This window comes from Lynx canadensis, chromosome D1 (genome assembly GCF_007474595.2).
Source record: "Lynx canadensis isolate LIC74 chromosome D1, mLynCan4.pri.v2, whole genome shotgun sequence".
Classification (NCBI taxonomy): Eukaryota; Metazoa; Chordata; class Mammalia; order Carnivora; family Felidae; genus Lynx; species Lynx canadensis.
Genome location: NC_044312.2, coordinates 61,602,934 through 61,675,022, shown reverse-complemented (window position 1 = coordinate 61,675,022; position 72,089 = coordinate 61,602,934). Strand labels below are relative to the sequence as shown.

Here is a 72,089-nt window from a genome sequence, read left to right as displayed (position 1 = left end):
CGCCTCTGAGTTTCCATATTTTCTAGAGATTCCTCCCATCTAGGTATTCAGATATGGGTATTCTAAAATGTCAGCGATTTTAAGCACACCACTAATTTTCAGGAATTCAATTGTTATTATGTGGGCAAAATAAAATAGAGTTTTTTGAGGCATGTAAAAATGGCATGAAATTTTCACCCAGACTCACCAAAAGTGCATGGGGTTGGATGATCTTTTCAAAGCGGTTCCTTTACTTTCTTTTGAAAGGACATCTGGGGAAGGGAAGGAAAAATAAGATAAAAACAGAAGAGGACAAACCATAAGAGCCTCCTGGGTGTAAAGAACACTCTGAGGTTTACTGGAAGGGTGGTGGGTCAGGGATGGGTTAAATGGGTGATGGGCATTAAGGAGGGCACTTGTTGGGATGAGTACTGGGTACTCTTTTTAAGCGAAGAATCACTAAATTCTACTCCTGAAACCCTTATTACACTATATGTTAACAAGCATACATTTTAAATTAAAAAAGTAAAATTGTTATTGGAAAAAAAAAACAAAGAAAAGAGAGACATCCAGTCTTATGTAGATACAAATGATATAGATAGATGAATATATTGTGCTCCTGGGTGTCACCAGTTTCTCTGTTCTCTTTCATAGGGAGTTTTTTTACTAAAAAAAGTAAATAAATAAAATGAGAAATAAACAGAAAAAGAGGCTCCTGGGTGTCTCAGTTGAGCGTGCCATTCTTGATTTCAGGTCAGGTCAAGATCTTGGGGTTGGTGAGTTCAAGCCTCATGTCAGGTTGTGTGCTGATGGTGCGGATTCTCTCTCTCCCTTCTCTTTGTCCCTCCTGTGAACTGTGTCTTTCTCTATTAAATAAAAACACCTTAAAAATACAAAACTTATGGAGATTTATCTACTAATGTACTTGTCAGAGTCAGATTTGTTGATCCAAAGTGTCAGTTCCAGACCTCGACACAATGGAAAATAACAGAATGTTATCAGGTAGTTGGATGTGGAATATGGAGATTCATCAAACTCTGCTTGAAATGCCATTTCCAAGCAAGTTTAACATGTATAATTATTGTATCCCCAGGTGCAGAGGGACATAACAGAGAGATCAGCAGTTACTCTGTTACCCACGTGATCTGGCTGGTTGTAATGCAAATGACTTGCCTTCTACATAACTTCTTATATTGCTACACTACTCCTGGATGTCCTTTCTGAAAACAATAATGTGTATCTGTGGATCTTTTTCCTTCCATAATATAAATAAGAAGGATGATATGATCTTAGAGTTCTGACAAAATCAGAGACCCACTATGATAATTTTTTAAAAACAAGAGTAGAGGAGAAGAGTACCACTGACTGAGAAGCTTCTTTCATTTGCTTCTGGAAGCCCAAAGACATTATGTCCAAGCTGACAGCTTGGAGCCTGGAGCCTGCTTCGGATTCTGTGTCTCCCTCTCCTCTACCCTTCCCACACTCAATACTCTGTCTCGCTCTGTCTCAAAAATAAATACAAACATTATTTAAAAAATGGGATATACATTCAAAAGATTCTCACAACCATAATTCTATCCCCAGTTTAGGTACTGATGTTTTACTTAATATATATGTGCCTTCGCATCCTACCTTAAAGATAAAGAGGTTGATCTGTGTTTAAAATTTCATGTACACTGACACCAAGATTAAAGTCAATTGGCAACTCTCATGAGTATTGTAAACTATATAGAATTGGGGGTACCTCGTAGACTATGTAGAGATATGATAGCTGATTCAGTCACTGTTCACCAAATCTTTTACATTAAACCGTGTAATCTAATCTACCAATCCCGCCTTCTATTAGGTGAGACAGAATGGGCTTTCTAGGCACTTTTGCTTAAACATATGTAGAAGAGGTGTGAATGACCTTGTAGGAACCTAGGGAAAGCTGCCCCGAAGTATGCCACAATACCATAAAGATTATGCTGAATTAAACTTATTTAAGAAACAGCCAGTGCAAGACTGCTGATTCTTTGCCTCCAGAAAGCAGGAAGCACATCTCCCATGTGAAAGGTACCTTCTCTGCATCAAGAGGTAAAGAGACATCCTTATCATCAGAGATAGGGAATCAGGGCCAAAGTAGCCTATGTAAATAAATCTTATAATTTTTACAGATTTATTACCCCAGCCCAAATTCTAGTCCACATTTAGAATTCTTTACTAATGGAAGCTCCTGAGCATAAGTTTTCTTTGTCCCGTCAATTCTTCACATATGGATGTTTGTCTAAAATGTATAAAAACTTCATGTCTTGGTCATTTCCTTTGGTCTTAACTTTACTATGGACCTCTGTGTGCATTAATTATATTTTGTTTTTTCCTCCTGTTAATCTGTCTCATGCCAATGTAATTATTAGACTAATTTAGAAGAACCTTGAAGGGTAGAGTAAAATTTTCCTTCTCAACAAACTCAACAGAGTCAACTTGTGACACATGGGAATAATATGTAAAGGCTACTTGTCCTATACAAGTAAATGTACCGATATACCAGTTCTATGAAAAATAAAATCACATGCTGAACTAGAATTCAAAAAGCACGGATGGTACCGTAAACTTAGTAACTACCCAGGCAAGTGCTCACTGATACACTGGGGAACACAAGTCGGTGTAGTTAACGTTATACTTAATTTTAAAATTAGGAAATGAGATCAGTAACACTGTCTCTGCTTATTTCTCCGGCTCTGGAAAACTAAATTAAGAAATGACTATAAATATGCCTTTAATCTGTTAAACATTACATATACATTTATTATTTCTGCTACAAATCATTACCAGTCATTCCTCTTGCAAATACAACCTTCCCTTCCTTAGAACACACTAACTTCTAGTACTCAGTTTTGTTTAGTGAACCATCTCTGGATCCTGCTACGTATTTGTTGGGTTTTGACACTGTAGATGATAGGGTTCATCAAGGGTGGGAAAAGGATATAGATATTGCCCATGAGGACGTGGACCACAGGAGAGAGGTGCTTTCCAAAGCGGTGCACCATAGTCAAACCAATAATTGGGATATAGAAAACCAGAACAGCACAGATGTGGGAGACACAGGTCTTCAAGGACTTGAGCCGCTCGTCCCGGGATGCAATAGTCAAGACTGAATGCAGGATCGAGATGTAGGAGATGAGAATGAGCACCGAATCCAAAAAGAGTGTGCAGATCACCAGGGCTAACGCATAGAAGCTGTTGAAGCGGATGTCGGAGCAGGCAAGCCGAAGTAAGTCTTGGTGCAGGCAGAAGGAATGGGAGAGGATATGAGGATGGCAGTAATCGAAGAACTTTAGGCGGACAATGGGAGCGGTAATGAACAGGAAACTCCTCCCTAAAATGGCCACACCAATGGTGATGATTCTCATATTGGTGAGGATGGATGTATATCTCAGAGGATTGCAGATGGCAGTAAAGCGATCAAAGGCCATGGCAAGAAGGACTCCAGACTCCATGCATGATAGACCATGAACAAAGAAGGTTTGAGCAATGCAGGCATCGAGACCAATCTCTTGGCTGATCCCCCACAGGATCCCGAGCACCGTGTGCACTGTGGACAGCCCCATGCACAGGTCAGTGAGGGCCAGCATGGCCAGGAAGTAGAACATGGGCTGGTGCAGGCTGGGCTCCGTCCGGATCACATGCAACACCAGGCAATTCCCTAAGAGTACCATAGCATAGATACAGGAGAAAGGAATGGAGAGCCAAGGATATTCCCGTTCCAGGCCAGGGAAACCCGTAAGGAGAAAGGTGGAGTTACTGATTTTGGAATCAGGTTGAACAGACATGGATCTCTAAAGATGGATACCTCTCAGAAAAAAATATACTAAACAGCTTATTAAGAATCATATGTGTTCTCCACTGCCTTAATATAAAGTTTGAAGTAACAGCTGTGAAAGGAATGATTGCACTTAGCACAAGAACTCATTACACGTAATACCAATGCTTGTATTCTATAAGAAGCTTCATTTGCTCTGAAACAGAGACTATGCCTCCATATGAAACCTTCTTATTCGTTCACTGACCCCATCAGAGGAATTGTGTCCATATCCATAATCTCACTGTCACTTTCTACCTCAGTGCTTCACACACTACAAATAACAGAGAAAATACCCGGCTTGTGAAGGTATTATAATGAAGTTTAAGTACACCAAGTAGAAAAGGAAAACACATTCGAGTGTTTGCCTTTAAAACTTCGTGAAATGAATTGCAACTCACTGCCGTAGCGTGTAAGATTCACCTCTGCTTATTACATAAGACACTCAGTCATTTATAGAAGTCATCTCTCAGTCATGTTGTCCACTTCTACATGTACATTTCATGGACTTAATAAAGAATAACTATCGCTCACAGCAGAGATGGTCTTGCCAATCTTGAAAATGGATCTGGTTCTTTTCTCTTTGTCACGGTGGCATGGATATTCCAGAAGAAGCAAGATTTATGTAGGTCTAGGAGTCACTGGAGTAAACCCCCAAACCCTGGGAGGTTCTGAGAGTGAATGATGCAAGATATAGGGGCTGTGCTTCTTTGGGAGAGTGAGAGAAAACCCATGGGAATATCTGTAGAGCAGATGTTCCACTCCACTAAATTTTGAATATTCTTACAAGTGCAAGTTTATAAAAATAATTCCTTCATTCAGGGAGATTTTGAAATGAGTACTGGACAGACAGTTCCAGAAACATGTAGTAGTTTGCCTCCTCCCTCACTGGTCTTTACATGTTTTTTTGAAGGACCGCAGATACATCCTATATAAGACAGGTTATTCTTATTGACATAAAATTTCATTTTATTTCCCTTCATTTCAGTATAACTTTTCTCTTTTTATTTGAACTCATGCCATCAGTATTCAAAGAGTTTGTGTGCTGGCAAATGAAACGTTGTTTTGTAAGTCATAACAGATTTGTATACGGTTGATAATCCTTTTAAACTGCTTGAATTAGAGTCTCTATTTTCATAACAGTAATGTTACCGAGCATTTTTTTTTTGCATTTACTGTGTACTAGGAATCTTAGCATTATTTAACTCTCAGAATTAGAGTACTTCTGTTATTAATTTAATTTCTAGAATTACTTAAGGATTATATCTTTTCATAGGCAGTAGACCACAGAGATAAATAATGTGCTTACAAAGCCAGACTTTCTGGGTTGAAAACCCTTCTCCAACTCCTGTGAGCACTGTGTCCTTGGGCAACGTACTTAACCTTATATCAATTTTCGCATCTAAAATGGGGACAATTGGGATGCCTGGGTGGCTCAGTCAGTTAAGCATCTGACTTTGGCTCAGGTCATGATCTCATGGCTCTTGGGATCAAGCCCTGTGTTGGGCTCTGTGCTGACAGCTCACAGCCTGGAGCCTATTTCAGATTCTGCATCTCCTTCTCTCTCTCTGTCCCTATCTACTTGTGCTCTTTCTCTCTCTCTTTCAAAAGTAAATAAACATTTAAAAATTGAAAATAAAATTAAATGGGACAGTAAAGGGCATCTGTGTGGCTCATTTGGTTGAGCCACCAACTTTTGATTTCAGCTCAGGTCATGATCTCGTGGTTCATGGAATGGGGCCCTGCTCTGGCTCTGCGCTGACAGTGCTGGACCTGCTTGGGATTCTCTTTCTCCCTCTCTCTCTGCTCCTCCACTTGTGCTGATGCTCTCTTGCTCTCTCTCTCTCTCTTTCTCTGTCAAATAAATAAATAAACATAAAAAACTCATATGCAATGATTCAAAAGCAGGGAATTTAAGGGATTTAAGAGGGAAGTCTATAGCCATAAATGCCAACATTAAGAAAGAAGAAATATTTCAAATAAAAACCCTCACTTTTCTGGGGGGCTCAGTAAGTTAAGCATCTAACTTTGGCTCAGGCCATGATCTCAGAGCTTGTGAGTTCAAGCCCTGTGTCTGGCTCCATTCTGACAGCTCAGAGCCTGGAGCCCACTTCAGATCTGTGTCTCCCCCTCTCTCTCTGCCCCTCCCCAGCTCACACTCTGTCTCTCTCTGTCTCTTATTCAAAAATAAATAACAAAACATTAAAAAAAAAAAAGCCTCACTTTTCATCTCAAGGGATTAGAAACAGAACAAACTAAGCCCAAAGATGGCAAAGAGAAAGAAAGAACAATGGCCATACTAGAAATAAATAAAATGGAGATTTAAAAATGTGGAAATAATCAATAAAACTAAGAGTTGTTTTTTTTAGAAAAGATAAAAAGAATTTACGAAACTTTAGCTACTATGAAGAAAAGAGAGAAGACTCAAGTAAATAAAATTAGAAAAGAGTAAGGAGACATTACAACTGATATCACAGAAACAACAAATGGGATAATGTAGAAGAAATGGATAAATGCCTAAAAACATAAAACTTACAAAGACTGAGTCATTAAGAAACAGAAAATTTGAACAGACTAACAATGAGTAAGGAAATGTAATCAGTAATCCAAACCATTCCACGCAGAAAAGTCCAGGATCAGATGGTTGCACTGGGGAATCCCAATAAATATTTAAAGTAAATTAATGCCAATACTTCTCAAACTCTTTCAAAAAAAAACTGAAGAGGAAGGAATACATCCAAACTCATTTTACAAGGCCAACATAACCCTAATACCAAAGCCAGATAAGGACACTACAAGAAAACAAAATTAGAGACCAATAATCTTGATGAATGAAGATGCAAAATTCTAGGTGATATATTAGCACTCTGCACACACAAAGCACATAACACAATAGTATATTAAAATGATCATAAATCATGATTAAGTGGGATTTATCTCTGGGATGTAAGGATGAGTCAACCTATGCCAATCAATAAATGTGATATGCCACATTAATGGAATAAAATAAAAAGTGATGTGATCATCTCAATAGATACAGGAAAAAGAATTTAACAAGGTACATTATCCTTGCATGGTATAAACTCTCAAGAAATTGAGTATCGACGAAACATACCTCAACATAATAAGGGCCATATAAAACAAACCCATGGTCAACTTCATATTCAATGGTGAAACGTTGAGTTTTTCATCAAAGATCAGGAATAAGACAAGTGTGTCAATGCTCCCCACTTTTATTCTACAAAACTGAGAATCCTAGACAGAGCAGTCAGGCAAGAAAAAAAGGGCATCCAAATAATAAAGAAGAAATAGAACTATCTCTGTTTGCAGATATGATCCTATACAGAGAAAATCCTGAAGATTCCACCAAAACAAAGAAACAAAAAACAAACAAACAAAAAACAAAAAAATCCCTGCTATAGTTAATCAGAAAATTCAGTAAAGTTGCAGGATATAAATCAACATACAGAAAACAGTTGTATATCTATACACTAACAACAAAACATTTGAAAAAGAAGTGAGGAAAGCAATCCATTTACAATAGCATAAAACAGTAAAATACTTAGGAATAAATTTAACTGAGAATTTACAATATATACACCCCCCATGTCCATCACAGCATGATCCACAACATGGAAATGACCTGTGTGTCTACAAATGAATGAATAAAAAAACATGATATATGTATAAATAATATTATAATAAATAAATAAATATTAACAATAAAATATTATTCAGCCATAAGAAAGAAGAAAATCCTGCCATTGTGACAACTTAGATAGAACTTGAGAACATAATACTAAGTGAAATAAGTCAGACAGAAAAAGGCAAATATTGTACAATACATCTTATATGTGGAATCTATTGAAGTTGAAGTCAAAAACAGAGTAGAGTGGTTGTTCCCAGGGGCAGGTGGGTAAGAGAAATAGAGACATATTTGTCAAAGGGCACAAACTTCCAGTTATAAAATTAACAATTTCTGGGTATCTAATGTATAGCATGGCCATTATAGCTAATGATACTGTATCATATAGGTGAAGGTTGCTAAGAGAATAGACCGTAAATGGTCTCACCACAAGAGACAAAAATGATAATTATGAGACAGGACAGAGATGTTAGCTGATGTTATGGTGGTAATAATTTTGCAGCATGTAAATGTATCAAGTCAACATGTTATACACCTCAAACTTTATACAATGTTATAAGTCAGTTATATCTCAATAAAGCTGTGGCTGGGGAAGAGACTGATTGAGAAAGTTTTCTATTGACGGAAAGCAGTTGCTCACCAACATTGAAAAGTCTCTGGGGCAACAGATGAAACAAGAGTGTCCACTCTGTGGTAGCTGATGAGAGTTGAAAGGCTGGTTTGTGAAGAAAGGGAATATGATAGAGTATCTTAGGCTCACAGATGATCTTGTTGAAAGCAAATAGAACTGATACATGAAATAGTTTTAATAACCTTTTAAAGAATAGAGAGAACACATGAAGTCTTCAACCCTCGTGCCATAGAAGCAACAGGCAGAGAAAGTTGATTGCAGTGAAACTGAAAACAGAGCAGAGCAGTTAAGAGCATTGGCCTTGGAGCCAGCTTGCAAAGGTTCAAATATTCACTTACTGTGTGTCTTTACCACACTGCTTAACCTCTCTTGAACTCAACTTATTCATCTATAAAGCATGGCTCATATAGCACCTGCTACTTAGGGTTTGTGTGATATTACCTATTTTTTAAGTATAACTAATGTACAGTGTTATATTAGTTTCCCTAATATTTTTTAAAATTCATGAAACAGTGTTTGAACAGCACAGAGCATCAAATAAATATGTTTGTTAAATAGAACAAATGCTCTCCCCATGGATAATTCCAGATTGCAGTCAGATGATAGATGTTTTGATCATTCTCTCTGAAATGTGAACAGAATATCCCTAGGGACATGATGTCCATTTATACCAATCTCCTTTCTGATGTACATCACAACCCTCTAGCTCTCTCTTCATGCAAACACTTACAAAGATACGATCTGCTTTCGTGGGAGCAGAGAAACAAATATACCTGAATTTTGTCAACTGAGTTAAGACTTGAACAGGATTGCCAGATAGAAGAGACAGATGGAATCACAGGATATATGAAGAGATATACTGAATCACACTCTGAAGGTGAAGGGTAACTACTTTTCACAAATACTCTGAAAGATTAATATACATGTGGGAAGTCAAAATTTATCATAATCTCTAGTTTCTTGAGAAAAGACAAAACTGATGTAAGATCACTTTTTCCTTTGTCTACCCTCAATGTTTTAGTAAATAGAAATAGTAGTAGAAATAGTAGAAATAGTAGATTCGTAAGTGTGGAGATGTACTTGGATAACAGATGTGAACAATAGTGAATGTGACTTTTTAATTGAAAGAATTCAAAAAGAGCCAAATAATGGAAGGAGCCTAAATGTCCATCAACTGATGAATGGATAAAGAAATTGTGGTTTATATACACAATGGAATACTACTTGGCAATGAGAAAGAATGAAATATGGCCCTTTGTAGCAACGTGGATGGAACTGGAGAGTGTTATGCTAAGTGAAATAAGTCATACAGAGAAAGACAGACACCATATGTTTTCACTCTTATGTGGATCCTGAGAAAATTAACAGAAGACCATGGGGGAGGGGAAGGAAAAAAAGTTAGAGAGGGAGGGAGCCAAACCATAAGAGACTCTTAAAAATTGAGAATAAACTGAGGGTTGATGGGGGGTGGGAGGGAGGGACGGGTAGATGATGGGCATTGAGGAGGGCACCTGTTGAGATGAGCACTGGGTGTTGTATGGAAACCAACTTGACAATAAATTTCATATTAAAAAAAAGAAAGAACTCTGTATTATATACATATACCACTTTTGCTCAGATTGGTCCTGTATGAGATAACAGGCTATGTGAAAGTTATCTACCGAATGAACATAAGTGCTGACTCCTAGAGAAAATACCTCAAATTCTCTATGCCTGCTTTCCCTGCTTATGACACCAATTCCTCAACCTTTCTCTCTGTGAAGACCCAACAGATCCAGGGCAGGATTCAGACGTGGTTCTCCACGAAGAGGGAATACACCATTTTAGGTTAAACAGACAGACACAGATCATTTACATGTAGAAAACTTCAGGCAGGGAGAGGGGAGGAATCTATTTATTTAAGGAAGTTAAAACTGAGGCAACTGAAACCTTAGACTTACAGGATATGCCAAGTCTTGAAAGATTTCTGAGGGTCGAGAATAGTAATTAAGCCAAGGTTTCCCAATTTAACTATAATGTTGTAAGTTCTGATAGTAGAGTCATTCATCAAATATTATCATTTCTTACCAGGAAAAAATAACACTCATATTTGTTCAGAAAAGTTTAACTTGCAAGGAATATCTACAAAAAATTGCTCCAAAGACACAGTGAACATTCATCAGTGGAGGCACAATTTTATCACCACTTGGTGTGGTTGCCTTGATCCACATAGACATTACAGGTGGTCTCTAACCTTAAGTGATATTTTCAGGCCGGTTAGTAGTTTGATCATAAGTCACTCCAAAGCATCATCACCCTTCTTTTGTTCTTTAAATTTTTAAATGTTTATTCATTTTTGAGAGACAGAGTGTGATCAGGGGAGGGGCAGGGAGAGACAGGGAGACACAGAACCCAAAGCAGACTCCAGGCTCTGAGCTTTCAGCACAGGACCTGACGCGGGACTCGAACTCACGAACTGCGAGATCATGACCTGAGCCGAAGTTGGATGGTTAACTGACTGAGCCACTCAGGCACCCCACCCTTCTCTTCTTATTAATTCATCAACAGACAACCCTGTTTCCTGCTTCTCAGAAGAACTTCTATCATTTTTTTATAGATCTCTAAATGACTACTAAAGTGACTATCTTAGAGTCTTACAGAAATTGATGCCCTTTATAGTGTAGAATATATGCTTCACTGATCTGCTTTACTGGATCTTCTTTTTTCTCTATGGACTTTATAAGTATCAGCAAGATGAGCTTTTTTATCTTTATTTTTTCCATAGCGACATTTCCTATTGATGGGGCAAATATGTGTTACTTAATAATTAAGGGGAGGTCAGATAACTAGCCATTTGGGAAAGTAAAAAAGCCCAGTCTGTACTGCAAGCCATGTGAAATTGTCATTCATGAGGATCTTGAAGAGAGAGAAGATACTGTTACCTTTTTTTTTTTTTTTTTCCTAGCAACAACTCACCTTCACCATTTTCATCCTCTTCACCATATTAGGAAAAATACTCACGCATATGCTGGTAGATAGAGCCGAGCTTTACTGCTTTGTGGAACTCTGTGCGTAAGTTTCTGAGAGCAAACGTGGTAAACATTTCATCTCCTTAAACGACTTCTCTAACTTTGCTAATTCACAGTCCTCTCCCCTCTTCTATTATTGGAGATTCTGAATCATTAATCCCATGATTCAATCGCCATAGAATGGATCCCTGAAGAGGCAGTCCTGTTTTGACATACATAAAAATGTATTAAGACATGTGGATGTATATGAGATCATTTTATTGATAGCAAATACATAAATGTATAAATTGATAGCTGTTAAATTTGTCTTTCAGAAAATGTATAGAGATAGAAGAATTGGTGAAAATCTCTACCTAGGGAAAATGTATGTTTGTTAGTAATTCCTTTGAAGTCCTTACTTCTAGTTTGGAAACTCAAGATTTGAACAAATCATTAATGACATAGTGGACTGATAATAAAAATAACTGTCAATCTTCCAGGGTAATAGGACATCAGGTTTACATATCATATTGGCCTTTGTTCCTACTTCCAACTAACATGCATTTACATGTATATCAAAAGGTAAAAGTTCACAACAACTTGAAAATAAGAAAAAATAGTAAAATGACTGAAAATATGGAAGTTATTTTTATAATGTAAATGAGGCTATACTCTAAAGGAATCTGGTTCAAAACATACACTTGATGATTCATGCCTCTTGACTTTATAAACATGAACAGAATCACCAATCCAAATAGAATAGGGGATACATTTTTTCCTTTCAACTACTAATCAAAGAGAGAGAGTTTAAAACAACAATGTATATAAAACAGATTTTTCATAGATTATGTCACAATTTTCTTTAAAGTATGGAAAAAAGAATTTTCACTATAGGATGATAATTTAATTGTATTCCTTTATTAGTCAAAGAAATGAATTCAGACATTAATTTAAATGTTCATATGAAATGGAAGAAGGCAATGTTCTTATTTACTTCAAACTTATTCTAAATGTTATATTCAATAATTTTTTCTAACAATTTGTTGAAATTATAAGCATTTAGCAAATAACATACCCTAAAAATAAGCCTTCCATTTATTTATATTCAAAAATACAATAGAAAGCAGACTAGAATGACAAATCCCATTCACAAATGCAGCACCTGTAGTTATAAATGTACATAAACACATGTAGAAATCATTAACACTCCGATGGGGCTTGTAACGGCATACACCTGAAATAGAAATATATTCTTTATGTAACTGTATCTATTCTCCTAAAACATTTCCATAGTTTCACTGTGACTAAACAAATGGCAATATTTTTAACTTAACAAATATTTTAAAGCTTCTTAGGGAAGATTAAAAGTCAGAGAGATAAAAGAATTAAGGGGCCCCTGGGTGGCTCAGTCGGATGAGTATCCCGTTCGTGATTTCGGCTCAGGTCATGATCTTAAGGTTCCTTGGGATTGAGCCTTGCATAGGGCTCTGCGCTGAGCGTGTTTCCTGTTTGGGATTCTCTCTCTTTCTCTGTCTGTCCCTACTCTACTCACATGTACACACTCTCCCTCAAAAAATAAAAATTAAAAATACACTTCAAGTAATGCTTGTCAGTAGTTTCTATAATTAATAAAATACATATAAAGCAACAATATTTTATACAATAAGAAATATGAGGGAGGAGCCAAGATGGCAGAACAGCATGGAAGGTTTTTGTGTCTCGCGTCCATAAAATACAGCCAGACCAACACTGAACCATCCTACACACCCAGAAAACTGATTGGAGGATTAGCACAACAATCTGCACAAGCTGAACCACAGAATTCAGCAGGTACATGGAGTGGAGAGCTGAACTTGGGGAGCAAGAAGCCCCGAAAGGTAGGGAATCTCTTTTGCGGGCAGAGAGAGGATGGAGATTGGGGAGGGGGGAAGAATACGGGAAAATCACCCCTCCCCAAAAGCAGCTGGAGAGAAAGCAGAAAATTGGAAACAGCTGCAGGGACTAACCTAAAAAGGGAGAAAGGAGAAAGGAGAGGGTTTAAACTCTATTGAGACTGTAAACAAGGGGAGCAGAGTCTGCAACTCTGCAGCTCGATACCTGGCGGTGCTCTGGTCAGAAAGGTGAATCCCCAGGAACAGAGCGGGGTCCAGGAGATTCTTAGGCCACACGGGAAAAAGCAGTTCCACTGCTGGAAGGACATTTGGTAGAGACTGTTGAAGCCACCTGGTCCCAGCAGACCCTAGAAAACGGCTACATTTGCTGGTGCTGTAACAAGGTCGTTAAGGGTGAAACCTGGTGCCAGATGTGTGTTGTGATTTTCCATAATCCCTGAAATGCTGCTGCCACACTATCTTTTAAACTTTTTCTCAGGCGAGCTGGTACCTGGCCACAGTCTCGGGGCACCAGCAGCAGAAGGGTCCAGAAAGTATTCCTGGGTACAGCCGACCTTCAGCCATTGCTCATTCGGCCATTGCTCGCTGAGACCCTCCTGAAGAGGGGCGGAACGGGTCAAAGCCGTAGTCCTTCGGAAGCAAGGGGCCAGGGAAAACAGCCACATCTGAGACACAACTCGGGAGACAAGTACTGCCTGGGACCTGGTCACGGAGAGTGAAAACACGGGGAGTAGACGAAAGCTGAAGACAGAGGACGGGTGTGCGATTGCTGATCGGGGAGAACAGAGTTGGTAGCTGGGTGATGCCATTTTTGCCACTCCCAGGGATGCGCATACGCAGGCACCTAGGAGCCCGGCAACAATCCACCCCAGTAGGCTAGCAGCGCCACCTAGTGAAGAGCGGAGCCGTTACACTGAGCCCCACCCAACTAGGCCAACATTGCTCTTTAAGAACACAAGACTTATCAGGGAAATACAAATCAAAACCACACTCAGGTATCACCTCACGCCAGTCAGAGTGGCCAAAATGAACAAATCAGGAGACTATAGATGCTGGAGAGGATGTGGAGAAACGGGAACCCTCTTGCACTGTTGGTGGGAATGCAAATTGGTGCAGCCGCTCTGGAAAGCAGTGTGGAGGTTCCTCAGAAAATTAAAAATAGACCTACCCTATGACCCAGCAATAGCACTGCTAGGAATTTATCCAAGGGATACAGGAGTACTGATGCATAGGGGCACTTGTACCCCAATGTTCATAGCAGCACTCTCAACAATAGCCAAATTATGGAAAGAGCCTAAATGTCCATCAACTGATGAATGGATAAAGAAATTGTGGTATATATACACAATGGAGTACTATGTGCCAATGAGAAAAAATGAAATATGGCCCTTTGTAGCAACGTGGATGGAACTGGAGAGTGTAATGCTAAGTGAAATAAGCCATACAGAGAAAGACAGATACCATATGGTTTCACTCTTATGTGGATCCTGAGAAACTTAACAGGAACCCATGGGGGAGGGGAAGGAAAAAAAAAAAAAAAAGAGGTTAGAGTGGGAGAGAGCCAAAGCATAAGAGACTGTTAAAAACTGAGAACAAACTGAGGGTTGATGGGGGGTGGGAGGGAGGGGAGGGTGGGTGATGGGTATTGAGGAGGGCACCTTTTGGGATGAGCACTGGGTGTTGTATGGAAACCAATTTGTCAATAAATTTCATAAAAAAAAAATAAAATAAACTAGAAGAGATAAAAAAAACAAAACAAAACAAAAAAAAAAAAAAACCAAAAAAAACACAAGACTCACCGCCAGCTTAATTTATGGACTATAAAGAGCTGCATAGACTGACTTCTAGGGGAAAATGAATCACTTTCAGTCCTACTTCAATATGTTAGCAGGTTCATCTATTCAATTTTCTTTCTTTTTTTTTGTCCTCTTTTTACTTCTTTTCTGTTTCTTGAATACAGAAAAAGACTCATTTTTATTTTCCATTTTAATTAAAAATATTTTTCTTTAATTTTTATTACTATATTTTTGATGTTATGTACATTTTTTCAAATTCTATTTACTTCATTTTAGTTTAGTAACTTCGGTTTAGTTTAGTAAATTCTATTTACTATCATTTTAGTTTAGTCTAATTCAGTGTATTCACCTTTTCAAATTGTTGAACGATATCCTTTTTTTCTTTTTTCTTTTGTTTTTTCTCTTTTTGATTACTTTTCTTTTTCTTGAGTGCAGATAGAGAAAAACTTCATCTTTACTTTAAATTTCTATTAAAAATGTTTTCCTTTAATTTTTTCACTATATTTTTTGCTTTTATGTAAATTATTTCAAATTCTATTCACTTCCATCATTTTATTTTAGTCTACTACAGTGTATTCACCTTTTCAAATTCTCAAACAATTTCCTTTTTTTATTATTTTTTAAATCTTTTTTCTCTTTTTTTGTTTCTTTTCTTTTTCCTGAATCCAGGAAGAGAAAAGATTCATATTAATTTTTATTTTTTATTAATTTTCGTTGATTTTTTCTACTTTATTCTTTACTTTTCTGTATATTTTTTCAAATTCTATTTTACTCATATTATCTCATTTTAGTCTACTTCAGTGTATTCATTTTTTCAAATTCTCAAGTGATTTCATTTATACTTTTTTATTTTTTATTATTTTCTTCCCTCCCTTTATTTTCTCTAATCTGTCAAACCACTTTCAACACCCACACCAAAACACAACTAGGATCTAGCATCATCTATTCGATGTGTGTGTGTGTGTGTGTGTGTGTGTGCGTGTTTAATTGTTTAATTTTAATATTTTTTATTTTAATTTTTTAACTTCAATTTTTCTACCTCATTAATTCCTTTTCTCCCTTAAAATGACAGAACGAAGGAATTCATCCCAAAAGAAAGAGCACAAAGAAATGAGAGCCAGGAATTTAAGCAACACAGATACAAGCAAGATGTCTGAACCAGAATTTAGAATCACGAAAATAAGAATACTAGCTAGAGTCAAAAAAAGATTAGAATCCCTTTCTGCAGAGATAAAAGAAGTAAAAAATAGAATGAAATTAAAAATGCTATCACTGAGCTGCAATCATGGATTGATGCAGCAGCGGCAAAGATGGACAAGGCAGAACAGAGAATCAGCGATATAGAGGACAAACTTTAGAGAATAACAAAGCAGAAAGAAAGGAAGATGAAGGCAAAGAGCACGATTTAAGAATTAGAGAAATCAGTGACTCATTAAAAAGGAACAACATCAGAATCATAGGGGTCCCAGAAGAGGAAGAGAGAGAAATAGGGGTAGAAGGGTTATGTGAGCAAATCATAGCTGAAAACATTCTTACCTGGGGAAACACACAGACATCAAAATCCAGGAAGGACAGAGGACCCCCATGAGACTCAACAAAAACTGACCATCAACAAGGCATATCATAGTCAAATTCACAAAATACTCAGGCAAGGTGAGAATCATGAGAGCAACAAGGGAAAAAAAGTCCCTAACCTACAAGGGAAGACAGATAAGGTTCACAGCAGACCCATGTGCAGAAACTTGGCAGGCCAGAAAGGAGTGGCAGGATATATTCAGTGTCCTGAATCAGAAAAATATGCAGCCAAGAATTCTTTATCCAGCAAGGCTGTCATTCAAAATAGAAGGGGAGATGAAAAGTTTTGCAGACAAACAAAAATTAAAGGAGTTTGTTACCACTAAACTAGCCTTGCAAGAAATTTTAAGGGGACATCTCTGAGGGGAGAGGGAGAAAAAATATATGTATATATGTATATATGTGTATATATGTATATACATGTATATATACATATATATGTATATATACATGTATATATATACCAAAAGCAAGAAAAATTAGGGACCAGAGAACACCACCAGAAACTCCAACTCTAGAAGCATCATAATGGCAATAAATTCATATCTTTCAGTACTCACTCTAAACATCAATGGTCTCAATGCTCCATTCAAAGACATAGGGTAACAGAATGCATAAGAAAACAAAATCCATCTATATGTTGTTTGCGAGAGACCCACTTTAGACCTCAAGACACCTTCAGATTGAAAATAAGGGGATGGAGAACCATCTATGATGCTAATGGTCAACAAAAGAAAGCCAGAGTAGCCATACTTATATCAGACAATCTAGACTTTAAAATAAAGACTGTATCAAGAGATGCAGAAGGGCATTATATCATAGTCAAGGGGTCTATCCACCAAGAAGACCTAACAATTGTAAACATTTATGTACCAATGTGGAGGGATGCAAATATATAAATCAGTTAATCACAAACATAAAGAAACTCATTGATAATAATACCATAATAGTAGGAGACGTCATCATCCCACTCACTGCAATGGACAGATCATCTAATCAAAAAATCAACAAGGAAACAATGGCTTTGAATGACACACTAGACAAGATGGACTTAACAGATATATTCAGAACATTTCATCCTAAAGCAGCAGAATATACATTCTTCTCCAGTGCACATGGAACGTTCTCCAGAATAGAACATATACCAGGACAGAAATCAGTCCTATGTATGTACAAAAAGATCGAGATCATACCATGCATATTTTCAGTCCACAATGCTATGAAACTCGAAATCAACCACAAGAAAGCATTTGGAAAGGTAACAAATACTTGGAGACTGAAGAACATCCTACTAAGGAGTGAATGGGCTAAGCAAGCAGTTAAAGAGGAAATTAAAAAGTATATGGAAGTCACTGAAAATGATAACACCACAACCCAAAACTTCTGGGACACAGCAAAGGCAGTCATAAGAGGAAAGTATATAGCAATCCAGGCCTTCCTAAAGAAGGAAGAAAGGTCTCAGATACACAACGTAACCTTATGCTGTAAGGAGCTGGGAAAAGAACAGTAAATAAAACCCAAAACCAGCAGAAGACAGGAAACAACAAAGATTAGAGCAAAAATGAATGCTACCGAAACCAATAAATGAGTAGAACAGATCAATGAAACCAGAAGCTGGTTCTTTGAAAGAATTAACAAAATTGATAAACCACTAGCCAATATGATCAAGAAGAAAAAGGAAAGGACCCAAATAAGTAAAATCTAGAATGAAAGAGGAGAGATCACAACCAACACAACAGAAATAAAAACGATAATAAGAGAATATTATAAGCAGTTATATTCCAATAAAATGAGCAATCTGGAAGAAATGGACAAATTCCTAGGAACATATACACTATCAAAACTGAAAGAGGAAGAAATAGAAAATTTGACAGACGCATAACCAGTAAGGAAATCGAATTAGTAATCCAAACTCTGCCAAAAAACAAGAGTCCAGGCCACATGGCTTTCCAGGGGAATTCTACCAAACCTTTAAGGAAGAGTTAATACCTATTCTCTTGAAGCTGTTCCAAAAAATAGAAATGGAAGGAAAACTTCCAAACTCTTTCTATGAGGCCAGCATTACCTCGATTCCAAAACCAGACAAAGACCCACTAAAAAGGAGAACTATAGACCAATTTCCCTGATGAACATGGATGCAAAAATCATCAACAAGATATTAGCCATACGGCTCCATTAAAAAAATTATTCGCCACGACGTAGTGGGATTTATACCTGGACTGCAGGGCTGGTTCAATATCCACAAAACAATTAACGTGATTGATCACATCAATAAAAGAAAGGACAAGAACCATATGATCCACTCAATAGATGCAGAGAAAGCATTTGACAAAATACAGCATCCTTTCTTCATAAAAACCCTCAAGAGGGTAGGGATAGAAGGAACATACCTCGAGATCATAAAAGCCAGATATGAATGACCCAACGCTAATATCATCCTCAATGGGAAAAACTGAGAGATTTCCTCCTAAGGTCAGGAATGAGACAGGGATGTCCACTCTCACCACTGTTATTCAACATAGTATTGGAAGTCTTTGCCTCTGCAATCAGACAACACAAAGAAATAAAAGGCATCCAATTTGGCCAGGAGGAGGTCAAACTTTCACTCTTCTCAGGTGACATGATACTCTATATGGAAAACCCAAAAGATTCCACCAAGAAACTGCTAGAACTGATTCATGAATTCAGCAAAGTTGCAGGACATAAAATCAATGCAGAGAAATCGGTTGCATTCCTATGCACCCACAGTGAAGCGACAGAAAGAGAAATCCAGGAATCGATCCCATTTACAGTTGCACACAAAAACATAAAATACCTAGAAATAAATCTAACCAAAGAGGTGAAAAAGCTATACACTGAAAACTATAGAAAGCTTACAAAAGAAATTGAAGAAGACACAAAAAAATGGAAAAAGATTTCATGGTTCTGGATAGGAAGAACAAATATTGTTAAAATGTCAATACTACCCTAAGCAATCTATATTCAAGGCAATCCCTATCAAAATAACACCAGCATTTTTCACAGAGCTAGAAAAATAATCCTAAAATTTGTATGGAACCAGAAAAGACCCCGAATAGCCAAAGCGATCTTGAAAAAGGAAACCAAAGCAGGAGGCATCACAATCCCAGACTTCAAGCTATACTACCAAGTTGTAATCATCAAGACAGTATGGTACTGGCACAAGAACTCAGATCACTGGAACAGAATAGAGAACCCAGAAATGGACCCACAAACGTATGGCCAACTAATCTTTGACAAAGCAGGAAAGAATATCCAGTGGAATAAAGACAGTCTCTCCAGCAAGTGGTGCTGGGAAAACTGGACAGCGACACGCAGAAGAATGAACCTAGGCCACTTTCTTACCCCATTCACAAAAATAAACTCAAAATGGGTGAAAGACCTAAACATAATACAGGAAGCCATCAAAATCCTCGAGGAGAAAGCAGGCAAAAACCTCTTTGACCTTGGCTGCAGCAACTTCTTACTCAACATGTCTCCCGAGGCAAGGGAAACAAAAGCAAAAATGAACTACTGGGACCTCATCAAAATAAAAAGCTTCTGCACAGTGAAGGAAACAATCAGCAAAACTAAAAGGCAACTCACAGAATGGGAGAAGCTATTTGCAAATGACATATCAGATAAAGGGTTAGCATCCAAAATCTATAAAGCACTTATGAAACTCAACTCCCCAAAACCAAATAATCCAGTGAAGAAATGGGCAAAAGACATGAATAGACATTTCTCCAAGGAAAACATCCAGATGGCCAACTGACACATCATGAAAAAAATGCTCCATATCACTCGTCATCAGGGAAATACAAATATAAACCACAATGAGATACCACCTTACACCTGTCAGAATGGCTAACATTAACATCTCAGGCAACAACAGATGTTGGCGAGGATGCTGAGAAATAGGATCTCTTTTGCATTGTTGGTGGGAATGCAAGCTGGTGCAGCCACTCTGAAAAACAGTATGGGGGTTCCTCAAAAAACTAAAAATAGAACTATCCTAAGACCCAGCAATTGCACTACTAGGCATTTATCCAAGGGATACAGTGTGTTGTTTTTAAGGGACACGTGCACGCCCATGTTTATAGTAACACTATCAACAATAGCCAAAGTATGGAAAGAGCCCCAATGTCCATCCTTGGATGAATGGATAAAGAAGATGTGGTGTATATATACAATGGAGTATTACTTGGAAATCAAAAAGAATGAAATCTTGCCATTTGCAACTACGTGGATGGAACTGGAGGGTATTATGCTAAGTGAAATTAGTCAGAGAAAGACAAAAACCATATGCCTTCACTCTTATGAGGACTTTAAGAGACAAAACAGATGAACATAAGGGAAGGGAAAGAATAATAATATAAAAACAGGGAGGGGGACAAAACAGAAGAGACTCATAAATATGGAGAACAAATTGAGGGTTACAGGAGGCGTTGTGGGAGGGGGGAATGGGATTAATGGGTAAGGGGTCCTAAGGAGTCTACTCCTGAAATCATTGTTGTACTATATGCTAACTAATTTGGATGTAAATTTAAAAAAATAAAAAATTAAATTAAAATTGCAAAAAAAGTAAAGTAGAGGGATTTAATTGTTTTGGGGGGTGGTGACATTTGGTTTAAGTGGGCCTCAATTTAGATTTTCCTTATCACCACATTGATTGAAAGAGTTCATCTGTACAAACAATTCTTGGCTAGTGAGTTTTCCAAAAGCAGGCAGCAAGCCATTTTAGGATGGTCCACTATAATTTCAAGCTTATCTGGAGAATTTTGAAATACATGTAACAATGACCAGTCCTGACAGTTATACTAAAAATAGTGGGAGTCTAAAACAGACATGAGACAGGACATGAAACTGGAAACTGTTTGCACCATCCTCAGTTGTCAATGTGTCATACAATATCTGGTCTAGGATGTGGATGTTTCCACTATTGTAGCCTTCAATCATCAAGACCAGTTCCAACCTGAGACCTAAAAATGGAAAAGAAAAAAACAAATGGCTCATTGCAAACACAAGAAGATAAGCAGGACTCTCTATCCTCCCACACACTTGGCCAGGAAAATTATAGAACACGTTCTTGAACATAAAATTGCCTGGAAAAGAAAAAGGCATATTTTGTAAAGGGTAATGTTACTGATTTCTAGAAACTCAAAATGATCCTTCAAAAGAGTGCATCAATTACAAAAGTGACTAATAGCACTCTATATGTCTGCGTTCTCAAAAGCACCGGTTGTGATTGAGATTTCTAATCTTTGGCAGTCTGATTGGTGAAATATGATTGTCTTTACAAGTAGCATTAACAAAGAGTACAATAACTCTGCTGCTGTTTTCCACTTCTATATCCTTTCTTTGAAGTACTTTATTTTGTCCTTTGATTATTTTCTGATTTGTGTTCATTTTTTTCTTTGTATGCTTGAAATCTAACAGCTAAATAATCAATTAATATTTTCAAGGGCTTTATTCCTCAGGAGTGATTTCAGAAAAAGAAAGAGGTCTTCATAATGGTGAGTTTTGACATATCAGGTGCGGGAATTGACACTTGTCACTCTTGGTGCTGGTGTTCAGTTGAGGGAGCAATAATGCATTGACCCTTTGGATTTTTCAAACCCTTATTTAAACGTTCAGTTTGTACAGAATAACATGCAACATTTGGCCCCTCTCCACTCTTATCATCTTGGTAGAAAACTCCATGGGCTGCTATAAAATTCATCCTCTAAAGTGTACAAGCCACTGGTTTTTGGCATATTAAAAAAGGTGTGCGACAGTCTCTTCTCTAATTCTAGAACATTTTCATGACCCCCAAAAGATACCCCATTCCTACTAACAGGCACTGCCTCTCACCCTATCCCCAGTTTATGGAAACCAAACTACTACTTTCTGTCCCCATGGATTTGACTAGTGTGGATATTTCAAGAAACTAGGTCATATAACACATGGCCTTTTACATCCGGCTTCTTTCACATAGTGTCAAGTTTTCAAGTTTACACCTGTTGTAGCACATTAGAACTTCCTCTTTTATAGTGGATGAAATGGCATTGCATGGATGTATGTGAGTCTATTCTTGCATGTGGCAGCCGGGACTCCAGCCACATAAGTTTATCCATGATCCTTCTCCTCTGTGTGTGGTAAGGACCCCCATTTTAATTCAGAGATTACCACAAAAAGTATAGGCACGTCCAAGTCCTCCTAATTTGTATTTCCCATAATTCATTTAAATTTATATCTTCTCACTTGATGAATTTTATCAACCATTGCAGTAAGAGACAAATATTCAACTCCACCTCTAACACTGTTGTATGGGAAAATTAAACCTTTGTTTCTGGTTTTCTCAAAAATACATGCGGAATGAAGAACCGCTTATGAAAATTTGAACTCTGTAGTTCCCATTACATTACTCAGAGGTAATTATTTCTATTTAATATTAGGAATTTTAAGGAGTCACATGGTTTTTAAATTTTTTTAACATTTATTTATTTTTGAGAGACACAGATTGCCAGCAGGGGAGGGACAGAAAGAGAGGGAGACACAGAATCTGAAGCAGGCTCCAGGCTCTGAGCTGTCAGCACAGAGCCTGACATGGGGCTCAAATTCATGAACTGCAAGATCATGACCTGACCCGAGGTCAGCTGCTTAACCAACTGAGCTACCCAGGTGCTCCAGAAGTCTCATGCTAAAACATCTTATTCCCCTTGAGCTCTAATGGGTTTTAACTAAACAGTATCCGAGAGTAATTTTGTCTCTAACATTAAATAGTACTATGATTCTGTGAGGTTCAAATACTCTTTACATTTCCCAAAAGTATCACTCTTGTGAGTCATTATGTATGTTTATAATATTATTATTCTCTCTACAAAGAGTCGTGTACAAATTTCAGACCCTGCTGACCTCACCTCAGCCTACTTCATACTCTATCTGAAAAGTATTCTTTTTGTTTTACCTGAAAATATTTTACTTTGAGTTCATCAGATTCTACTCTGTTGGGTGACTGGAATTCTGATATATATTGTTTGTCTTCTGGTCTACCGATTTCTGCTCTGTTGATTTCAATCTACCATGTAACGTTATCAGTCAGAGCTGGAAAGAGATGCACACAGCCAGCACTCCAAAGCCAGTGTGAGCTCATCGAGCACACAATGCAGCCAATCCTATACCGTTGTTTTTGTTTTTTGTTTTTTGTTTCTACGATGAATAGAATTCCATGGCAGTTTAATGACAAGTGGAGACTCGGAGAGTTTTTCAATGTAAACGGTTCCTAAATAGGGCCAGACTCAATGACTCAGGAGAAAAATCATGTAACTCTATAAGGCCATCATTTCTCTCAGGCAGATATATGTAATGGAGCCTTGTTAAACTTTTTCTTGTTCATACAAAGATTTGGATCTTTTCCTTTTCCCTCTTTGATACCAAAGCTTAAAATCCATTTTAAATCATAACACCCATTTTTTAAAGTAACTAAGTCAACACTGGTCATAAATAATATTTAATAGGGAAGTTGATATACATAAGGTGACTGGCACTAAAACTTGAAAAAGCATATTATTATTTCATGAGAATTCTAAACATATGGGACAATTTCTATATCATATAGAAATAGTCCATTTATTTCTCTGTTAGCAATTCTATACTAATTAGTCTGAATATCTTGAGATGTTCTTATTCCCCTTCTCTGGCTCATTGTTTGGTAAATAAGTGTCATTGATTGTGTTACCTTGGGGCACTGTGTTCTCTTAGAAGTTTCTAAAGAGACAGTCATTTTGGCTTCCAGTCCCCAAGGACACCAAAATTTGTGAGTTTTTATTAGATGCAGATCTGCTATTAGACAAGTTCTTCCAGGTTTTGAACCATATTGCCCCTCCTTTTCACATTTGCCCCAGGTGAATTTAAAGCTCACCAGCCATTGGTGAAAAAGAATCCCCCAGGTGGCTTCTATAGTACAAAAGAGGCATCCTCATGATCTGAAACACCAAAAGATTTTCACTCTGTGGCTTCTACATATGATATCACAGATGATTCCTGGTAAGTCTCTGGGCTTATGTCTTAGCTTAAGTGTGGGAAAATGGATCATTGGTTTCAAAGAGAACACGTAATGCTAAGATCCAATAAGATGCTATGGTGATTAACAAACAATAGACTCTTACACTAGTTGGCAGTTTAAACATGAAGATTTTGTCTCATGCTGTTCAGAATATTTCCCAATCGGTTTATCACACAATGGGTGATAATTTTTAAAGTGAGCCTGACAGGACCCTAGAGAGGGATCTGGGCTGCTCAGTATGTAAAAACCTTATTGGTTAAAAGGTCAGAGAATTATATAGGTTTAGACTGGAAAAGGTAGAAACGGTGCCCTCACGTCATTCAGGGAAAACCTCATCTGGTGAAATGATCTTTAAACATCGGAAGTTATTCATGGGAAGGAGAAACACCTCTATGAATGAGTCACTGCATTTAGACAAAATAATACATTTTATATTTCTTTCTAAATATGTTAATACATTACCTCGTTAAATCCTCACAGTCACGCTGCAGTGTGTTTCTATCTGTTAACTTTCAGCAACAAAGAATTGAGACAATTATAAGTTTTACAACTGCCTGAAGAACATGCAAAGCTAGAGTGTCCTAAGGATTTAAACTGTCTGACTGACTTTAGATCCATGCCGTAACCACCGTGTTCCACGGCTGATGTGTATCTTTTTTTTTTTTTAATTTTTTTTTCAACGTTTATTTATTTTTGGGACAGAGAGAGACAGAGCATGAATGGGGGAGGGGCAGAGAGAGAGAGAGAGGGAGACACAGAATCGGAAACAGGCTCCAGGCTCCGAGCCATCAGCCCAGAGCCCGACGCGGGGCTCGAACTCACGGACCGCGAGATCGTGACCTGGCTGAAGTCGGACGCTCAACCGACTGCGCCACCCAGGCGCCCTGATGTGTATCTTTAGAAGGTGGGTTGAGGACTTTTATGAGAACTGAAGAGGGAAGCAGTCTGGGAATCAGTAGAAAGAAGCCAAATCTGACATTTGCAGCTGTCTTGCGATGGACAAGCTATCTCCAAAACAAAGAGAGTCTATCCCTGGGGGCTTGAGGCAAAGAACAAAGGGTGGATGTCAGTGACTTTGCAGGGGGAAAGCTTTCCTGAGACTGTAGGGTGTGTGGTTTAGACCTAAATCCTTTGATTCTTTTAGGTTCCGCGAGTCAGCCCGAGTGAGAATTGGAGTTGTCAGTAACATTAATGGTTGACGATTCATGCTGTAAATGAGACCCGTGATTGTTTTCCTGGCCCATGAATTTCAAGGACTTATGATATGTCTCCTCCATCTTCTAAACTTGCACATATGTGTGCACACACAGCTGTTTCCAGCTTGTCCTTGTCACCCCGTGCTGTTACTCTCAACCCAAGAACATCTTAGCCTGTCCTCCCACCATTCGCCTCCATCAAGTCAGCGAGCAGCACAGATATTGTTCCCTTGTGACTCCTCCGATGTGGCCAGGCCACTTCATCATGTCCCATCCGGACTATCACACGTGTCCTTCTAACTTCGTCTCCCTATGCCAGCTCTCATCCTTTTAAGACATTCATCCATCTGCCGGCAGAGCAGAGTTTTAAAGGCAAAAGATCTGTTATTCTACCTAAGGCTTAAATTATTTCGTTTAAACCTGTAACTTTACATTTGGTATTCTTCCCCTTTCCTTAGCCTCAACAACTACCATCTCTGCTTATGAAATCATTCATATGTGAAAATTGCTTATTGAACTGCAACCCCACTGTACGTTTCATGCTGCTTTGATTTTGTCCGAAGTATTTCCTCTTGGAATCCTCTTCCATCTCCTCTATCTGGCTAATACCTACAGAAGAATGATTTCCTTTGATAGCCAGACTTATTCTGCCCGGTTTTTATTAAAGCTATAAAACATTAATTCTTATTTAGTTGAAGACTCTGTTTTTTCCAGGGTAAAATTCTAGAACAATGGTTAGCAACCATGTGTGATGTGTCCCACCCCGCACATGCAGATGGTATTTGGCAATGCAGGAGATGGTTTTGATTGTCATGACAAGAGAGAACAACTGGAATCTAATGGTCAGGAGTCAGGGATGCTGCTGAACCTCCCTCCTGCAATATAGAGAATTACTGCAGAACCCAAAATTTATCTCACCACAGTGCCAGTTGTGCTGAGAAGGAAAAATCCTGGTCTAGAAGAATATCCAGTTGGCCTCGTGAAGTTGGAAATGTAAAACTATCAGGAAGGAAGGTAACTACTTTCTTTATAAGATGTGTGGTGTTTGAGACCTTAGGCATGATCTCCTATTTTATTTACCCACGACTTTGTTTACATTTCTCTTTCCTCTCTTTTTTACTCTTTCCTCTGGTTATTCACAATATATATTTCTGATGAGCTTCAGTTTGCACAGCATCTTTTACAGATTCTCTAGGGCAACTCTGACCCACGTGGCCATTTAAATCTCCCCAATGAAAATTCCAGATAAAGGCAGTAGCACACACTTTTGAGTCAAGTCACAGAGAGCGTTATCCAGTATACGGATGACATGACATGGATATGTGGTTTTGTATCAGACGTGCACCAGATGGTAACGTGTATGTAATGTGTGTATAATACTTTTTTGGTAAAAATGAAAAAGGAATATTAGAGTTTTTTCCATAAGATTCTAAACAGGCACTACTGATTAAAATTTGTTTTATATATTTGTACCACCCAGCCTCACGTACTTTCACACTGTTGTATATCCCAAATCCTTACTGAGGTTTAATTATAAAATCTCAGAAGACACAAATTATTTTTTGTTCTTCCTAGGTCTGTATGTCATGGAATTTGGATCCAAGCAGATTTACCTGTAACAATAAGTCTTAGTTTTTCATTAATATAATATAGGTTAATAATGTGGGTATAAAATTTAAGGAAGATAAAATATCCTAAAATGTCTAAAGATTTTATGAGGATGAATGCTGTAGTACTTATTTAACAAATGGTGAATAGCAACTTTGAATTTCAAGACTTAGCATAATTTAGATGCTTCAAAAAATTGAATAGATATATTTTACTTATTCTCCAATTGTTTCAAGAAATCCTTGGAACATAGTAAATACTCAAGCATTGAGTATTTACTGAAGAAAATTATTAGAATACAAACTTCTGATTTGTGGGTCATAATGTTATTTGTGAAGATGAGAAAGATCTAGTTTGGCATACTGTATGTTTGTTGAAAGGAAGAATTTGTGAACAAAGGATATCTAAAAGGAAAGCCTCTCTTGGAGTTGAATAAATTTGGAGAAAATGAGGCAATAAATACTCCTGTAATTGACCTGAGGTGTGTTCTAGGCAATCCTACATGATTAGAAATTGTCTAAGTATATAGATGGTCTACATTATTCTCAGTACTTAGGAATAGGGATGCCTGGGTGACTCAGTCAGTCCAACGTCTGACTCTTGGTTTCAGCTCAGGTTATGATCTCACAGTTTCATGAGTTCAAGCCCCATGTAGGGCTCTGTGTCGGCAACAGGAAGCCTGCTTGGAATTCTCTGCCTCCCTCTTTTTCTGCCCCTCCCCCACTCTCACTGTCTCGGTTTCTCTCAAAATAAATAAATAAACTTAAAAAATAAAATAAAATACTGAGGAACCAGAGAGCAGCCATCTGATTCATTTAATTTTTCTCACTATAAATGATTAAGGCATGTAGAAACATAGAACTTGATGGTTGTTCTTACAACGGCTTTGTGAAAAGAGAAAATTTGAAAGGAGTAGTTGAAAAGAAACAATAAGATGAGGGTAATAGTCCATTGCACTTATATGCCACATCTTTATCCATTCATACGTAAATGAGGACTTAGGTTGTTTCCCTATTTTGGCTGTTATGAATAAAGCTGCAGTAAACATGGGATTACAGATATCTCTTCAATATTCTGTTTTCCTCTCCTTTGAATATATGCCCAGAATTCGAATTGCTGGATTATATGTAGATCATTTTTTCAAATTTTTTGTTGAACCTTCATATTTCTTTCCATAGTGTGTACATTCCCCCCATCAATGGGCAGTGTTACCCTTTCCACCAAATCCCCCAATCCTTATTATCTCTTGACTTATTGATTTCAAGTCTTCTAACAGGAGTGAAGTGATATCTCATTGTGGCTTTGATTTACATGTTTCTGATTGTTTATTTAGCCATGAGAAAGAAGGAAATTCTTTCATTTGCAACAGTAATAATGGCCTTTGAGTACATTGTGGTGAGATTAGTTAAAGAGAAAAAGAAAAATACTGCATGTTATCACTTATATGTAAGTGGAATCTTAAAAAAAAAGCCAACTCCATATGGTTTAACATATATGGAATCTAAAACAAAACAAAACAAATGTACAAATAAAAATAGAAACAGATCCAAAAATACAGAATAAACTGATGGTTACCAGAGGGGCAGGGATTGCAGGTTGGCCGAATTGGTGAAGAGGAGTGGGAGAAAGAGGCTTGCAATGATGGGATGAATAAGCTATGTGGATAAAAGGTACAGCATGGGGAATATAGTCAATGGTTTGTAATAACACGTACAGTGACATGCCATAGCTATACTAGTAGTGAGCACAGCATAGTGTACAGACTTGTTGAATTACTATGTTGCATTTCTGAAACTAAAGTAATATTGTGTATCAACTCCCCTGCAACAAGGACAAAAAGCCAAACTCATAAAAACAGATAAACTTGATAAAAATAGATATAATTGTGGGTACTAGGGGCTGAGGCTGAGGAAATAGAGGACATAGATTTTTAGTAGATAAATAAGTCTTCCTAGCAATCTAATATACAGTATAGTAAGTATAAACAAAAATATTATATGAAAACATCAAACTTGTTAAAAGACCAGATCTTCAATTATTCCCATCACAGAAAAGAAAACATAATTATGTGGCATTTTAGAGTATTAGCTAGCACTACAATGGCACTCATATTGCAATATGTGAATGTATCAAATCAACATGGTATGCAAGTAAGCTTAGAAAATGTTTGATGTAACAGTATTTCAATACTAAAGGAAAGAGAAGATCGTGTATGTTTTATCTAACTAAATATACTTTGCTAAAAAAAAAACGTAATTTCTTCTCATTTTTAATTCATGTCGTCTTGACAGGTATAGAAGATGAAACAGCAAAACCACTACTTGATTCTGCTGACCAAATCATCATGCTCCTCCTCAATGGCTCAGTCTTTATGCCCTCTGTACTAACACTCATTGGGATTCCTGGACTACAGTCAGTGCAGTGTTGGATTGGGATCCCATTCTGTGTCATGTATGTCATCGCTGTGATTGGGAATTCCCTAATCTTGGGTATCATCAGATATGAACGCAGCCTCCATAAGCCCATGTACATATTTTTGGCCATGCTGGGGGCCACAGACATTGCACTTAGCACCTGTATTCTTCCCAAAATGTTAGGCATCTTCTGGTTTCATTTGCCAGAGATTTCCTTTGCAGCCTGCCTGCTACAAATGTGGCTTATCCATTCGTTCCAGGCAATCGAATCAGGCATCCTACTGGCAATGGCCCTAGATCGCTATGTGGCCATCTGTGACCCCTTGAGACACACCACCATCTTCTCCCAGCAACTCTTGACTCACATTGGAGTTGGGGTGACACTCCGGGCTGCCATTCTTACAGTACCATCCATTATGCTCATCAAATGTCGTCTGAAACTCTACCGAACTACGGTCATCTCTCACTCTTACTGTGAGCACATGGCTGTTGTGAAGCTAGCTATTGAAGATGTCCGGATCAACAAGATATATGGTCTATTTGTTGCCTTCAGTATCTTAGGTTTTGACATAATCTTCATCACCTTGTCTTATGTTCAAATCTTTCTCACTGTGTTTCAATTGCCCCAGAAGGAGGCACGATTCAAGGCCTTTAATACCTGCATTGCCCACATCTGTGTCTTCCTCCAGTTCTACCTCCTTGCTTTCTTCTCTTTCTTCACACATCGCTTTGGTTCTCACATACCACCATATGTTCATATCCTCCTATCAAACCTTTACCTGTTAGTCCCACCTTTTCTCAACCCCATTGTCTATGGTGTGAAGACCAAACAAATTCGTGACCATGTCCTGAAAATGTTTCTTCCTAAAAAACCTTAATCATTAGTGGCTCCTGTTACAGAGATTTTAGGTTGATTCAAAGTAACAACATTAATGTGGTAAAAGTCAAATCTTCTACAGAGGTCTGTATTCAAACTTTGGAGCGTCTGCATGGCTCAGTTGGTTGAGTGTTCAACTCTTGATTTTGGCTCAGGCCATGATCTTAAGGTTTGTGAGTTCAAGTGGGCATTGGTTCTGTGCTTTCAGTGCAGAGCCCATTGGGGATTGTCTCTCTACCCCTACCCAGCTTGTGCATGTGCTCTCTCTCTCTCAAAATAAATAAATAAATAAATAAATAAATAAATAAATAAATAAATAAAACTTTAAAAAAATGTCTAAATCTCAGATGCTCACAACTGCAGGAGGCATTTAAAAACTCATGAAATACCTGGGAACTTTGGTTTGCCACTCACATATAGAACAAAGTTCTCTTGGGCTGAGATTTCAAATTGTTTTCATTTTTCTTTTGTGTTTGTTCTGTTTAAGCCTAGAAATTCCTGTCTGGCAACACTTAGACTTACATAGAAATAAAACGTGAGAAAGACAAATCTTGATTCCTGGTAACATCCAAGGACCATGTCACACGTCAATATTCTTCAATAGCCAAACCAGCGCGTAGCTATGTGCTCCTGGCTATGTCTCTTTTTCAATACCAGAGCACCCAAGTAGGTGAAGCAAATGTTAATACAGCTTAAGGGGAAAAAAGACAGCAACATGAAAGTAGTATGAGAGCATCCAGACAGAAGATCAATTAGTGACTGAGGACTTGAACACTATTGACCAAATAGACCTAACATGCACATACAGACTATTTCCCCCAATGGCATCAATACACATTTTCCCTTAGCACACAAGAAACATTTTCCAGGATAGATTACATGTATGATCACAGAGAAAGTCTTAAATATTAAAGAAGATTCAATAATAATGAGTGTATCTTTTCTGATTACCATATAATGAAAGTAGAGATCAATAGCAGAAGGCCAACCAGAATATTCATAAATATGTATAAATTAAATAACACAGTCTTGAACAACTAACTGATGGGTAATGGCTTAAAGAAGAAACCAGAATGGTAAGTAGAAAATCTCTTGAGACAAATGAAATTAAAACACAACAAACTAAAGCCTAGGGGACACAATAAAAGTAGCACTAAGACCGAAGTTTATAGGAATAAATGTCTGCATTGAAAAGATAAAAGACCTCAAATAAATGATCTAACTTTGCACCCAGCTAGCAGGAGAAGAACAAAGTGAACCAAAATTAGCAGAAGTGAAATAAGATTACAGCAAAAGTAAACACAGTGGAGAATAGAAAAACAATAGGAAAAAAATTACAAAAATAAGAAGTTGTTTATTTTGAAGAGATTAGAAAAGTTGACAAACCTTTAATCCTGAAGAGCGATAGAAGACTGATAGAAGTAAATCGTAAGTAAAAGAGGAGACATTACAACTGAGATCACATAAATACAAAAAATCATAAGAGACCCTGATCAAAAATGACAGGCCAACAAATTAGATAAGCTACAAACACGGGTTGACATTTTATTTTTGTTTTTAAGCCACAGTAAGAAAAGAAGTTAGGATAGTCATTTTCCTTGAAGAAGTGACGACTGCGATGGAGAGTGTTAAGGAGCACAGGGGAAAGGTGGTTCATTCTAGGAAGCAAGTAATGTGGTACTCCTCAATGGGGGGCTTACTGATTTACGTCTACCTTGTGACAGTTATTTAAGCTGGACAACATATGATTTTTGTATGTATGTTAGAATTCAATAAACGATTTTTAAAATGTTAGCTAAGTAAGTGCTCAGATATGAAAAAAACAATCAGAAAGAAGGAAAAGATCTGCTAATGACCTGTTGTACATCAAAGGATTCTGAAGAGACATCAATATGAAATGCAGTGTGAGATTCTGGATTGGATTCTGGGGAATAAAAAAATATACCTAGGAGAAGTCATTCTTTGGATTATTGTCTACATGTGAATATGGCAAGTACATTTGGTGATAGTTTTATTGCAATATTAGGTGCTCTGATCTTGGTTATAGTATAGTTAATGCAATAGAATATCTATGTTCTTGGTCAAGAAACAGAATTACTTAGGAGCAACCATGTCTTCAAAGTACTCATAAATAGTGCAGAAAAAGATTATCTATCTATGTATCTCTCTATCTATCCATCTATCTATTATCTATCTATCATCTATCACCTATCTAGTTACCAAATAATAAAGCAAAATGTGGAAAATAGAGACAATTTCTGAATCTGGACTATTCTTGCACAATTCTGTACACTTTGAATGATATCAATATAAAGCTTTTTAAAAAGCTCTTTTCTTGAAAGTATTCTTAATTCAGTAAAGGATGCAACACTCACTTACTTGTCCATTCCAGAAATATAACCATTGCTTCTGATGTTGGGCTCCACTGTATGCCTACTCCATCACCAATCCTAGTGATTATCTACTAAATAATTCTGAAATACGATCTCTCTTTTATATCAGTACTTATTCCCAATTTAATCTTTCATGAAATCTCATGAGAAATGAATGATATTTTTCATCATTCACTTATTGGTATTTATTTATACATCCCACTTCTGAAAATTATGACAATTAGCTTTCTAAATTTGAAAACAGATATATCTCCATATATTATGTAATATTTTTTTCAAGATGCTCTGAATTGCTTGCATTTTTTCCAGAAAATAAACTGCTCAATGCATCTGTTTCTTCTATTCTATATGCAAACATATACAGTTTTGCTAGCCTGACTGCTATTCAGATTTTAGAATTTAGTTAGGAGTTTCTTTAACTAAGGAACATTGGCCATTTCTCTTTTTTTTTCCTATAACCCTTCTAAACTTTTCACAGCATATATCACATTAGCTTCCCCTTCCATTTTTTCTTTATGCAACTGCTTCTTCCAGATAGATCACATCTGATTTACCTGTGCTAATGACCTGGATAACACATTTAATGATAAATGTATATTGAATGAAGGTATGAGAGAATAAATACACATTAAATTTTTAACCAAAACTTACATAATATATAAGCATTAATTTTTTACCATAGCATTATTTATATATTCTCCAACTGGAAGAACAAATATAGGAAGAGGTGTTCCAAACTCAAATAACTTAAAGAAATATTTAATAACCCAGAAAAAATTTATAATGCCTGGTAGTAATAGCCTTGTATCCTAATTCTAACTTCAAAAGCATCCATAATTAAAGCCATGCATTTATTTCACAACAGCTGTATATAGTGTACCACATTAAGTAATTTATATGGACTAAGATGTCTTAATCCATAGAGCAAATGTATGAAGGTAGAGATATGGAAACAGTAACATAGAGAAGTCTGCTAGAATGCCTCCAGTACAGAGTTAAATCATGGTAGAATCTGGTTTCAAAACTAGACAGTCCTACTCAAAACTCGTTTTTAAAAAGATTTTATGTATTTTTTAATGTTTATTTTTGAGAGAGTGTGTGCGCGCGCGTGCACATGAGTGGGGGAGGGGCAAAGAAACAGGGAGACAGAAAATCTGAAGCAAGCTCCACACTGTCAGCACAAACCAAGTATGGGGCTTGAACCCACAAACTGTGAGATAGTGACCTGAGCCAAAGTCAGACACTTAATTGACTGAGCCACCCAGGCACTCCTGGAAACTCATTTTTGGTCAATCGTATCACAAGTGGTCTCATAACTGAAAAATAAAATCCATTTAACATGAAATTTAAAGGGCCTCAGGCAATTATATAAACCATTTTCTCTTTTGAGACTCAGTGAAAGAAGAATCACAAGGATATTTATTTAACTCATGGCATAGAATCATGTCTACCTTTAAGTGTTCTTTACTTATTCTCATAATGAGGACAGAGGGAAAGAAACTGAACTCATAAGATATAATGTATATATATTAATTTTTCTGCATTTCCTTTGAGGAGAAAACAGAAGAGAACAAGGAGGTTCTGCCAATGTAGAAATGATTTCAGAGACATTAGGTGTGGATAGACCCAGGAGGGCTTTATTATGAGCTGCTGGGTCCCTGGTGGCTTGGGCTTGTGGCTAGGAAATCTATCAGTTCATGTTCAGACCTCCTGCTCCCTAACATTCACTGGGGAACATTACAATTGGCGGCCAGCTGCTTCCTCCTACAATTTGTCCTCAATAAATTTATGCTGTGTCTCAGAATAGCACAGACCTTGCTGCAAATTTTGTTGGAGATGAACACACCGACATGATCTCAAACAAATTTACAGAATAGGGAGCATGCCTGTTTTGCAGGGACGGAAGAAAGCAGGAAAGACTATCCCACAGATCTCTACAGATTGGCAGATGGTCCCAGCAGCAAATAGATCAGAGTTCATGACGTTGAAGAGAGCTGTTACAGAGGGTGAAGATGGAAGAAAGAGGCATTGCCCATCACAAGATGCAAGTAAATGAGACCAGAATCTTACGAGGAGGAAGAGAGAGGAGGAAAACAATGAGTGATGGTGCTATGAAGACTGGCCATGGTCTTCAGGTGTCTGGTAAGAGCAGAATTGGCTCCCAACAACAAAGGGTGAGGAAGTCTCATTATCCCCAAGTTCACCCCACAATGTTTCACTTCCAGCTTTTCCAATGATAGCCACTTCATCCCTCCTGCCCTGTACTAACTTAAGTCCTCTCCCACCTGCCTTCCCACCATCTGTACCTGTCAGGTAATGCTCCCATGTCAGCTCCTTACTCTTGAATATGTCAGACAATGCGATTGTTACTAAATGATTTCTATTCTGATTCTGAGTAAGTCTAGGATGAAAAAGTTAATGAAAGTATCCATGATCTAGGAATCTGTAGAATTAAGCATTGGGGAGCAAAGCTTTGGAAATCAAGGACTTAGTTGGTTAGTCTATTCTAAATATATATCAGCCGACACAGACTTTTTTCATAGAATGGCCCCTGTTGACTGGGTTACATCATTTTAGGGTTAGCCATGTAAATCACAACTCTTCCTGCATTACTGGCATAGTTGATGACAATAAGTATGTGATTAGAGACCTTGAGCTTGCTGACATAAGGCACCAAAGGTGGAGGTGTCTAGGAAAGAATGAAATAACTGAATCCTATTTTTTTTTTACAATATAAAAATTTGTTTGTTTTGTCTTGAGAATGTCTTGATTCAAGATATTGAATTTTTTAAAAAAAACAATGGTTTTGATCCAAGAATTACTTTATGTAAGGACAAAGACCCCATGGTTTCAGACAGTCATTAGTAAATTGAGAGGTGACTAAGTGTTCCTCAATTAATCTACAGCCTTGTCTTGACTCATTTGTGGTATTCCAAGGTTTGCTCTTTGTCTTGCATTTCTACTTCTTTATTTGACCACTTTTAAGGAACCTATCTTTCACCGCTTTATTGCCTATACATTTCCTATGTCTGAGCTCCCAAAGTGATACAGTCATTCATATGGTCTATATTACATTACATACATTACATGACATACATTAAGAATGAATGAAGCTATGGGTCAAATCTCATGCTAATGGAAGTTCTGAACTATTAGACCCAGGAAACTGGTATCTATTCTTCCAAGTTACCCATTTACCCATTTTCCTATCTTCTGTAGTCAGCAAGAATGAGTCCTCTTGCCTCCTACGGATTCCTCACTTCTAGGTATTCAGTGATGTGTATTAGAGAATGGCAGTTATTTTAAGCACACAACTAATTTCCAGTATTTCAGTTGTTAATAATATAGACAAAACATAATGCAGTCTTATTAGAAATGTAAAACTTGCATGGAACTTTGACTCAGAACTCACCAAAGTACATTGAATTAGATCATCTTTTCCAAAGCTTTTCCTTCACATTCTTTTGAAAGGACATGCACTCTTACATAGACACAGAAACTATAGACAGATATAGATATCTATATATATTTCACACTAGGATTTCAGCTGTTCCTCTCTGTTCTTTAATAGGGAGCTTTAATATGAATGTACCGGTCAGAGATTTTCTGGTTCACACTGACAGTTACAGACCTAGAGACAACAGAAAATAATAGTACTGTTGAGTAGCAGGGACATGGGATAAGGAGAGATTCATCAAACTCTGACTGAAATGCCCTTTATACGCAAATTAAACAGGTATAATTCTTTTGTCCACAGGCCCAGAAGGAAATAACAAACAGATCAGCAGGCGATTCCCTTATGCAGATGATCTGAGGGATTTAATGCAGTTGGCTTGCCTTCTACATAACTTCTTATTGTGCTACACTACTCGTGGATGTCCTTCCTGAACACAGCAATGTGTATCTATGGATCTATCTTTCCCCTTCAATAATGTAAATGAGATGGATGGTATGATCTTAAGGTTTTCTGCCAAAATCAGAGATACTTGCTATGATGACAGGATAAAAACAGGAGTAGAAAAGAAGAGTGCCACTGACTGAGAACCTTCTTTCATTTTCATCTGGAGGCCGGAGGACATTATGTCCATTTCCAACATCACAGTCTTCATGCCTTCTGTGTTGACACTGATAGGGATCCCAGGCCTAGAGACTGTGCAGTGCTGGATTGGGATTCCATTCTGTGTCATGTATCTCATTGCTATCATTGGAAATTTCTTGCTTCTGATCATCATCAGGTCAGAGCGCAGCCTCCATGAGCCCATGTACATTTTTCTAGGCATGCTGGGAGTCACAGATATTGTACTTGGCACGAGCATTGTGCCCAAGATGCTTGGAATCTTCTGGTTTCATGTGCCAGAGATTTATTTTGATTCTTGCTTGCTTCAAATGGGGCTCATCCACACATTTCAGGGCATAGAGTCAGGCATCCTGTTGGCCATGGCTCTGGACCGTTATGTGGCCATCTGTTATCCACTAAGACATTCTGCCATCTTCACCCATCGCCTAGTCACCCAAATAGGGGCTTTGGTAACACTCAGGGCTGCCCTTCTCGTAGCCCCATCTTTAGTACTGATAAAATGTCGGTTTCAGTTTTACCATACAACCATCATCTCCCACTGCTACTGTGAGCATATGGCCATTGTGAAACTGGCTGCAGAAAATGTGCGGGCCAACAAAATCTATGGTTTGTTTGTGGCATTTATAGTTGCAGGGTTCGACCTCACATTCATCACTTTGTCTTATGCACAGATCTTTTTCACAGTTTTTCGTTTGCCCCAGAAGGAGGCTCGGTTGAAAGCATTCAATACGTGCATCGCTCACATGTGTGTCTTCCTCCAGTTCTACCTCCTTGCCTTCTTCTCCTTCTTCACACATAGGTTTGGTGCTCATGTTCCCCCTTATATCCACATCCTCTTTTCTAGCCTCTACTTGCTGGTCCCCCCTTTTCTCAATCCACTTGTCTATGGTGCCAAGACCAAGCAGATCCGCATTCATGTGGTAAAGATGTTCTCTTCATAAAATGCACTGTGATTAACATCCTCAGCCTTCCCCATTATGCAAAAGTAACAATCTCTTAAAATTAAATATAATAGTTAAAAGGCCACATTATCTGCAATGCTTCAGTCTCACATATTTATTTTGTTAAATTTGTCGGCATTTTATGGTTTTCACCTTATCATACCCCATGACAAATATCAGTCAGTGTGCTTTTGGATGCTACTGGGTCATGAGAACAAGGAACATAAGAACAAATTAGTGAACATACATTGTTTTCATCATTTCATTCATTCATTCATTCATTCATTCATTCATAAAGCTTACTTATTCCTTTTGAGAGAAAGAGAGAGAGTGGAAGAGGGTCACAGAGACAGAGGGAGAGAGAGAGTCCCAAGTAGGCTCTTTGCTGTCAGTGAAGAGCCCAATGTGGGGCTCAAACCCACAAACCATTGGATTGTTACCTGAGCAGAAACCAAGAGTAGGGGGCTCAACTGACTGAGCCCCTCAGGCACCCTCCTGTTTTATTTTTTAGTCCCTGGTTGAGCCTCCTCCTTTAAGAATTATTTTCCAGAGATTCACATATATGCATCAGTCACTGAATTTAAATGCATCCAAAGCCATTTGTCTATAGTGTCCAGGTACTCAGTGAAAACAAGTTGTTGATCTGTCTTGAAACTTCTTCGTCAACTAAAAAATGTTCTTTGAGAAACTGTGTTGAAACCATGCTGTGTCAAAACAAACAAACAAACATATAAATAATAAAAACCAAACACTTATGGATGCAATGAGATAATAATACAAAAATTTCAGTACATCTCCAGAGTCATTCAGGAATTTACAGGTAAAAAAATCATGAGAAGTGAAGTGTTCCATTTTACACATCAAGACATTTCTTTCTTTCTTATTTAATTAAATGTTATTTATTTATTTTTAGAGAGAGAAAGCGAGGTGGAGAGAGGGAGAGAGAGTATCTTAAGTTGGTTCCACACTGACAGTACTAAAGTAGGGTTCGTTTCCAAGAACCCATGAGATCGCAACCTGAGCTGACAAGGGTCAGACTCAACCAACTGAGCCACTGAGGAACCCCCACATCAGTACAGCTCTGTTGCTTATTTATTGATTCAGCAATTTAAAATCAAACTACAGGGGCTCTTTTGTGGCTCAATCGGTTAATCTTCTGACCCTTCATTTCAGCTCAGGTCATGATCTCACAGTTCATGACTTTGAACCCTGCATCAGGTTCTGTGCTGACAGCACAGAGCCTTCTTGGATTCTCTCTCCCTTTCTCTCACTCTCAAAATAAATACATAGACAAGTAAAAAACAAATCTTAGAGTAAAATAAAATCAGAAAATTGTAATTATTACACTAGACAATATAGACAGACTGGGAATTTGACACATTGCTTAACATATCCTTATATTTCTGGAAGAGAAACAGAAAGAAAGAGAAGGGCAAGTGAGAGAGAAGTTGTGGTGGTTTTCAGGGACACTGTTCATTAGCAGAGAGAATGAAATACCGAAGTCCAACAGAAAGTAGTAAGCAGGAGAGTGAAAATTGTGCTTCTCGGTATTTAGTTAGGAAATCTGATTCTTAAGGAATCATGAATGATTGACCAAGTAGGGACACACCACGTCAGGTAGATGAAAATGAGACTTATAGTACAAACGATGGGCGTGTGAATGCACAGGGTTTGTTTGTTTTAATGTAAGATACAGTTTGCAGAGACAAAGGCAATGTGAATATCAAGAATGGCCCCACAGGGCAAAATAGGTGAAAGGCGAGCAGGAGATACAGCTTCCAGTTATGGAATGAACAAGTTAGGCAGATAAAAGGTCCAGCATCAGGAGTATAGTCAGGGGTACAGTAATAGGCTCGTATGGTGACAGATGGTAGATAAACTTGTGAGCACAGCATTAGGTATAGACGTGCTAAATCACCATGTTGTACACCCGTAACTAATGTCACATTTTGTGTCAGTTATACTTGAAAAGAACAAAAAAGGAATAGCCATAGACACTCTGCAAAGATGTTGAACTTTATTATGAAAGCTATGTGTTATTATAAATTTTTCTCTGTAAAAAGGACACATGTTTTTTTTGTGTGCTTGTGACAGCATACTTCTCAGTGAATATAAGACAACACACTTTTTAATCAGTAAAGGCTACTAAATTAGTGAAGAGATGGAGTTTTTATCTGAGATTAAAGACTTGAGCACTTAAGGATAGCAGACTATTCCTGAAAATTTCAGCTCATAGATCATTTAATGAATGGTCACGGAAAATATGCACATGTGTGCAAATGCCCATAATTTGATTTATGACATTAAAATCAATGCATCTATAAAATATACTAGATTGCATGTCACATAAATGAGGAGAACTCTGGCTTGTTTCATGGAATCAGCCTCATCACATATCAATGACTGCTGAGGATGGTTACTCATAAATCTAAAGGCCATCTTGGGGAATGTTTTGAAAATATTTTCAATATCAATATCTATTGCCTATGATTAGAACAGGTTGCCAGTAGGAATTGTTGTTCTTAGGTAACAATTTATTTAGGAACAAAGCTGAAATAACATCGGAAGTAATTTCCTCGTGCTTTAGCCAGGGTTCAACAACCTTTATGGAAAGGGACAAATACATATCTCAGGTTTTGTGGACAAAGAGACAGTTGAAGATTATTAAGTAGGTATTTAGGTAGCAAGATAGAAAATATATTTCCACAAAAATTTTGATGACATTCAAAATCTAATATTATCAATAGTCATAATTCTATAGTTTCCCTTTTGCTAAGTTCTACTAAGTAGAAGAGTGGAATTCATTTTTTTCTGGGGGATAATATTCTGCTGAACCTTACATTTCCCTATCACCACACTGACTGAAAGAATTCTGTAAAAACTGTTCTTAGCTACTGAACTATACAAAAACAGGCAGCAGGCAACTTGTGGTGGTCCACTAAAATTCCAAGTTTATCTGGAGAAGTTCGAAATACATCTAACAATGACTAGTCCTGACAGTTATCCTAAAAATAAGGGAATATGAAAATGACAGGAAGATAGAATGTGAAACTGGAACCTAGTTGCACCATCCTCAAGTGTCAGTATTCAATACAAAATCAGGCCTAGAGTCCAGATTAGCCATTATTATGGCCTCCAAATTTTCAAGACCAGCTCCAACCTGACACCTAAAAATGGAAGAGAAAAACAAATGGGTTATTGCAAGGACATAAGGTAACCAGGACTCTCTATCCTCCCACACACTTGGCCAGGACAATTATAGGATACATTCTTTGTTTAAATATGTATTTATTTTTGAGAAAGAGAGTGAGAGAGAGCGAGCAGGGGAGGGGCCAAGAGAAAGGGAGAGAGAGAATCCCAAGCAGGTTCCATGCTGACAGATCAGAGCTCAACATGGGGCTCAGTCTCACGAACTGTGAGATTGTGATCTGAGCCAAAATCAAGAATCAAATGCTTAACCAACTGAGCCACGCAGGTGGCCAGAATACATTCCTGAACATAAAGCTAACTGAAAAAGAAAAATATATATACATTTAAAGAGTAATTTTAATGATTTCTAGAAACTTCAAAATGATGCTACAGAGAGATTGCATCATTTACAACGACTAATAGCACTTTCATGTCTGAATTTTTGAAAACACTGGTTATGACTGAGATTTTTAAGCTTTGACAGGCTGATTGATGGAAGATGCTTGTCTCCATAATTAACATTTATAAGACTGCATCAGTCCTTTGCTTCTTTTTTCCACTTGTATATCCTTACTTTGAAGTACTGTCTTGTTTCGTTTAATCATTTTATGATTTGGGTCCGGTATTTTCTTTGTGTGATTAAAATATGATAAATAAATATCAAATGAATATTTTCAAGGGTTGTATTCCTCAAGACTTCATGAGAGAGCTTCCAAAAGGCCATGGATTTTTCCTAGGAGGAGTGATTGCAGATGAAGAAAGAGGTCTTAATGATGGTGAGTTTCGACCCATGGGGTGCAGGAGTTGACCTTCCTCACTCCTGATGTCGGCTTTCAGGTGAGGGAGCAATAATGCATTGACCCTTGTGGCAAAAACCCAAGTTTGGCTACCTGTCTGGAAAAGCCAATACTCAAGAGAGGAGTGTTGATTGGAAAGGTTTATGAGCTTTATTCAGGAAGCTGGATCCCTGGGGAGAAGGTAGACTCTTGTCCAAAAGCCAAATACAAGGTTTCTGCCTGACCCAGACACTTTTGGGGGGGGGAGGGTTAGGGTATTGAATCAATAAAGGGAGTGCCATGGTCTGTAACATTTCTTGATTATGTGCAGACTCGATGGTGCCAGCCACAGAAGTTATCTCAGTGCTCAGAGGTTGTGCAAGGGGGATCTGGTTCCCGAGTGCCTGGAGGTTGTGCAGGGGGGTCTGGTCTCTGCTTTGTGACATGCAAGAGTGCTCTGTTCTTTCAAGGAAGAATGCATGATATATACAAGTACAAAGAAATATTAATCAATTACACAGGCTAAGAGCATTTGCTAATGTTTAAAGACTACTAGACTTGACAGAGGGGCTGATATGCCTGCACCTTCTGGGGTTTTGCACGTCCTTATCTAAATGTCCAACTTGGAAAGAATAACTTGCAACAATTGGCTCCTTTCCCCCCTTCCTCTTCGTAGTATAAAAGTGCCCATGGGTTGCCATGAAATTCACCCTTTTATAAAGTATACAAGGCACTGTTTTTTTAGTATCTTTAAAAAGTTGTGAGACTGTCTCTATTCTCTAATTCCAGAACATTTTCATAACCCCAATAAGGTTACCCCATTCTATTAACAGGCATTTGCCACTCATCTTTTCCCCGGTTTATGGAAACCGTACATCTACTTTCTTTCACTATGAATTTGACTAGTCTGGACATTTCAAGGAAGTAGATCATACAATCCATGGCTTTTTATGTCTGGCTTCTTGCACTTAGCATGAGTTTTTTTTTTTTTTTTTAATTTTAATTATTTGTTTTTGAGACAGAGAGAGAGAGAGAGAGAGAGAGAGAGAGCGCATGAGCAGGGGAGGGGCAGAGAGAGAGGAAGACAGAGAATCCCAAGCAGGCTCTCACTGTTAGAGTGGAGCCTGATGTACAGCTCGAACTCATGAACTGTGAGATCATGACCTGAGTGAATCAGGAGTTGGACACTTAACCAACTAAGCCACAAAGGCACACCTAGCATAAAGTTTTTTGAGGTTCATCTATGACATAACATGAACAGAACTTTTATTTTATTTTACTGTTTCATCTATGTCAGAACATGAACAGAAATTTTGTTTTATTTACGATTTTATTTTATTTTATTTTATTTTATTTTATTGTTGACACAATACCACAGTTTCAGGTGTACAGCATAGTGATTTGACATCATGCTATGTTCATCACAAATATAAAAACCATCTGTTCCATATACCACTATTACAATATAATTACCTAGAACTTCATTTCTTTTTATGTCTGAATGAAATGTCACCATGTGGATATACTGAAGTCTACTTTTGAAACTGGCAGTCAATACTCTGGCCACAAAAACTTTTCCATGATCCTTCTCCTCTCTGTGTCGTAAGCACCCCCATTTTAATTCAGACAGTTTCACAAATAGTACAGGCATGGCCAGGCCCTTCTGTTTTGTATTTCTCATAATTCATTTAAACTTATACTTTCACAACTGATGAATTTTATCACACATTGCAGTGAATGGTATTCAACTCCATTTGTAACACTGTTGTATTTAAAAATTACACTTTTGTTTTTTGGGTTTCTCTAGAACACATGCAGAATAAAGAGCCATTTCTCAAAACTTGCATTCTATATTCCCTATTATATTTCTCAGAGGTAATTTTCTCTGTTAAATAAAATTCTTAGGGATTCTAAGGGACTACATCTGTCACCAAATAAGGAGCCACATGGTTTCTCAAACATCTTGTCACCCTTTAGCTCTAAAGGGTTTTAATTAAACAGTATCCAAGAGTAATTTTGTCTCTATCATTCAATAGCATTACGGTCTGTGAAGTTCAAATATATTTTGCATTTCCCAAAAGTATCTTGTGAGTCATTCCATATGTTCATAATATTATTCTCTATACAAAGAGTAGTGTACAAATTTCAGAACCTACCGATCTCACCTCAGCCTATTTAATATTCTCTCCAAAAGTATTTTATTTTAATTGAGCTCATGTGTTGTTATCCTGCTGGGTGATTGATACTCTGATGTACTTTGCTCCTTTTTTTTCTGGTGTGACTGTTCTGGGGATGGCTGATTACAGCTGGGCAACGTGATATCACTGGGGGCAGAACTGGAGGAGACGAACACTACATGCTCTCCTAAGCCACCGTGAGCTCACCTGGCACACAACACAGCCAATCCTACACCACTGATTTTTTTTCTACGATGAATGTAATTTTATGGCAGTTTAATGACAAGAGGGGAGTCAGAGTCTTTCCAATGCAACAAGAACCGTTCTACTGAATAGGCCCAGACCCAATATCACAGGACCAACACAGTGTGACTCCAAGTAAGGCCATCAGGTCTCTCAGGCAGATGCGTGTAATGCCGTCTTGTTAGACTTTTTCTTGTATCACACAAAGAACGGGAGTCTTTTCCTTTCTTCTTCATGATACCAAAGATTAAAATCTCTTTTGAGGTTCAAACCCTTTTTTCAGCTAAGTAAATACCAGGCGTGAATGATCGTTCACAGCTGGGAAGCTGATACAGATATTGTGACTGGCACTAAAATTTTTGAAAATGCACGTTATCGTGTAAAAATGCACATGTATCATATGACTGGGACATATGAACATGAGTGGGACAATTTCTGTATTACATAGATATATTGCATTTCTTCCCCTGTCAGCATGTCTATACTGATCAGCCTGAATACCTTCAGATGTTTTTATTCCCCTTCTCTGGCTCACTATTTGGTAAATAAGTGTCATTGATTGTTTGTGTTGTCTTGGGGCACTGTTTTCTGTTATAAGTTTTAAAAGGAAGTCGTTTTGGCTCCCAGTCCCCAAGGACACCACAATTTGTGAGTTTTTATTACATGCAGATCTGCTATTAGACAAGTTCTTCCAGGTTTTGAACCATATTGCCCCTCCTTTTCACATTTGTCCCAGGTTAATTTAAAGCTCACCAGCCACTGGTGAAAAAGAATTCCCCAGGTGGCTCTTACAGTACAAAAGAGCAATCCTCATGATCTGAAACACCAAAAGATTTTCACTCTGTGGCTTCTACATATATTATCACAAATGATTCCTGGTAAGTCTTGGGGCTTATGTGTGGGCTTAAGTGTGGGAAAATGGAGCATTGGTTTCAAAGAGAACACGTAATACTATGATCCAATAAGATGCTACGGTGATTAAAAAACAATAGACCCTTACAGTAGTTGACTGTTTAAACATGAAGAAGATTTTGTCTCATGCTTCTATTTAGAATATTTTTGTGTCAGTTATATTATCACACAGTGGATGACAAATTTTAAAGTGAGCCTGACAGATAGGAGGACAGTAGAGAAGGATCTGTATAAAAATCTAATTGGTTAAAAGGTAAGAAAATTATACATATTTGGTCTGGAAAAGATTCAGTAGAAATTATGCCCTTAAGGAATTCAGGGGAAACCTCATCTGGTTAAATGTTGATCAAACATCTGAAGTTATTCATGGGAAAGAGAGTCACTTATATGAAAGAAATCACTGCATTTAGACAGAATAATATATTGTATGTTTCTTCCTGAAAATTTTAAGTGAATCACATCACTTAATCCTCACAGTCACTCTACAGAGTGTTTCATCCATTCACTTTCTCTCAGCAAGAAAGAATTGAGACAATTATAAGTTTTACAACTGCCTGAAGAACATGCAAAGCTAAACAGTGTCCTAAGGATTTAAACTGTCTGACTGACTTTAGATCCATGCCGTAACCACCGTGTTCCATGGCTGATGTATATCTTTAGAAGGTGGGTTGAGGACTTTTATGAGAACTGAAGAGGGAAGCAGTCTGGGAATCAGTAGAAAGAAGCCAAATCTGACATTTGCAGCTGTCTTGCGATGGACAAGCTATCTCCAAAACAAAGAGAGTCTATCCCTGGGGGCTTGAGGCAAAGAACAAAGGGTGGATGTCAGTGACTTTGCAGGGGGAAAGCTTTCCTGAGACTGTAGGGTGTGTGGTTTAGACCTAAATCCTTTGATTCTTTTAGGTTCCGCGAGTCAGCCCGAGTGAGAATTGGAGTTGTCAGTAACATTAATGGTTGACGATTCATGCTGTAAATGAGACCCGTGATTGTTTTCCTGGCCCATGAATTTCAAGGACTTATGATATGTCTCCTCCATCTTCTAAACTTGCACATATGTGTGCACACACAGCTGTTTCCAGCTTGTCCTTGTCACCCCGTGCTGTTACTCTCAACCCAAGAACATCTTAGCCTGTCCTCCCACCATTCGCCTCCATCAAGTCAGCGAGCAGCACAGATATTGTTCCCTTGTGACTCCTCCGATGTGGCCAGGCCACTTCATCATGTCCCATCCGGACTATCACACGTGTCCTTCTAACTTCGTCTCCCTATGCCAGCTCTCATCCTTTTAAGACATTCATCCATCTGCCGGCAGAGCAGAGTTTTAAAGGCAAAAGATCTGTTATTCTACCTAAGGCTTAAATTATTTCGTTTAAACCTGTAACTTTACATTGGTTATTATTCCCTTTTCCTTAGCCTTAACAACCATCATCTCTGCTTATTAAAAAATTCATATGTGAAAATCACTTACTGAATTGCAATCCCACTGTACGTTTCATGCTACTTTCATTTTGTCCAAAGTATTTCCTCTTGAAATGCCCTTCCATCTCTTTCAAAAATTATTTTTTAATGTTTATTTATTTTTGAGAGACAGAGAGAGTGCATGAGCAGGGGAGGAACAGAGAGAGAGGTAGAGAGTCACAAATTCGAAGCAGGCGCCAGGCTCTGAGCTGTCAGCACAGAGCCAAACACCGGGCTCGAACTCACAAACTGTGAGATCATGACCTGAGTGGAAGTCGGATGCTTAACCGACAGAGCCACCCAGAGACCCCGAATGCCTTTCCATCTCTTTTATCTGGCTAATACCAGTGGAGGAATGATTCTTCTTGATATTCAGATTTATTCTGCCCATTTTGATTAAGCCTACAAAACATTGTTATTTAATTAAAGACTATTTTTCTCCAAAGTAAAACTCTAGAACAATGGCTAGCAACCACATGTGATGTGTCCATCTTCCCACATGCAGGTTATTTGGCAATGCAGAGGACAGTGTTGATTTTCATGAGAAGAGAGAACAACTAGCACCTACTGGGTTGGGGTCGCAGTTGCTGCTAAGCATCCTACAATATAGAGAATTGCCCAGGTATCTAGTTTTGTGAAAAGAGAAAATTTGAAAGGAGTAGTTAAAGTGAAACAAAAAGATGGATAAAATGTTATTGCACATCTATGCCACATCTTCGGTATCCATTCGTAGGTTGATGGGGACTAAAGTTGTTTCCATATATTGGCTATTGTGAATAATGCTGCGATAAACATGGGATCAGGTATTTCTCTTTGATATTTTGTTTTCCTCTCCTTTGAATATATATCCACAGGTGGAATTGCTGGATTATATGTAGACCTTTTTAAAATTTTTGATGTACTTCCATATTGCTTTACATTCCTACCAACTATTTACAATGTCTCCCTTTTCTCCACATCCTCTGCAACATTTGTTACCTCCTGTCTTATTCATGACAGCCATTCTAACAGGAGTGAGGTGATATCTCAGTGGTTTCTAGTTGGGTTTCTCTAATGATTAGTTTACTTAACAGTGAGAGAAGCAAATCTTGCCATTTGTGACTAGAGTAATGGACTTTGAGTACATTGTGCCATGTGAGATCTTCTAGAGAGAGACCCATACTGTATGATATCACTTATAAGTGGAATCTTGAAAAAACTCAACTCATAAAAACGGATACAATTGTGAGTACAAGGGGCTGCGAATTAGCAAAATGGAGGAGATATTTCTTAGTAGATAAATACCTTCTGAAGATCTCATGCACAAGGTAGTGATCCTAAACAAACATATTGTATTCAAAACATCAAACTTGTTAAGAGATGGTCCTTAATATTCCCAAAAAGAAAATATAATCATGTGACATAAGAGAGCGTTAGCTACCACTACAAGATATTACAATATGTGAGTGTATGAAGTCAACATGTTGTGTACCTTAAGCTTAGAAAACATTAAATATCAACTATATTTGAATAGTAAAGGAGAATGGATACTCTGGTATTAACTTTATCTAACTAAATATACTTTGCTAAAACAAATGTAATTTCTTCTCATTTTTAATTCATGTCGTCTTGACAGGGTATAGAAGATGAAACAGCAAAACCACTACTTGATTCTGCTGACCAAATCATCATGCTCCTCCTCAATGGCTCAGTCTTTATGCCCTCTGTACTAACACTCATTGGGATTCCTGGACTACAGTCAGTGCAGTGTTGGATTGGGATCCCATTCTGTGTCATGTATGTCATCGCTGTGATTGGGAATTCCCTAATCTTGGGTATCATCAGATATGAACGCAGCCTCCATAAGCCCATGTACATATTTTTGGCCATGCTGGGGGCCACAGACATTGCACTTAGCACCTGTATTCTTCCCAAAATGTTAGGCATCTTCTGGTTTCATTTGCCAGAGATTTCCTTTGCAGCCTGCCTGCTACAAATGTGGCTTATCCATTCGTTCCAGGCAATCGAATCAGGCATCCTACTGGCAATGGCCCTAGATCGCTATGTGGCCATCTGTGACCCCTTGAGACACACCACCATCTTCTCCCAGCAACTCTTGACTCACATTGGAATTGGGGTGACACTCCGGGCTGCCATTCTTATAGGACCATCCATTATGCTCATCAAATGTCGTCTGAAACTCTACCGAACTACGGTCATCTCTCACTCTTACTGTGAGCACATGGCTGTTGTGAAGCTAGCTATTGAAGATGTCCGGATCAACAAGATATATGGTCTATTTGTTGCCTTCAGTATCTTAGGTTTTGACATAATCTTCATCACCTTGTCTTATGTTCAAATCTTTCTCACTGTGTTTCAATTGCCCCAGAAGGAGGCACGATTCAAGGCCTTTAATACCTGCATTGCCCACATCTGTGTCTTCCTCCAGTTCTACCTCCTTGCTTTCTTCTCTTTCTTCACACATCGCTTTGGTTCTCACATACCACCATATGTTCATATCCTCCTATCAAACCTTTACCTGTTAGTCCCACCTTTTCTCAACCCCATTGTCTATGGTGTGAAGACCAAACAAATTCGTGACCATGTCCTGAAAATATTTTTCTCCAAAAAACGTCTGGATCATTAGTTGCTCTTTCTACAGATATTTTAGTTTGATTCAAAGTAGCAATATCAGTATAGTAAACATTTATATCTTCTAGAAATATCTATGTTCAAAAAGTATTTAAATGCTCCAAAATATGAGGTGTTCGGCAACCATATTATACTTAATAAAAATGATTTGCAATTAATGTTAGAACCAACTTATCTTATGATGAGATTTCAAATTTTTTCTCTTATTCCTGTGGGTTTTTTTTCCTGTTGTTTACTCCTAGAGCTTCCCTTCTGGCAACACTTAGACCTACATAAAAACAAATTGCAGAAAATAGTACAATTCCAGGTAACTTCCAAGACCGTGTCTCATATCAATATTCTAAAACTGGTAACCCAACCCATAACTATAGTTCTAGATATATATCATTTTGTAATATTTTTTTTGCATCCATATCTTGACAAATTTGGAATCACCCCCTATGTTTGTCTACACTCTCTGCAATACTGGTAAATAAAGAAATAATGTAAAAGAGTGATAATAATATGAGCAACTCCAAAACTATATGGACATAGAATACAAACAGTGATGAATTTGTATAGGAAAAAAATACACTAAAACAATTTATAGAAAAGTTAAGCACATTCACCACTGTGTTTTTGTTTGTTTTTAAAAACAGTTTATTGAAGTATAATCCACATATAATAAACTTTCACATACATAAAGTATAAAACTTGGTAAATTTTGGCATATACACATGTATGAATCCATCACTACAATTAAGAAAATGAACTTAACCATCATTCCCAAAATTTTCCTTATGCTCCCCTGTGACCAATCCCTCCTGACGCTCCTCACACCCCTGGCAGACCCCTAGGAACCACTCCTGTATTTTTTGTCACTATGGAGTAGTTTGTATTCCCAAGAAGTTTAAAAAGTTGACTCATACAGTGCATAACCCTTTTTGGTCTGTCTTCTTTAACTCACTAATACCCTATTTTCAGACATGAAACTGTGATCAATACCTACATAGAATCAATTCTTCTAGAGGCACACATCTTAACAATTTTACCCAATTAGAGTTTCACCCAAATTGAAAAATTATTCAATGACTGCATGTAGTAATTGCCTACTGCAAGTATCTTGAGTAGAAGATCTGTATCTTCTTTATTCCTGTATCAACAATAGATAGGGCAATCAATGCCTGAGACTTCTTAGAACCTCGGTAAATTGAATAATGAACAATTTAAACATTTTCCGGATGTGGATCAATGGTTCAAAAGGACCCAATCTAGAGGCTTAATGTAATATGCCAAATCATTGTACAGAATATCTGCACGGAAGTGAGTTTATTCTGATATTAATAAGATAAACTAATAAGATAAACTTGAATGGATCATTATGTAATGCTGAAATAAAGTATGAGCCAAACACAAAACTGGCATATGAGAAACTGATTCCCAAAACAGTGACTTCATATCTTTACCCTTTGGTGCTCCTGTGTCTACACACTTTCAACCTCTTTCAGGATGCTTTGTCAACACGTATCTGGTTTAATTTTCTTCATTCCACCTTCAAGACAGAACCAGTAAGATGATTATTAAAAAGAAATGAGTTGGGGGGTGGGTGCTTAGGTGACTCCGTTGGTTAATCATTCAACTCTCAATTTCAGCTCAGGTCATGATCTTAGGATCATGAGATTGAGCCCACATCAGACTCCATGCCAGCATGGAGCCTGCTTAAGATTCCATCTCTCCCTCTCCCTCTGTGCTTCCCCCTGCTTGTACGCTCTCTCTCTCTCTCTCAAAAAAACAAACAAACAAAAAAAAACAGACAAGAAAAGAAAAGAAAACAAAAGAAATGAGTAGACAGAGAGAACTTCTCAATCTCTAATTACAGACTTATAAAGTCAAATGAAGAAATAACTCAAAAAACATACAATTACAAAAACTGAATGGGACATTAGCGTTCAACAGGCAAAGGTAGAGGATATTCTTGGAAATTCATGTTGAATCAAATAAGTAAGTGTGAGTCATAATATTCTTAACGTTTAATAAAATTTATGTAAACATGAAATATATAAAACAAGAAATGGCAAATATCATGACAGAAGGAAAAAAACACACTTGTTCACATCAGACATGCAAAAAGAGATGCTTAATGCCATAATAAACACTTAAGTAACTCATTTTAATTCTGTATTAGAGCATTAGGTATTTCAGGAAATTGCATCCTATTATGGCATTATTGTGGAATTATTGTGGAATAATTGATGAGGACGTTATCCCTCAAAGAGGATAAAATGACAAATATATGATTTTTTGAGAGATTATATACAAAAAGGATAAAGAATGAGGATAACTATGTGATATTTCTGAAAAAGAAATAAAAACTAATAGAATACTATGATAATATCGTTATGATTAGGACTTTGTGTACAATGCTGAATAAAGCTATTGACAGTGGGCACCCTGGCATGTGTCTCAATCTAACGGAGAAATTTTAGTTTAACGGTCTTCAATACAGTATGAACTATAGGTATTTCATGGATACATTTAATTAGTTTAATGAGTTCTCTATTATTCCTATTTTGAGGAGGGTTTTATTTTGCATGCATATTCACTATTTTAATGTGCTTTCTCTGCAGCTATTGAAATGATATCATGACTTCTTTATTTTGTTTACATGGGGAGTTATATTGATTTTCCTTTTTGTTGTTTATCTAATATTTAATTGACACATATAATTATAACAACAAACATAACATGTGCATATTTTGATTTAGAGGAAAACAGCTGACTGCCGACCAGCTCAAAATTCAGCTGGGGAGGGAAGGAGAGAAAGGCTGAGGGGAGACCAGCTCAGCTCCCTGGAGCATCAGGTGGTGTGTGCCTGGCAGGGCAAGGGTGGTGCCAAGTCCCATAGTTCACACCCGAAGTCACTTAAGAGCTGTGATTTTAATCCCAATCTCTGGTAGTTTGAAACACAAGTGCAGTGTTTGTTTGACCAAAAGAAGATACTTCAACATTGCCCTCTCCTGGCTGCACTAAATAGATCCGTCTCCTGGGACTTGACTAAGAAGTTAGTCTTGAGAAATGGCAGCTGTTCTCTTCCTCCTTTACCATAGGGAATAAAAAATATCTTAGTATTTGCAAGAAGCTTATGAAGTTTGGTCATCAGGGAAAATTATGGTAGAAAACACAAATATTCCACTGCTGGGACCAGCAAAGAGCAACTTCTCTTGCTCCAGTCACTTCCCACTGCTGCTTCTGGATACTAAGTAAGTGGGTAGTTAGGAATGAGTACGAGCTTAACTGGGGATGAAAGTACACGTCTTGAAGTATGAGTACAAGTACAGTCAATGAATCTAGACTCCACTTGCGATACTACAAACCATGAAAGTAGAGAGTGCAAATATGTTTTTGATAGAGAATGACTTTGAAGTTTTAGGAACCACAATACAAGAACAGTCATGATAAAAATGAGAATCTGCTCGAGGAAATTGGGAGGTGGAGGAAGTTAGCATCATGCTACCAGACAAGATGGCTAGACCAACAGATGTTTTACTAGAAGAAGAGCGGGTCATGAGTTATTTGAATGTTGTGCTGTTACATCTGAAGATATAATAGGGGGACAGTGGTCATAGGGAATGAGTTTCTCCCATATGAGGAGGTCTTTCTGAAAGTGAGCGTTGCACAGTAGATAGACGGGCATGAAAAGGCCTCAGCACACATATCGTCAGCTGCCAGGACCCCCCTGGTTTTGGGGGGTGATGTGGTAGAATAATCTCTAAATCATTCCAAGTTTAAAATTTCTGAGGAGAAATTAGGGTTGTTGGGGACCAGGGAAGAACTCAGATTATGTGTGGAGGCGACAACTTGTGCAAGTCATTGTCTAAGTCAGGCAATTAGTTGCCTGATTTAGATTGAGGAAACTAATCACTGAAGCCACCTTTCTGCTCACACTTTAAAACAATAAAATTCATCCATGCATAATCCTGTCAGCCCCACAACTGAGCTATGGGTCGTTGCTGGTATACAGTCACTGGGAAGTGTGAAGTGTTCCCAGCAACAGTCTTTCTACCGCAATGAGAATTCTGTTTTGGAGGCTTCTCTTTCTGTCTCTGCTGCCTCTCAAGGCACTGCCACCTGAATGTACCTATGTGTTTGTCAATCATTTCCCCACCCCCTCATATTTGTCTTGTGTCAGCTTCTGTGGAAGGTAAAATATTAGAACTTTCTCTTCCCTTCAATGGTAAGCAGCCTCAATTTATATACAAGGATTGTGTCTGCCAACATTGCCTCCATATGGACACCTGGGCTCCCAAACTTGTTCGCTCAACCTTACCTCACATCACCTCAGCATCTTGCACATTGCTGTCATGGTGAGACAGCCAAGGTTTCTCTTTTACAGCAGGTAATCTTTAACCCTTTTAATTTTATTTATATAGTGAAACTGTCCTTCCTAATATGTGGATGAAAGAGTGTGAAGAGCTGTATGAACTACAGGGTTCATATTTAACACTTGTGTCCTGAATCAGAATTGCCACTGAAAGTTATGCAGCTGCCAATGTCTGTCTGGATGGAGTCTGAGTTCCACAGCAATGTCATATTGACAAATTCTTCAGTGACAAGGAAGCTTAAGGTGAGGAGAGGTCATTTTATTAACGGAGTCACAGCCTTAGAAACAGACCTGCAATCAAAGAAGTGCTGGTATGTTCTGCAGAAATACCCAGCTTTGCTAGTCTAAAGTGAATGGAGGAATGAGAGGAGAGAGAAAACAAGAGAAAAGTCAGGCTCAAGGCACATGGATTTTGATGTTTCTCTGTCTCAAGTTATCGTTTCAATTTTTTTTTTCTAATTTCCGTGACAAGGTTAGAAGGAATCGAAGATGGAGTGGGGGAAGAAGGAGAACACCACTAAGCAGCCTGATCACGTTGACCCCATCATAGGCATGGTGTGCAAATACTCAGTTTTCACATTGTGGATATCACTGCGCATGGGTGGATGATGTTGCTGAGTGAACCTTTCCTTCGAAATTTTCTCATTCATTTAAAAATGATAAATAAGCTGATGTAGTTGTTTCTCCTATTTTTGTCGTTCAGTAATTCTGTGACTGGATGAGAATAAGACATATCAGAGAACACAGCATCATAGTTTGGCAAACTTTTCCCCTTTGCTAAGGAGACCTCTGAATAACCATGCCTATTGCAAATGGCACCATGTTCATACCCTCTGTGCTGACTTTCATTGGGATCCCTGGTCTGGAAACTATTCAGTGTTGGATTGGGATTCCATTCTGTGTTATGTACATCATTGCTTTGGTGGGAAATTCTCTGCTTTTGATCATCATCAAATCTGAACCCAGTCTCCATGAACCTATGTATTTCTTTCTGGTCATGTTGGGAGCCACAGACATTGTACTTAGCACCAGCATTGTCCCCAAGATGCTTGGAATTTTTTGGTTCCACTTGCCAGAGATCTATTTTGATGCTTGCCTCTTTCAGATGTGGCTTATCCACACATTTCAAGGTATTGAATCGGGAGTCCTTTTGGCTATGGCTCTGGACCGCTATGTAGCAATCTGCTATCCACTAAGGCATGCTATCATATTCACTCGACAACTGGTCACACATATTGGAATTGGGGTGACCTTGCGGCCTGCCCTTTTGGTAATCCCATGCCTCTTGCTCATAAAGTGTCGTCTGAAACTTTACCGAACCAAGTTAATATCCCACACTTACTGTGAACACATGGCCCTTGTGAAGCTTGCCACTGAAGACGTTTCCATCAGTAAATTCTATGGTCTCCTTGGAGCTTTTATTGTTGGTGGCCTGGACTTCCTTTTAATCACCCTCTCCTATGTACAAATATTTATCACTGTCTTTCACCTGTCCCAGAAAGGGGCACGTCTTAAGGCCTTTAATACATGTATTCCCCACATATGTATCTTCTTCCAATTCTATCTCCTTGCCTTTTTTTCCTTTTTCACTCACAGATCTGGATCTTCTATTCCATCATATGTACATATCACCTTGTCTAACCTTTACCTACTGGTTCCACCTTTCCTCAATCCCTTTGTATATGGGGTGAAGACCAAACACATTCGAGATAAGGCGGTAAAGATGTTGTGTTCCAAAGACTAGGCATGACGTTTGATGGAAATATTTCCTCCTATGGATTTAATGGCTCACCTAATGGGCCCATATGATCTGAAAGTCCAGTCAATAGTTTGGAGTATCATCATGTTTTATGAATAAATTAATAAACATATAAATGATTGTGTTAAATATCCCATAGGATATTGACTTGGAGTTACAAGGAAATTAGAAGAAATTGAGGAAAATAGAAGATCAGATGAGATACTGGAAAACTAAATGCTTGGCTATAGGAAAAGTCAGAATGCATGATTTTCCTTACCACCTGAAGCTGGTCTGTGTGGAATAGACAAATCAAAGATCCTTCTGCAGGTTGTAGTGGAACATACTGATTCTTTTGTACTTAGAGCTCCAAGATCAGATTCTTTTATATAATATACAAGTCCCACTACATTCTTTCTCCAACTATTCTAAAATCTTCTTTAGTGTTTACTTTGTCCAGTAAAAATTTATCCCTTGAATATCTCTTCCTTATATATAACCTGAACTTTGTTTGAAATAAGTATCTATAAATATCTCCTTCTTCACAAAGCCTATCCTCATCAAGTAATTCATGCTATAATCAACTTGGTGCTTCTCATGACATCAAATATGTTTGCTCCAACAAATCTAGGACTAAGGCCATGCTTACACCATGGCTTATATTTATTGTTTTTAAGTGTTCATTTAATTTCTCACTTGCATAAAAGCAACATGAGAAATGCTCTGGCATTTGGTGATTTATTTTTTCAGTAACGTGAAGACAAGTTTTAGATTTAGATTAGAGACAACGTTATTCTAAACCTCTTTCAATTATTTTCCTGATTCAATCAACAGTAACCCTTTGGCCTAAAAAACCTGGACAGAAATTCTGGAGGCTAGGATTCTCACGATATTTGTTTTCCAAGTATGTTTTTCTTTTTATAAAGCAAAGTACATTTTGTTCTGCATTAAGATGCTCATATACTAATAGTATTTCATAGAGAAACTGCATTTTGCAAGTCCATCATAAATGAGGGCAGGTAGCCAAATATTTGTCAAGAATATCTTATACAAAAAGCAGATTTCAATTTGGTAGAGAAACAACTGCTGAAGAAGTTGGTTACGTGCTTGAGTTCTGGAGTCAAAATGACCTTGTTCGAAACTCTTATTTTGCCAGTTCCTAACTATAGGGGTTGGAGTACAATTTACTATCACACATTCAGCTGCCTAAACTATAGATAAGGAAGAATAACATACATTTTATTGGGAACTAGAGACATGATTGTCACTTTAATTTAATGGATACGTTTATGTAAGACCCTTCACATGGGGTTTGGGAACTGGTAGGTACTCAGTAGAGATTATTCTGGTTACCATGCTTATCTTCATTTTCCTTGTGAGAATCTGCATCATTCTTCTTGCGCTTGAGCTGAAATACTGAGCCACTGTTTTCAAACAGTTGTTAATATAACACTAAAATTAATTTAAAAATACAAATTAAAGCTTTATGTATGACCCAATCTTTCACTTTTTGTTCACCTGTACCTGTTGATCGAAGTGTTACTTGTACCTATATCTATTCCCATATTTATGGATCTATATCTACCCATTTTTTTGTATTTATACATGTGTGTGTGATCAAGTTTATTAATTTTATGTCATTTTATCATTTCTATCCTTAGATTTATTTGCTTGTGTTTTCAGTTTTTGATAGAAGAGTGTTAAAATGTTCCATTATGAATGTGGATTAGTCTGTTTCCCTTGTTACAGCTGCTGATGTCTTTGATTTGCGTACTTTTAAGCTATGGGTAGGTAGGCACTTCCATTTATTGATGCATGAAGATTTTAAAGAGATCTTCCTTGTTGATTGACCTTTTTATCACCATGAAACACTTCCTTTCCCTAATAAGGCACTAAAGTCTCATGTTTGTTATTTTCTACTAACCTCTCATTTAGCTCAGTAATCCTGTCTTCTGCTCTGTGATTCAGCTTTCCTGAATTATCAGGTTTAACTCCTGTGCTTTAGCATTTTCTAATGTGCATCTGATTCATTCTCTCTCTCTCTCTCTCTCTCTCTCTCTCTCTCTTTATTTTAATTTAAATTTCTGGTATATTCTAATTTCCTGGTAAAATTCTTCAACTCTTCATTTTTAAGGATTAATAAATTATTTATCATTGGTTCTTCTATTTCCTTGCACATATTAAGCATTGTTACCTTAAAAATCCTTGACTGCTATTTACAATAAATACAGCTGTAGAGGGGTCCGTTTCTACTGCTTTTCTCCTTGTTTTTGAACTCATGTTCTTGTCTCTTGCCATGTCTACCAGTTTCTCACTGGGTGTTTGACATTATATATAAAAATCATGAAAGCCAGGTAAAGTGTTATTTTCCTCCAGGGATAATGCACATCTTGCTCTGTGGTAAGCCCCATATAGGATCTTTACCTTGACCTAATCAAAATTTGGACTGAGTGGAAGCTGGTTGTACCACTGTATTAGCTGGTTTCACTTTTGCACCTAAGGCTTGGCCTGTTCAGGCTTTCAACTGTGAGCTAGGGTGCAATCCACACCTTGCACTGTAATCTTTGTGCGCCAAGGAAGACAAGAGTACCGAAAACAACTCTGTCTTGTTCAAATGTTCCCTGCCCACTCTTTTGGCTTTCCAGTCCCATGCAGTTTCAGAGTTTAGCAAATATCTTGTCTGAAACCTAACACATTGCCAGTCTCAGGTCTCTGTTCCTCCACTGTCACCTGGAGAGAGATCCTTTGGTTTTCTACTTTTTTCTTTTAGGCTCTGCCAGAATTCCAAAAATCTGTTTTCTGACCCTCAAAACTGGCTGTATGCCAGGAGAATCGTCCTTTTTGACCAGACATAGCAGATGGCTCTTGGCAGATGTGGCTTCAGAAAGAGCTCTCTCTGTCCTCGGAAAGACTCCTCTATGAAATTCTATTTCTTCAGGATGTCTCTGATGCATTTTAATTTCTTTTTATGTACTTTATTTACTTGTTCATCGAGTGAAATGTTGCCTTTAGATTCTCCTTCTTGCTCCTCTTGAGCTGAATAATAATTTAGATTTTATTTTACACAAAATATGTTTTACTTACCTTATTTTTCCCTTTTTAATACCTTTTTTGGTATGCTTAGAAAACTTTGCCAATCACAAAATTTATGTATGGCTTTTAATATAAACAAAATTGTTTGTGATGCCTACGTGTATGAAAATTTAGTGGACAAGTTAAACTTATGCCATACCCCATGAAAAATCCCTATAGTTCTCTCCTTGGATAAACATATATGTTTTAAATTGAAACAATACCATTAATTGTATAAAACTCAAACAATTTAAAATGTTTTTTTTCATCCTTTATCCCTACTCTCTCATTAGAGTTAGTTAGTAAGTATGATATTCAGGCTTTTTTATACTAGAATATATGTAGAATTATTTTAAATAAAAATTAGATTACATCAAGAATATTTTTCTGCATAGTTTTTCAGCTACTTATGAATAACACAGATAAGTTTTAAAGTCACAACTTTTGGACTTTTTTTATTTTTAAAATGCCAATGACGTTGAGTGTTATAGTAGTACTACAATTCAATCAATATTTCTCTCTAAATGAATATTTTTGAAGCATATTAATGATGTAATGAACCTTTGCATGCATGTATGTATTTTCATAGCTGTGTAAGCAATTTTGGTGTATATATTAATAAACATAGAATTACAGTATAAATATATATACGGTCTATTTTTATTATTTGCTGCAGTTATGTTCTGTAAAGTCACTGAGTTCTGAACCATTTCTCTTTAGGAGAAACACAAGCATCAAGTTGCTTTGAGCTCTGATCACATTTTCAATAACCATTTAGTACATAATCTGTGTGTGTGTTTCAATTTAAAGGCACATTTTAATATATATCAAACACATTCAATACACATTTCTTACAAATAATACATTTCATGTGGCATTTCCCTGTAATAAACATTAACCAAGAAGGATTTCACCCTTTCTGACCTTGGATAATGGATCTGTAGATTCCTTTGGATTTCACACTTGCAACAGTGCCATCCACTACATTTTATTTAATTGATCATCATACCATGAATTCACAAACTTAGTCAACTTTCCATTCTCTCCATAGTTTCATCACACACTCTAGACGTTGCCCTAGCAATTGGAGGAGCAACCTCATGCACAGATTGGTAAAACTCCTCTTCCTTCTTCTGGATGTTCAGTATTTTTGATTCATTAACATTGAGCTCACAGGCAACTATAACTTCTGCCTACAGGGAGCTTACCTGACACACTGTCACCTCCGTAAGATGGATCACAGCCTTGGGTTTAGGAACACTGGATGCACTTCAGTAGGATGCTTGGGGGCCATTTTCACCATCACCACCACCAACAAAAAGGAGTAAAATAGAGCATTAAATAGACCACAAAAATGTATACTCATTTATTCGTACTAGAGATGAAACAAGAAGGCAGAGCTTAAGCCTGTTCAACCTCAGCTGAGGACATGTGTGTTAGGCAACTCAAATTTTTTCTGCCTGGCATATGTCCACTAATGGTGACAACACTGGGGGCATTGATTCTGGGGTTTCAGTATATGTGCTGCCGAAGCGAGCACTTCTGGGGTTTCAAATATATTTGAACAAGTAGATGAATTCCCAAATACAGAATCTGTAAATAATAAGTATCACCTGAATACACACACACACACACACACATATATATATATATATATATAAATGCAAACATACATATGTTGATATATATCCACATACACAAATATAATGCATTAATAGCTATCTTCTAATTCTGTTATCATTTTAGGTACAACTTAATAAAATACAGTATAAATATGTAAGCACGGAATTTTAACTCTGACCTTATGAAATGCTTATTGAAACTTTTTCCTTTTCACTATTATTCACTTGGGGTGATTATAGTCTATCATATTTCTGCTCAGTTTTTAGAGTTAAGACACTGAAATTTTATAGAAGACTATAGGAAAACTTCTTTTCTTAGACATATTCATGGGGAAAAATAAAAGCTCAACTTACGCAAAATGTAAAGTTCACCAAACCCATTTTATTGTCATGTTAAAGGGGATAATATTATTGCCCTTGGACAACTCAAATTATTCTTACTCCAAAATCTGACTTCTAATATGCATAAAAATTTAAAAAAAATTATTTTTGTTTTTTTTTGTGGGGGGGAGGGGCAGAGAGAAGACAGAGAATCCAAAGTGGGCTCTGAGCTGACAGCAGAGACCCTGATATGGGGCTCGAACTCTTGAACCAGGGGCTCATAACCTGAGTCAAAGTTGGATGCTTAACCAACTAGGTCACCTATGTGCCCCCCAAAATTTTGTTTAATGTAAACCTTAATGCATATATACTAGGGATCACTTATATTTTCATCATCAATCAATATTATAATATTGATTATATTTAATATAATAATGTGAAGTTTCCTCTCCATCCTTTTTCTCAAATTCCCCCTAACAAAGAGGAGAAATAAGGTCTGTTATTTCCCACTATAACTAGAACAGGTCAATTACCAATGTTTGGCCAGAAGTTTCTTTCAGAAATGAGCTACACATAGAGAAATAGGACTGATAGGAGAGGCAGGCATTCTGAAATAAAGTACCGTCACAGAGAGCCTAACAGAAAGGAGCCATCAGAGAAAAGTAGTCTGACATGGACAGAGATGTTTAGATAGACTGAGATATAGAGATGTGTGGGCTTTACACAGTGACAGTTCTCAAAGGCAAGAGTAACAAACATAAATGTGATATCTTTTAATCTAAAAAGCATATCACTTTTCTAATAAAACACTAAAAGATAAATTAAAGGTAACAAACCAAACATTAGTTTTCAAAATTGATTTTTTTCTCTGTTTGTGAGAATATCGATGATGGAACTTCATACACCTGAAGGTGTATGTGCAACAATATGCTTCCTCCCATCTCTGTAGCCTAACTGTAATTAGTCTCTGCTAATAACTCTGCTGTCCCAGTCATGGCTTGATATAGCTGTGATGAGGTGACAATATTTAAAGAAATTTGAAAAACAATCTTGAGACTGATACTATGGGATTCTTTTTTTTTTTTTTTTTTTTTACTTTTTGATTTTTAATTTGGGAGGAGGTCAAGGTTTTTTAAAAAGCAAGAAACAACAAAAAATAACAATATCTGCATTTTGTTATTGACTTGAATTTCCTAATTTTATCCATGAAGAGGGTGAGACATAGAAATGGGATATACAGGAGTACCTGGGTGGCTCAGTTGGATGAGCGTCTGACTTCGGCTCAGATCATGATCTCATGGTTGAGAGTTCTAGCCCCGCGTCAGGCTCTGTGCTGACAGCTTTGAGCCTGGAGCCTGTTTCGGATTCTGTGTCTCCCTCTCTCTCTGCCCTTCCCCCACTCAATGCTATCTCTCACTCTGTCTCAAAAATAAATACAAACATTATTTAAAAAATGGGATATACATTCAAAAGATTCTCACAACCATAATTCTATCCCCAGTTTAGGTGCAGATGTTTTACTTAATATATATGTGCCTTCGCATCCTACCTTAAAGATAAAGAGGTTGATCTGTGTTTAAAATTTCATGTACACTGACACCAAGATTAAAGTCAATTGACAACTCTCATGAGTATTGTAAACTATATAGAATTGGGGGTACATCGTAGACTATGTAGAGATATGATAGCTGATTCAGTCACTGTTCACCAAATCTTTTACATTAAACCGTGTAATCTAATCTACCAATCCTGCATTCTATTAGGTGAGACAGAACAGGCTTTCTAGGCACTTTTGCTTAAACATATATAGAAGAGGTGTGAATGATCTTACAGGGACCTAGGGAAGGCTGCCCCGAAGTATGCCACAATACCATAAAGATTATGCTGAATTAAACTTATTTAAGAAACAGCCAGTGCAAGACTGCTGACTCTTTGTCTCCAGAAAGCAGGAAGCACATCTCCCATGTGAAAGGTACCTTCTCTGCATCAAGAGGTAAAGAGACATCCTTATCATCAGAGATAGGGAATCAGGGCCAAAGTAGCCTATGTAAATAAATCTTATAATTTTTACAGATTTATTACCCCAGCCCAAATTCTAGTCCACATTTAGAATTCTTTACTAATGGAAGCTCCTGAGCATAAGTTTTCTTTGTCCCATCAATTCCTCACAGATGGATGTTTGTCTAAAATGTATAAAAACTTCATGTCTTGGTCATTTCCTTTGGTCTTAATTTTACTATGGACCTCTGTGTGCATTAATTATATTTTGTTTTTTCCTCCTGTTAATCTGTCTCATGCCAATGTAATTATTAGACTGATTTAGAAGAACTTTGTAGGGTAGAGTAAAATTTTCCTTCTCAAAAAACTCAACAGAGTCAACTTGTGACACATGGTAATAATATGCAAAGGCTACTTGTCCTATACAAGTAAACGTACCGATATACCAGTTCTATGAAAAGTAAAATCACATGCTGAACTAGAATTCAAAAAGCACGGATGGTACCGTAAACTTAGTAACTACCCAGGCAAGTGCTCACTGATACACTGGGGAACACAAGTCGGTGTAGTTAACGTTATACTTAATTTTAAAATTAGGAAATGAGATCAGTAACACTTTCTCTGCTTATTTCTCCGGCTCTGGAAAACTAAATTAAGAAATGACTATAAATATGCCTTTAATCTGTTAAACATTACATATACATTTATTATTTCTGCTACAAATCATTACCAGTCATTCCTCTTGCAAATACAACCTTCCCTTCCTTAGAACACACTAACTTCTAGTACTCAGTTTTGTTTAGTGAACCATCTCTGGATCCTGCTACGTATTTGTTGGGTTTTGACACTGTAGATGATAGGGTTCATCAAGGGTGGGAAAAGGATATAGATATTGCCCATGAGGACGTGGACCACAGGAGAGAGGTGCTTTCCAAAGCGGTGCACCATAGTCAAACCAATAATTGGGATATAGAAAACCAGAACAGCACAGATGTGGGAGACACAGGTCTTCAAGGACTTGAGCCGCTCGTCCCGGGATGCAATAGTCAAGACTGAATGCAGGATCGAGATGTAGGAGATGAGAATGAGCACCGAATCCAAAAAGAGTGTGCAGATCACCAGGGCTAACGCATAGAAGCTGTTGAAGCGGATGTCGGAGCAGGCAAGCCGAAGTAAGTCTTGGTGCAGGCAGAAGGAATGGGAGAGGATATGAGGATGGCAGTAATCGAAGAACTTTAGGCGGACAATGGGAGCGGTAATGAACAGGAAACTCCTCCCTAAAATGGCCACACCAATGGTGATGATTCTCATATTGGTGAGGATGGATGTATATCTCAGAGGATTGCAGATGGCAGTAAAGCGATCAAAGGCCATGGCAAGAAGGACTCCAGACTCTGTGAGGGACAGACCATGGATGAAGTAAGTTTGGGCAATGCAGGCATCCAGGCTGACTTCCCTGCTGAAGCCCCACAAGATCCCAAGCACTGTGCGCACTGTGGACAGCCCCATGCACAGGTCAGTGAGGGCCAACATGGCCAGGAAGTAGAACATGGGCTCATGCAGGCTGGGCTCCGTCCGGATCACATGCAACACCAGGCAATTCCCTAAGAGTACCATAGCATAGATACAGGAGAAAGGAATGGAGAGCCAAGGATATTCCCGTTCCAGGCCAGGGAAACCCGTAAGGAGAAAGGTGGAGTTACTGATTTTGGAATCAGGTTGAACAGACATGGATCTCTAAAGATGGATACCTCTCAGAAAAAAATATACTAAACAGCTTATTAAGAATCATATGTGTTCTCCACTGCCTTAATATAAAGTTTGAAGTAACAGCTGTGAAAGGAATGATCGCACTTAGCACAAGAACTCATTACACGTAATACCAATGCTTGTATTCTATAAGAAGCTTCATTTGCTCTGAAACAGAGACTATGCCTCCATATGAAACCTTCTTATTCGTTCACTGACCCCATCAGAGGAATTGTGTCCATATCCATAATCTCACTGTCACTTTCTACCTCAGTGCTTCACACACTACAAATAACAGAGAAAATACCCGGCTTGTGAAGGTATTATAATGAAGTTTAAGTACACCAAGTAGAAAAGGAAAACACATTCGAGTGTTTGCCTTTAAAACTTCGTGAAATGAATTGCAACTCACTGCCGTAGCATGTAAGATTCACCTCTGCTTATTACATAAGACACTCAGTCATTTATAGAAGTCATCTCTCAGTCATGTTGTCCACTTCTACATGTACATTTCATGGACTTAATAAAGAATAACTATCGCTCACAGCAGAGATGGTCTTGCCAATCTTGAAAATGGATCTGGTTCTTTTCTCTTTGTCACGGTGGCATGGATATTCCAGAAGAAGCAAGATTTATGTAGGTCTAGGAGTCACTGGAGTAAACCCCCAAACCCTGGGAGGTTCTGAGAGTGAATGATGCAAGATATAGGGGCTGTGCTTCTTTGGGAGAGTGAGAGAAAACCCATGGGAATATCTGTAGAGCAGATGTTCCACTCCACTAAATTTTGAATATTCTTACAAGTGCAAGTTTATAAAAATAATTCCTTCATTCAGGGAGATTTTGAAATGAGTACTGGACAGACAGTTCCAGAAACATGTAGTAGTTTGCCTCCTCCCTCACTGGTCTTTACATGTTTTTTTGAAGGACCGCAGATACATCCTATATAAGACAGGTTATTCTTATTGACATAAAATTTCATTTTATTTCCCTTCATTTCAGTATAACTTTTCTCTTTTTATTTGAACTCATGCCATCAGTATTCAAAGAGTTTGTGTGCTGGCAAATGAAACGTTGTTTTGTAAGTCATAACAGATTTGTATACGGTTGATAATCCTTTTAAACTGCTTGAATTAGAGTCTCTATTTTCATAACAGTAATGTTACCGAGCATTTTTTTTTTGCATTTACTGTGTACTAGGAATCTTAGCATTATTTAACTCTCAGAATTAGAGTACTTCTGTTATTAATTTAATTTCTAGAATTACTTAAGGATTATATCTTTTCATAGGCAGTAGACCACAGAGATAAATAATGTGCTTACAAAGCCAGACTTTCTGGGTTGAAAACCCTTCTCCAACTCCTGTGAGCACTGTGTCCTTGGGCAACGTACTTAACCTTATATCAATTTTCGCATCTAAAATGGGGACAATTGGGATGCCTGGGTGGCTCAGTCAGTTAAGCATCTGACTTTGGCTCAGGTCATGATCTCATGGCTCTTGGGATCAAGCCCTGTGTTGGGCTCTGTGCTGACAGCTCACAGCCTGGAGCCTATTTCAGATTCTGCATCTCCTTCTCTCTCTCTGTCCCTATCTACTTGTGCTCTTTCTCTCTCTCTTTCAAAAGTAAATAAACATTTAAAAATTGAAAATAAAATTAAATGGGACAGTAAAGGGCATCTGTGTGGCTCATTTGGTTGAGCCACCAACTTTTGATTTCAGCTCAGGTCATGATCTCGTGGTTCATGGAATGGGGCCCTGCTCTGGCTCTGCGCTGACAGTGCTGGACCTGCTTGGGATTCTCTTTCTCCCTCTCTCTCTGCTCCTCCACTTGTGCTGATGCTCTCTTGCTCTCTCTCTCTCTCTTTCTCTGTCAAAATAAATAAATAAACATAAAAAACCCATATGCAATGATTCAATAGCAGTTTTAAGAGGAAGTCTATAGCCATAAATGCCAACATTAAGAAACAAGAAATATTTCAAATAAAAACCCTCACTCTTCTGGGGTCCCTGGGGGGCTCAGTCAGTTAAGCATCTGACTTTGGCTCAGGCCATAATCTCAGAGCTTGTGAGTTCAAGCCCTGTGTCTGGCTCTGTTCTGACAGCTCAGAGCCTGGAGCCCACTTCAGATTCTGTGTCTCCCTCTCTCTCTCTGCCCCTCCCCAGCTCACACTCTGTCTCTCTCTGTCTCTTCTTCAAAAATAAATAATAAAACATTTTTAAAAACCTCACTTTTAATCTCAAGGAATTAGAAACAGAACAAACTAAGCCCAAAGATGGCAAAGAGAAAGAAAGAACAAAGGCCATACTAGAAATAAATGAAATGGAGATTTAAAAATGTGGAAATTGTCAAAAAAACTAAGAGCTGTTTTAAAAAAAAAAAAAGATAAAATACATAAATGTATAAATTGATAGCTGTTAAATTTCAGTCTTTAAGAAAATGTATAGAGATGGAAGAATTGGTGAAAATCTCTACTTAGGGAAACTGTATGTTTGTTAGTAATTCCTTTGAAGTCCTTACTATTTTGGAAACTCAAGATTTGAACAAATCATTAATGACATAGTGGACTGATAATAAAAATAACTGTCAATCTTCCAGGGTAATAGGACATCAGGTTTGCATATCATATTGGCCTTTGTTCCTACTTCCAACTAACATGCATTTACATGTATATCAAAAGGTAAAAGTTCACAACAACTTGAAAATAAGAAAAAATAGTAAAATGACTAAAAACATGGAAGTTATTTTTATAATGTAAATGAGGCTATACTCTAAAGGAATCTGGCTCAAAACATGCCTCTTGACTTTATAAACATGAACAGAATCACCAATCCAAATAGAATAGGGAATACATTTTTTCCTTTCAACTACTAATCGAAGAGAGAGAGTTTAAGACAACAATGTGTATAAAACAGATTTTTCATAGATTATGTCACAATTTTCTTTAAAGTATGGAAAAAATAAAGAATTTTCACTATAGGATGATAATTTAATTGTATTCCTTTATTAGTCAAAGAAATGAATTCAGACATTAAATGTTCATATGAAATGGAAGAAGGCAATGTTCTTATTTACTTCAAACTTATTCTAAATGTGATATTCAATAATTTTTTCTAACAATTTGTTGAAATTATAAGCATTTAGCAAATAACACACCCTAAAAATAAGCCTTCCATTTATTTACATTCAAAAATACAATAGAAAGCAGACTAGAATGACAAATCCCATTCACAAATGCAGCACCTGTAGATATAAATGTACATAAACACATGTAGAAATCATTAACACTCCGATGGGGCTTGTAACGGCATACACCTGAAATAGAAATATATTCTTTATGTAACTGTATCTATTCTCCTAAAACATTTCCATAGTTTCACTGTGACTAAACAAATGGCAATATTTTTAACTTAACAAATATTTTAAAGCTTCTTAGGGAAGATTAAAAGTCAGAGAGATAAAAGAATTAAGGGGCCCCTGGGTGGCTCAGTCGGATGAGTATCCCGTTCGTGATTTCGGCTCAGGTCATGATCTTAAGGTTCCTTGGGATTGAGCCTTGCATAGGGCTCTGTGATGAGCGTGTTTCCTGTTTGGGATTCTCTCTCTTTCTCTGTCTGTCCCTACTCTACTCACATGTACACACTCTCCCTCAAAAAATAAAAATTAAAAATACACTTCAAGTAATGCTTGTCAGTAGTTTCTATAATTAATAAAATACATATAAAGCAACAATATTTTATACAATAAGAAATATGAGGGAGGAGCCAAGATGGCAGAACAGCATGGAAGGTTTTTGTGTCTCGCGTCCATAAAATACAGCCAGACCAACACTGAACCATCCTACACACCCAGAAAACTGATTGGAGGATTAGCACAACAATCTGCACAAGCTGAACCACAGAATTCAGCAGGTACATGGAGTGGAGAGCTGAACTTGGGGAGCAAGAAGCCCCGAAAGGTAGGGAATCTCTTTTGCGGGCAGAGAGAGGATGGAGATTGGGGAGGGGGGAAGAATACGGGAAAATCACCCCTCCCCAAAAGCAGCTGGAGAGAAAGCAGAAAATTGGAATCAGCTGCAGGGACTAAACTAAAAAGGGAGAAAGGAGAAAGGAGAGGGTTTAAACTCTATTGAGACTATAAACTAGAGAAGCACAAGGCTGCAACTCCACAGCTCAATACCTGGCGGTGCTCTGGTGGGAAGGGCGAATCCCCAGGAACAGAGTGGGAGCTGGGAGGTTCTGGGGCCACACAGGGAAAAGCGGTTCCACTGCTGGAAGGACATTTGGTAGTGACTGTTGAAGTCACCTGGTCTCAGCAAACCCCAGAAAATGGCCACATTCGCTGGTGCTGTAACAAGGTCATTAAGGGTGAAACCTGGTGCCAGATGCGTGTTGTGATTTTCCATAATCCCTGAAGTGCTGCTGCTACACTGTCTCCCGAACATTTTCTGGGGTGGGCTGGCACCTCGCCATAGTCTTGGGGCACCAGCAACAACAGCATCCAGCAGGCATTCCTGGGTGCAGCGGATATTCGGCCATTGCTGGGTGAGACCCTCCCATAGAGGGGCGGAGTGGGTCAAAGCCGCAGTCCTTAGGAAGTAAGGGGCCGGGGAAAATAGCTGCATCTGAGACAAAACTTGGGAGAGAGGTACTGCTTGGGGCCTGGTCACAGAGAGTGAAAAAGCAGGGAGTGGACGAGAGCTGAAGATGGAGGACTGGTGTACCATTGCTGATCTGGGAGAACAGACTGTGTGGCTGGGTGGAGCCATTTTTCAACGCTCCAGCCTATGCGCATGCGCACCAAAGAGCACCACAACAACCCACACCAGCAGGCTAGCTGCGCCACCTAGTGGAGAGCAGAGCCGTTACACTGAGCCCCGCCCAACTAGGCCGACATTGCTCAAGAACACAAGACTCACCACCAGCTTAATTTATGGACTATAAAGCGCTACATGGACTGACTTCTAGGGGAAAACGAAGCAATTTCATTCCTACTCAATCTGTTAACAGGTTCATCTATTCAATTTTCTTTCTTTTTCCTTTTTCTCTTTTACAATTCTTTTCTTTTTCTTGAATAAAGAGAAAAAATTCATTTTTATTTTCATATTTATTAAAAATATATTTATTTAATTTTTATTACTATACTTTTTACTTTTGTGTAATTTTTTTCAAATTCTACTTTACTTCCATCATTTTATTTTAGTCCACTTCCGTGTACTCACCTTTTCAAATTCTCAAACAATTTCCTTATTTTTCTTTGTTTCTCTTTTTCATTTCTTTTCTTTTTCTTGAATGCAGAGAGAGAAAAAATTCATTTTTACTTTCAATTTCTATTAAGAATATTTTTCTTTAATTTTTTACTATATTTTTTGCTGCTATGTAAATTTTTTCAAATTCGATTTTACTTCCTTCATTTTATTTTACTCTACTACAGTGTATTCACTTTTTCAAATTTTCAAACAATTTTTTTCTTTTCTTTTTTAATCTTTTTTTTCTGTTTTCATTTCCTTTCTTTTTTTTAAATACAGAAAATAAAAAAATCATATTTATTTTTAATTTTTATCAAAAATATTTTTCTTTAATTTTTTTCAACTACATTCTTTACTTTTGTGTATATTTTTTCAAATTCTATTTTACCCCATCATCTCATTTTAGTCTATGTCAGTGTACTCATTTTTTCAAATTCTCAAGCGATTTTCTTCCCCCCACCCTTATTTTTCTCTAATCTGTCATACCACATTCAACACCCACACCAAAACACACCTAGGATCTAGCATCATCTATTCAATTTTTGTGTGTGTTTGTTTTTAATTTTTAATTTCAGTACTTTTTTAATTTTACTTTTTTATTTCAATTTTTCTACCTCATTAATTCCTTTTCTCCCTTCAAAATGACAAAACGAAGGAATTCACCCCAAAAGAAAGAGCACAAAGAAACAACAGCCAGGGATTTAACCAACACAGATACAAACAAGATGTCTGAACCAGAATTTAGAATCATGAAAATAAGAATACTAGCTGGAGTCGAAAATAGATTAGAATCCCTTTCTGCAGAGATAAAAGAAGTAAAAAATAGCCAGAATGAAATTAAAAATGCTGTATCTGAGCTGCAATTATGGATGGATGCAGCAGCAGCAAGGATGGATGAGGCAGAACAGAGAATCAGAGATATAGAGGACAAACTTATAGAGAATAATGAAGCAGAAAAAAAGAGGGAGATTAAGGCAAAAGAGCATGATTTAAGAATTAGAGAAAACAGTGACTCATTCAAAAGGAACAACATCAGAATCATAGGGGTCCCAGAAGAGGAAGAGAGAGAAATAGGGGTAGTAGGGTTATGTGAGAAAATCATAGCAGAGAACTTTCCTAACCTGGGGAAAGACACAGACATCAAAATCCAGGAAGCGCTGAGGACCCCCATGAGACTCAACAAAAACCGACCATCAACAAGGCATATCATAGTCAAATTCACAAAATACTCAGGCAAGGAGAGAATTATAAAAGCAACAAGGGGGGAAAAAAGTCCTTAACCTACAAGGGAAGACAGATCAGGTTTACAGCAGACCTATCCACAGAAACTTGGCAGGCCAGAAGAGAGTGGCAGGATATATTCAGTGTGCTGAATCAGAAAAATATGCAGCCAAGAATTCTTTATCCAGCAAGCTGCCATTCAAAATAGAAGGAGATAAGTTCACAGACAAACAAAAATTAAAGGAGTTTGTGACCACTAAAGTAGCCCTGCAAGAAATTTTAAGGGGGACTCTCTGAGGGGAGAAAAGATGAAGAATATATATATATATATATATATATATATATATATATATATTTATATACCAAAAGCAACAAAGATTAGAGACCAGAGAACACCACCAGAAACTCCAACTCTACAAGGATCATAATGGCAATAAATTCATTTCTTTCAGTACTCACTCTAAACATCAATGGACTCAATGCTCCAATCAAAAGACATAAGGTGACAGAATAGATAAGAAAACAAGACCCATCTATAGGCTGTTTACAAGAGACCCAGTTTAGACCTAAAGACACCTTCAGATTGAAAATAAGGGGACAGAGAACCATCTATCATGCTAATGGTCAGCAAAAGAAAGCCAGAGTAGCCATACTAATATCAGACAATCTAGACTTTAAAATAAAGATTGCATCAAGGGATGCAGAAGGGCATTATATCATAATCAAGGGGTCTATAGACCAAGAACACCTAACAATTGTAAACATTTATGTGCTAAATGTGAGAACACCCAAATATATAAATCAATTAATCACAAACATAAAGAAACTCATCAGTAGTAATACTTTAATAGTAGGAGACTTCAACATCCCACTCACTGCAATGGACAGATCATCTAATCAAAAAATCAACAAGGAAACATTGGCTTTGAATGACACACTAGACCAGATGGACTTAACAGATATATTCAGAACATTTCATTCTAAAGCAGCAGAATATACATTCTTCTCCTGTGCACATGGAACATTCTCCAGAATAGACCATATACTGGGACACAAATCAACCCTAAGTAAGTACAAAAAGATCGAGATCATACCATGCATATTTTCAGACTACAGCACTATGAACCTCGAAATCAACCACAAGAAAGCATTTGGAAAGGTAACAAATACTTGGAGACTGAAGAACATCCTACTAAAGAATGAATGGGCTAACCAAGCAGTTAAAGAGGAAATGAAAAAGTATAAGGAAGTCACTGAAAACGATAACACCACAACCCCAAACCTCTGGGATGTAGCAAAGGCAGTCATAAGAGGAAAGTATATAGCAATCCAGGCCTTCCTAAAGAAGGAAGAAATATCTCAAATATACAACGTAACCTTACGCCTTAAGGAGCTAGAAAAAGAACAGCAAATAAAACCGCAAACCAGCAGAAGACAGGAAATAATAAAGATTGGAGCAGAAATTAATGCTATTGAAACC

General features: G+C 37.6%; 6 protein-coding genes across 6 annotated transcripts; 4 read left to right on the top strand and 2 right to left on the bottom strand.

Moving 5' to 3' along the window:
- Nucleotides 1-2,849: 2,849 nt before the first annotated feature.
- Nucleotides 2,850-3,791, bottom strand: LOC115526284 (olfactory receptor 51V1-like). The gene has a single exon (XM_030333736.1). It carries the CDS (start codon nt 3,789-3,791, stop codon nt 2,850-2,852), a length of 942 nt encoding a protein of 313 aa, XP_030189596.1.
- A 25,748-nt stretch (nt 3,792-29,539) lies between these two features.
- Nucleotides 29,540-30,487, top strand: LOC115526283 (olfactory receptor 52A5). The gene has a single exon (XM_030333735.1). The coding sequence runs from the start codon at nt 29,540-29,542 to the stop codon at nt 30,485-30,487; it is 948 nt and encodes a 315-aa protein (XP_030189595.1).
- A 6,472-nt stretch (nt 30,488-36,959) lies between these two features.
- LOC115525920 (olfactory receptor 52A1) lies at nt 36,960-37,898 on the top strand. Its single transcript, XM_030333331.1, has one exon. It carries the CDS (start codon nt 36,960-36,962, stop codon nt 37,896-37,898), a length of 939 nt encoding a protein of 312 aa, XP_030189191.1.
- A 10,424-nt stretch (nt 37,899-48,322) lies between these two features.
- LOC115526282 (olfactory receptor 52A5-like) lies at nt 48,323-49,279 on the top strand. Its single transcript, XM_030333734.1, has one exon. It carries the CDS (start codon nt 48,323-48,325, stop codon nt 49,277-49,279), a length of 957 nt encoding a protein of 318 aa, XP_030189594.1.
- Nucleotides 49,280-54,443: 5,164 nt separating this feature from the next.
- LOC115525931 (olfactory receptor 52A5-like) lies at nt 54,444-55,388 on the top strand. The gene has a single exon (XM_030333360.1). It carries the CDS (start codon nt 54,444-54,446, stop codon nt 55,386-55,388), a length of 945 nt encoding a protein of 314 aa, XP_030189220.1.
- A 169-nt stretch (nt 55,389-55,557) lies between these two features.
- Nucleotides 55,558-64,126, bottom strand: LOC115526281 (olfactory receptor 51V1-like). Its single transcript, XM_030333733.1, has 2 exons — nt 63,223-64,126; nt 55,558-55,706 (listed from the first exon to the last, which is right to left on the bottom strand). The coding sequence occupies exons 1-2, from the start codon at nt 64,124-64,126 to the stop codon at nt 55,558-55,560; spliced, it is 1,053 nt and encodes a 350-aa protein (XP_030189593.1).
- Nucleotides 64,127-72,089: the final 7,963 nt, after the last annotated feature.

Excerpts from the sequence above, each read along its gene's own strand:
- LOC115526284 (XM_030333736.1), bottom strand. The coding sequence starts at position 3,791 with ATGTCTGTTCAACCTGATTCCAAAATCAGTAACTCCACCTTTCTCCTT.
- LOC115526283 (XM_030333735.1), top strand. The coding sequence starts at position 29,540 with ATGCTCCTCCTCAATGGCTCAGTCTTTATGCCCTCTGTACTAACACTC.
- LOC115525920 (XM_030333331.1), top strand. The coding sequence starts at position 36,960 with ATGTCCATTTCCAACATCACAGTCTTCATGCCTTCTGTGTTGACACTG.
- LOC115526282 (XM_030333734.1), top strand. The coding sequence starts at position 48,323 with ATGCTCCTCCTCAATGGCTCAGTCTTTATGCCCTCTGTACTAACACTC.
- LOC115525931 (XM_030333360.1), top strand. The coding sequence starts at position 54,444 with ATGCCTATTGCAAATGGCACCATGTTCATACCCTCTGTGCTGACTTTC.
- LOC115526281 (XM_030333733.1), bottom strand. The coding sequence starts at position 64,126 with ATGTCTGTTCAACCTGATTCCAAAATCAGTAACTCCACCTTTCTCCTT. Across the intron at positions 55,707-63,222 it reads TGTCAAAACCCAACAAATAC|AAGGATCTTTGATTTGTCTA; the intron begins GTAGCAGGATCC and ends TACAACCTGCAG.